At 42.3% G+C, this 72,089-nt stretch overlaps 1 protein-coding gene and 1 non-coding gene across 2 annotated transcripts; one reads left to right on the top strand and one right to left on the bottom strand.

Moving 5' to 3' along the window:
• Nucleotides 1-10,055: 10,055 nt before the first annotated feature.
• Trnaa-cgc lies at nucleotides 10,056-10,128 on the bottom strand. The gene has a single exon. It is a non-coding gene; the product is annotated as a tRNA-Ala (tRNA).
• A 12,909-nt stretch (nucleotides 10,129-23,037) lies between these two features.
• LOC124596519 lies at nucleotides 23,038-35,358 on the top strand. The gene is made up of 3 exons (XM_047135685.1): nucleotides 23,038-23,161; nucleotides 31,550-31,710; nucleotides 34,297-35,358. Exons 1-3 carry the CDS (start codon nucleotides 23,083-23,085, stop codon nucleotides 35,317-35,319), a joined length of 1,263 nt encoding a protein of 420 aa, XP_046991641.1. The 5' UTR covers nucleotides 23,038-23,082; the 3' UTR covers nucleotides 35,320-35,358.
• Nucleotides 35,359-72,089: the final 36,731 nt, after the last annotated feature.

Raw genomic sequence — 72,089 nt, 5'->3', positions numbered from 1 at the left:
TGATGAATCCCGATACCTTCTTTAGCAAGTCGAATCCGTCGTCTTCCGGAGGGACAGCTCCTCGACACCTGTACTGCAGGACGGAGACAATCTGACGGCGGCTCCATTACGCTCTGGGAAACATTCATGTGGGCATCCATGGGTCCAGTAGAGCTCGTGCAAGGCATCATGACGGGCAAGGGGTTTCGCACACTGGTTTCAGACCACGTACACCCCTTCATGACCATCATGTTTCCTAACGACAATGGGCATTATTCAACAAGATAATGCGCCATTTCGCAAGGACCCCAGGAGTGTGACGGAGTGGTTCGAGGAACACAGTGGCGAGTTCCAATTGATGTGCTGGCCCCCAACTCGCCAGATCTGAACTCCATCAAATACATCCGGGATGTTATTGAACGTGGCATCAGAGCCCATTGCCCCCTTCCCAGAAATTTACGGGAATTAGGTGACTTGTGTGTACAGATGAGCTGCCAAGTTCGTCCAGCGACCTAGCAAGGCCTCATTGCTTCCATGCCACGACACTTCGCCGCTGTTATCCGTGCCAAGGGAGGACAAGCCGGCTGTAAGGCAGGTGGTCGTAGTGTTGTGGCTGATTTTCTCCGCTCGTGGACTTGGTGTTGGTGTCGACCTCATCAGTTCATCATCAATATTTGTGACTATATTGGAATGTGAAATGGACTGTGTAAGAACTAGGAGTTTCTACTGATGCTGATGACCGCGCAGTTGAGCGCCGCCGGCCGGGGTGGCCGAGCGGTTCTAGGCGCTTCAGTCTGGAACCGCGCGACCGCTACGGCACAGGTTCGAATCCTGCTTCGGACATTGATGTGTGTGATGTCCTTAGGTTAGTTGGGTTTAAGTAGTTCTAAGTTCTAGGGGACTGATGACCTTAAAGTTAAGTCCCATAGTGCTCAGAGCCATTTGAACCAAGTTGAGCGCTCCACACATCAATCATCATCTAGAGTAAAAGTGGACGTTAAAAAGGATTCCACTTATCGAAAAGATTATGAAACTCTGATGTACAGGATTTGATGTGTCGACAGAAGTGCCGACACAGTGTTATTTTGAGGGGGCCGATAGGCACGCTATCTAACGCAGACGGGCGTGAAGTCTGGAACAGGATAACTATTGAATGGTAGCAAGAAAAGTACGTAGCTGGAATATACTTAACTTTATTCACTCCTTGTGATGCATCTCTCTTGACTATACAAATGAGACTCGTAAGATACACGCACTGTTACAATTGGCGCCTTGCTAGGTCGTAGCCATGGACTTAGCAGAAGGCTATTCTAACTGACTCTCGGCAAATGAGAGGAAGGCTACGTCCGTATTGTCGCTAGCAATGTCGTCGTACAACTGGGGCGAGTGCTCTATCGTATATCGAGACCTGCCTTGTGGTGGCGCTAGGTCTGCGATCACACAGTGGCGACACGCGGGTCCGACATGTACTAAATGGACCGCGGCCGATTTAAGCCACCACCTAGCAAGTGTGGTGTCTGGCGGTGACACCACAGGATTTATCCGTGAAAATCAGATGTATCTGTCTGAACTAGCGTGTATTTAGTGGCTGCTAGCTGAGCAGTGCAGCGCGGCAAGCGGCGCTCTTCGGTGCCGTCTGACTCCACGCGGAAAAGAACAGTGGTTCAAATGGCTCTGGGCACTATGGGACTTTACATCTGAGGTCATCAGCCCCCTAGACTTAGAACTACGTAAAGCTAACTAACCTAAGGACATCACATACATCCATGCCCGAGGCAGGATTCGAACCTGCGACCGTAGCTGGCGCGCTGTCACGGACTGAAGCGCTACAACCGGTCGGTCACAACGGGCGGCTGAATGCACGCGAAAGATATCGTGTTGAGTCACGTTTCGGAAACGCTGGTAAAGTGCCTTGGCAGGACAGCTAAGTCTGATGTGTTAAAGAAGGAGACTGTGACTCATCACGTGCATTTTTCTTAATATGCAGCAATTTATTTCTCTTTGCTGTTTCAGTCGTTGTCGTCAATAGTTGTTCCTGATAATTCATGCTAAATACAATAAATGAAATTAATCGGCTGTCGTTGACGCATTTTCGTCTTGCAATTCAACCGGTGCAAAAACTACCCTTTCTAATTAGGTTTTGGTTAAGGAGTAATGTGGGTGATGGGAAAAAGCTAAAACATCTGCTGTCATTGCGAGGTCATTATTACAGGTCATTCATTACATTCTTTGCGCATTTTTACGATAAATTATCAAAATGATGATGATGTGGTCCCATACTCTGAGGAGCATAGGGGACGATGCGGGAGACCCACACCGCTGTACTAGGCAAGGTCCTAGTGGAGTTGGTTTGCCATTGCCTTCCTCGGACCGGAATGGGGACGAAGGATGATGATGAAGACGACACAACACCCAGTCATCTCGAGGCAGGAAAAATCCCTGACCCTGCCGGGAATCGAACCCGGGACCCCGTGCGCAGGAGGGGAGAAGGCTACTGCAAGGCCACGAGTGCGGACAATTATCGAAAAGGTATATTAATTTTGCTGCAAACACCGTTGAATTCACATAAAAGTACATTTATTTAGCTGCGGTTTTTTTTAAGGTGACCAGATTTCTGGGAGTCGAAGCTGGGACCAATTTTGTAACTGCACCCTGCCCGTAATTCGACAATGCTGTCTAATTTTTACACAACGTTAAAGCTTACAACGAAATGAACAGGAGGCACCAAATGATAAGCTTACAAACATAATATTATAGCATAGGTACATTCATAGTTGCTGACCTTAATCTTAAAAGCTAGTAAACAAGACACAACACTTGTTTAGGTAACCACACCAGTCATTTAGCTCTCACTTGTTCATGCCCCCGTATTTCTGTGATGAATGAATTTCATCCAGATGACGTTTGTTTCCCTTTAATTCATGGAAGTCCGAACAACCGTATTTCAAATGAACTTTCACCATCCCTACTGCTTTCAAAGTATCTACTTTCATTTGAGTTTTCTAAGACGTCCATATGCTATTCATCTGCATTTTTAACGGGAAGACTATACACGAATTCAACGATCTTAGAAATATTTTCATAAGATATATGTTTCGATGTAAAGCGCTGGAACATTTGTACCCAACGCACATCAGTGACAGTTTTTTTCTAGGCTCCATTTCTCTATTTGGTCGTTTTAGAATACTAGAAATATACAATGTTATCCACTGAAACCTCACATGCCCGAGAATTTGATCTGACTTCCAAATACCAGAACATTTAGGAGTCTCGGCAGAACCCGATGGGAACAAGGAGACTCTACTCCAAAAATCGGAATTGCCCCGGCCAAAGCGGGAAGTCTGGTCACATCAATTTTTAATAAAATTCTGATTTACTTATGGTTGCTATATCTAGCTGGGACCTCGTCAGGGTACTCTGAGATTGGGGGGGGGGGGTGTAGAAATGAAGTAAAACATTTATTTAATATAATTACTTTTTATTTAGAGCACAATTACACGGAACTTGTTGCGGCAGAAGTAGCTGGTACACCATATTTTTCAGAAGATTTTATCTTTTTCAGCACGTCTTTTTTCGCTTTTATGTTTAGAAACTCTATGCAAGTCGGCTTGTAGTTAAACTGGCACTGTAAGATTGATTCGACAGTCCCTGGCAGCAGTCGATTTCTTTCATCGGTCCACTGGGCCAACAACAGCGAAAGTACTTTTCCACAGTGGCGTTGTGTGCGGTAATAGAAAACAAACACGGGCATAATTTCGCCAGGTGACATTCGCCTTCAGGATTTTCGGTTTCCTTAAGAAAGTAAATCCAGTAAACACTACCATTCCTCCGAGTCACGCTTGGTTTTTAAAAAATGTTCCTAGAAACAACTGTTGCCTGAAATCATCACACCATTTTTAGTCCGGTATATAAGAGAGTAAATCCAGTAAATGAAGCAGGCAAAAAGGAATACAAACGTCTCAAAAATGAGATCGACAGGAAGTGCAAAATGGCTAAGCAGGCATGGCTAGACGACAAATGTAAGGATGTAGAGGCTTATCTCACTAGGGGTAAGATAGATACAACCTACAGGAAAATTAAAGAGACCTTTGGAGAAAAGAGAGCCACTTGTATGAATATCAAGAGCTCAGATGGAAGCCCAGTTCTAAGCAAAGAGGGGAAAGCAGAAAGGTGGAAGGAGTATATAGAGGGTCTATACAAGGGCGATGTATTGAGGACAATATTATGGAAATGGAAGAGGATGTAGATTAAGATGAAATGGGAGATACAATACTGCGTGAAGAGTTTGACAGAGCACTGAAAGACCTGAGTCGAAACAAGGCCCCGGGAGTAGACAACATTCCGTTAGAACTACTGATGGCCGTGGGAGTGCCAGTCCTGACAAAACTCTACCATCTGGTGAGCAAGATGTACGAGACAGGCGAAATACCCTCAGACTTCAAGAAGAATATAATAATTCCAATCTCAAAGAAAGCAAGTGTTGACAGATGTGAAAATTACCGAACTATCAGTTTAATAAGTCACAGCGGCAAAGTACTGACGCCAATTATTTACAGACGAATGGAAAAACTGGTAGAAGCCGACCTCGGGGAAGATCAGTTTGGATTCCGTAGAAATGTTGGAACACGTGAGGCAATACTGACCTTACGACTTATCTTAGAAGAAAGATTAAGGAAAGGCAAACCTACGTTTCTAGCATTTGCAGACTTAGAGAAAGCTTTTGACAATGTTGACTGGAATACTCTCTTTCAAATTCTAAAGGTGGCAGGGGTAAAATACAGGGAGCGCAAGGCTATTTACAATTTGTACGGAAACCAGATGGCAGTTGTAAGAATTGAGGGGCATGAAAGGGAAGCAGTGGTTGGGAAGGGAGTGAGACGGGGTTGTAGCCTCTCCCCGATGTTATTCAATCTGTATATTGAGCAAGCAGTAAAGGAAACAAAAGAAAAGTTTGGAGTAGGTATTAAAATCCAGGGAGAAGAAATAAAAACTTTGAGGTTCGCCGATGACATTATAATTCTGTCAGCAATTCAGTCAGTAATTCAGCAAAGGACTTGGAAGAGCAGTTGAACGGAATGGACAGTGTCTTGAAAGGAGGATATAAGATGAACATCAACAAAAGCAAAACGAGGATAATGGAATATAGTCGAATGCTGAGGGAATTAGATTAGGAAATGAACACTTAAAGTAGTAAAGGAGTTTTGCTATTTGGGGAGCAAAATAACTGATGATGGTCGAATTAGAGAGGATATAAAATGTAGACTGGCAATGGCAAGGAAAGTGTTTCTGAAGAAGAGAAATTTGTTAACATCGAGTGTTGTGGCACAACTTGACTAGAAGAAGGGATCGGTTAGTAGGACATGTCCTGAGGCATCAAGGGATCACAAATTTAGCATTGGAGGGCAGCGTGGAGGGTAAAAATCGTAGAGGGAGACCAAGAGATGAATACACTAAACAGATTCAGAAGGATTTAGGTTGCAGTAGGTTGTGGGAGACCAAGGAGCTTGCACAGGATAGATTAGCATGGAGAGCTGCATCAAACCAGTCTCAGGACTGAAGACCACAACAACAACAATATGAGAGTTTAGGATCATCACCCAATCCCGGGTTTCAATTAGTGTAATCCAGTCAAATACTTCATATTTATTAAAAGAAGTAGCCCAATCTCTAAGTAATAAAATGCTATGATATAGAAAGCCATTGTCTCTTCGCCGAATTTCGAAATAAAATTAATTATTTATTGGTTAGGTTTCTCATTTTTAACTGTTCAAATTCATCTCGGTTTTGCAGGCCAATAAAACTGGCTGTCTTCCTATCATTCAGACATCTTTAAGTGTCAATTAATATATTTCTTATTTCAGTTATAGAGACTACTCTTCTGCCCACTTTTTATTTTTTTCTGCAAGCAGAGCCAAGTATGACTTTCGCTGATCGGACTGCTGAAAAATATCTGAAAATATTTTAGGTGGCCTGTCTTCGACGTAAAAAATTGTTTTAATGGAATCCAAAGCTTAAGAATTCTGTCAACTGCGGGAATTGATGACAGCCATCTTGTTTTTAGCGAGATAGAAGAGTCTGATGATTCACTTCAACATATAAGCAGAACTCTTTCGGCTGTATCCTTGCCGTGTACATTCAAAAATAATTAAATATTTTCATGACGATCATTTCAGTGTCAACAATTAAGACTACAAAAACGCCTGATACAGTATTGTAGAGAACATGGGCAAGGTATCCAATTCCTTTTGCATTTTTTTCCAAGTTCTGCTTTAATGTGGTGAAACACATTTCGTTGGTCGCGTCGATGAAGCTGCCCGAGGTTGGTATTAGTATTGTTTCCACAAGCGATTAATGTATCTAATGGAATTTGCAGTTGTCTTAAAGTCTCTAGATAAAACTTTGCAGTTGTCTCCGATGTTTCGTTATTCAGCGAATCCAACTTCAACAGCTTCTGTTGGATTCCGTCACATTCAGAACAGTATTGAAACATCTTTCAGTCTTGTGGTTCGATGCGTCGGTGCCTATCTGCGCTGTACAATGAAACTTCTTGCAATTGTTCGGACATGGAGTGTGGTGCGAGGATATTTTTAACAATCGCTGTAGCTTTGGTTCTGGCCGTAGACTCCTTTGCGGCGACTTTGAAGTCAGGAAACATTGCGACATTCAGTTTCACGGCAGAGTCAAGAAAACTGAAGGGCTGATGGTACCTGACAATTTTATAAGCTGTTGTTAGTTCTGCAATGAGCAATTCTTCCTGGGTATCTTCTTTAACCATGAATTTAGAAATAGGCTTTGATGTCGATGCTACTGCGAATATATATGTATACTTCTTCGTTGAAATTTAATACCTCACATTTGTCTCTGTTCCGTGAGTTACTGAGATGGAACAGCTACACATCTCACAACGCTTCCTGATCCGTACGTCCTTTTTTGATAAAACACCACTCTTTTGTGTATTCATGCGAAAATTGACGCTTCCTGCTTCCATCCTTTGGCATTTTCGTAAGCTGTGAGAAGTTTGTTAGACGGTAAACAGTCGCAATAACACTTTAGTCATCGAAATAAGAAGGTGCTTGCATCTTGATACAGGATACCTTAAAATGTAACGCCATCTGTGAGACGACCTTGTCAACGTAAACTTGTTGACACAAGTAAAACTAACTTAGGCTGCTTTCGAATGTTGCGATAGCAGATGACGTTACTTCTGTACTTGAGCCAAGCCTGTAACAGTATTTTGAAAAATCGGGACAAAATTGAGCCGTGTCGTGATGTCGGGACAAGGACGTCCTTAACGGTGACTGTCCAGATATATAGGGACGGATGGCAACACTAGCGTTTATGGAATATTCAGCAATTATGACAACATTATTGAATCAAGTGAAATTCCCAAAGATCCTGCTTTGTTGCAGGTGATGATAAATCGCAAAAAACGTGTTGCGGCTCCGAATATATTCTTTTGTAAAGAAACATTTACCAAGAAATTTTCTTTCTATAGGTGAATGGTCATCGAAATCTGCAAACAATACACAGCAAATTTCGTGTAAAACCATATCTTTCTTGTTTGCTTTCCCTTCCAAAATACACACCGTTTTCTCTATTTCCATTATTAAAATTTCCCTTTCTGTTTTTTCTGTACTTAGTAGACACATTGTATTTGAACGTATGACACAGCTAACCAAAAACGAAGTAGCATTGGCCCCTATCACCTGGCACCTTGCCGCTCCACTGCCACACGGGGGGCACGTAATAACCTGTATTTGAGAATTCACCGTTTTCACAATAACCGGTTATCAATTTTGTTGTTGTGGTCTTCAGTCCAGAGGCTGATGTGATGCAGCTCTCCATGCTTCTCTATCTTGAGCAAGCTCCTTATCTCCGAGTAACTACTGCAACCTCCATCGTTCTGAATCTGCTTGCTGTATTCATCTCTTGGTCTCCCTCTACGATTTTTACTCTCCACGCTGTCCTCCAATACTAAATTGGTGATCCCTTGATGCCTCAGAACATGTCCTACCAACCGATCTCTTCTTCTAGTCAAGTTGTGCCACAAATTCCTCTTCTCCCCTATTCTATTTAGGACCTCCTCATTACGTGACCTACCCATCTAATCTTCAGCATTCTTCTGTAGCACCACATTTCGAAAGCTTCTATTCTCTTCTTGTCTAAACTATTTATCATCCATATTTCACTTCCATACATGGCTACACTCCATACAAATACTTACAAGAAAGACATCCTGACACTTATAAACTTATATTTTAACTTAAGTTCAGTCTTGATCACAACACTTCTTTCTCAATAACATAGGTGACCGGTTTCGGTTATACTTATATAACCATCTTCAGACCTGTGAATTAATTTTAGAAAATACTAGAAATCAATCTTAAAATAAAATGAAAAGTGTCTAATGACGACAAAATTTTAACAAGATAAAACAAAACTTATTATACCCATGGCTTCCTTGGAGGATGGTAGGCGAAGCTCTCCTCAGCTGCTACGATGTCAAGTGATGGTTATGAGTGCTCAGCAAAACGTTGTGATAGGAGTACCTCACTTTTCTGTCTTATTTTTCAATACAACCAGAGTTCATTTCAGTTACTGGCTATTACTGCCCTGTGAGCCCTTAGTTTCTTCCGGTGTAGACATGTTCAAATAACTTACGTGAATAGAGCAAGGTGACGTCGTCGACAACCGCCGATGCTTCGACAGGAGAACACCCTGCCAGTTTTAAGTGAAAACAGCGACATCATGCGGCTGCATTCCCTAAGTTATTTGAATGTCGCTGGTCTGTAGCTTTCCATCTGTCCTCTATTCTTTAATTATGTCATCGACTTAAGCAAATGTAACGCAGTAGGTGAAGATGATCCATGTCTCCACTGTCTGGGGACAGAAGGTTAGCAGGTGAAAGCAACGTCCTGGCCCGTAGGGGGCAGTGATAGGCAATGGTTCAAATGGCTCTGAGCACTATGGGACTCAACATCTTAGGTCGTAAATCCACTAGAACTTAGAACTACTTAAACCGAACTAACCTAAGGACATCACACACACCCATGCCCGAGGCAGGATTCGCACCTGCGACCGTAGCAGTCCCGCGGTTCCGAACTGCAGCGCCAGAACCGCACGGCCACCGCGGCCGGTCGATAGGCAATAAATGTCCAGTTTCCATTTGCTGTCGCCTCAGACGCGACGACAGAAAATGTACCGTATCATCTCCAGTCGCTGCATGTTGACAGTTAATTTGCAGTTCTACGGAAATACCGTGGTAGAAGTATTTTACCGCTATTCATGCGGCTATTAGCTTGTGGAGAAATTGAGAGCCAAGGTTCTGTTGAAATATTTCGGGTTGTAGATTTTGAGACCGCGAAATGCTGTTTATGCAGGTAACAGTTGTTAACTTTTTTTCCTTTCTGCAATATCTCAGTTTGTTTTATGAATACTGGCGGCTTACTAACTATTTTTGTGGCAGAACACGGGGCCCCATTTTATAATGGCTTCCCCAATTATCTTGTGTGGCAACCACAAATATTGTTAAAAGTTATTTTTGCTGGGATGTGACTTGCATATGTATTCCGAAGTACATCCTTGTGTTGTGAAATATGTGCGCTAATTTTGTTACTCGCTTTCGTTATACCTCGTAGACACGAAACGACAGTCGGATAGGAATACTTTGATCTATCTAGTTAGCTTTCAAACTGTATGGGCTGTTTGTTTCTTGTCCTCTCACTACACAGGAAATACTTTTAAGAAATAGTAGTAGTATCTTATGGCCCTCTAAATGATAATGTGTGTTATATGTCGTATTGTTGTGGGTCTTACGGCTTACCGCGTGATAAACACTTAATTTTGAATGGATCCCACAATATGTCACTTCTCGTTTATGATTCCGTCACCACAGGCGTGCTGGTGGTGGTGGTGGTTAGTGTTTAACGTCCCGTCGACAACGAGGTCATTAGAGACGGAGCACAAGCTCGGGTGTGGGAAGGATGGGGAAGGAAATCGGCCGTGCCCTTTCAGAGGAACCATCCCGGCATTTGCCTGAAGCGATTTAGGGAAATCACGGAAAACCTAAATCAGGATGGCCGGCGACGGGATTGAACCGTCGTCCTCCCGAATGCGAGTCCAGTGCGCTAACCACTGCGCCACCTCGCTCGGTACACCGGTGTGCTCTTCTACTGTCTTCGCGAGTGGCCGTATATTGATGGTCAGTACTTTGGGAGCTTGGAAACATGTAATGTGCACTTAAGTATTGATACAATATCAAGTATAATACGCAGCCGTCAGCTGATAAAATTGGGTGTTAGGCAATCCATGTGACACCCATTAGGTGGGGTTTTCTTGCCTTCAGGCTCTAGAGCAGCCGCTAGACAGAACGTCTCGAAGTTTGCGTAAGGCACATTTGTGATGTGCTTAACAAAGGTATGTGGGTGACACCTTGGGTGTTGCCGAACTGTAGTGTTTTAGAAGGACCCTTTGCTGTTTTATTCACGCACATGTTAATGTTGCACCCCTCCGTGATCATGCACACGAGGTCATGAAGAAGGAAGGATCAAAAAGCATGAAAACACTTCGCTTCGGATCACATTTAAATTTCGTCGAATGATTCACCCTGTATACCGGAGCAAAAATTGCTGTCGCGCTACGCTCCAAATGTGACATCATGTTCAGTGGGGTTGCGGCCCCATGATATCCTTCGAGTACGGTTGAAACAACCAATGGTTGGCAGAAGTGTCGAACGTTGTCAAGAACGTCGTCCTATTGGTCAACGCACTGTGAATTGTCGTTTGCTAACGCTAAATGTGTGGCAATGAACACCGCAAGGGAAGGAGTGGAATACTTGATGCCCTTTATGCCAGCCTTGAGGTCACATCGATTCTGAGAGGCAATCCGTCTGGAATGTTTTCCTCGACCCCTTCGCACAGGGGTAAAAGGAGTGGAATGTGTCTCGTGACACGTCCATGGTGGTGCTGAGCAGAATTGTGGTGAAATTTGGTGCCGATGTGACATTATTAGCCCACCTGACAGCTCACAGAAACTTTTGTGCTGTGACCTTTTTTATGCTTGTGTGGACACCCTGCACGTGTCGCCGAGCCCGAAGGTGACGTCACAGGTCGCCACGCTTTTTCACCATTACAGAGAAATGTTGTAAACATCTTTGAGGCAAACTGCAAACTTACACGCCCGAATGTTAGATAAGTACTGAGTTTCGGAACAAATGATCGTTTAATTTTGTTAAGCAGTGTATATTGATATAAAAGATTGCACACACAAAAGTGTATGTATCATTGTAATAAACAAATTGTAAGTTCTGTGCATTTTCTAAAGAAACTGAAGGTAAAAGAAAATCTGTAGCTTATTGTTTATGGTAATTGCTGTCTACTACTTTTAGTACGATGTGTAGCAAAGAACAGATTTTACTGGTTTCTCATAAACTATCAGTTGCCACAGTAGATACACCGGTTCCCGTGAGATCACCGAAGTTAAGTGCTGTCGGGCGTGGTCGGCACTTGGATGGGTGACCATCCAGGCCGCCATGCGCTGTTGCCATTTTTCGGGGTGCACTCAGTCTCGTGATGCCAATTGAGGAGCTACTCGACCGAATAGTAGCGGCTTCGGTCAAGAATACCAAAAGACCGGCAGAGCAGTGTGCTGCCCCACGCCCCTCCTATCTGCATCCTCCACGAGGATGACACGGCGGTCGGATGGTACCGGTAGGCCACTCGTGGCCTGAAGACGGAGTGCCTCATAAAGTATCAGTAGCCCTCAGTTGGAAAAAGCTGGAAGTCTTCTGTCAAATAACATGTTCTATTCAAGACTCGCTCACAGACCGCTGGTATGCTACAATACCACAGTGAAATATCAGGAATAACTCCGCTGTTGAAGATGAGCAAGCTGTCTGTGCGGTAGTAGTCGTTTCTTTATAATCAGTAACACACCCGCCCCCCTCCCCTCCCCCGATTTTTTTAAATAATACAACTCTCGTACATAAATCATAATTTCGCCAAGCTCCATTCAATGATATAATTTAGCATACTGATATGTATGTTGCGAATATAATTTGTAGTATAGAAATGAAAAAATATAATGTCATGCGTGATACCGAAGTTTTACTGCCTGAGCAGCGAAAATACAGAAAAAGTTTCGAAAAGCTTTCACATTCTGTGTAATGTTTGTTGGAAGTCGATAAGCGCTCTTTTTCTCAAATTATGGATGAATATAGTCTGGATCATTTGCGTGCGATGGGTTAAGTTACTTCAGAGCATGTAATTATACAGTTCCTAACTTTAACAGTGGACTTAATGTGTAAAACCATCAAAGCAAGATTATATCTCTTATTAAGTAGATTGTAAACATAGTTTTATTTTTAAATTCGTTCGATAATTATATGAACTACTGAAAATAAAATTTTTGTTGTTCCCGGAAGCCATAGGACAGGCAATTTGCAAATGGTACCGTGTATCGTTTTAGCCGTTTATGTAGTAACACAGATGCTTCGTGGACCAAAAGACTCAGCAGAAAGCCGGCCTTGTGGCCGAGCGGTTCTAGGGGCTTCAGTTCAGAACCACGCGGCTTCTGCGGTCGCAGGTTCGAATCCTGCCTCGGGCATGGATGTGTGTGATGTCCTTAGGTTAGTTAGGTTTAAGTAGTTCTAGGTCTAGGGAACTGATGACCACAGATGTTAAGTCCCATAGTACTTAGAGCCATTTGAACCATTTGAACTCAGCAGAAATGAAACTGTGACTACAGTGTGCAATTACAGTCGCTGGCCAATGAAAAGTATCTTTTTGTTGGCAGCAGATAAAGGAAGAACACGAGGGGTAGGAGATCTCAAATGCCTCTCGTGGTTAACTATTTTGCCGGGCTCATCTTGGCGGGCGCCATATCAGTGCGTTCATCAGCTTGGTAGCTGCATATCTTTGTCTGTTCAGCCACCAGTTCCGTCATGTGGTCGAGTTCCCACACTTTAAGATGCAAGTGGTGATCCTAAACTGCTTGCACGCGCATATTTGCACTCGATCGTTCGTTAGAGTTGCCTCGCAAAGTGAGTGAAATATTCGACCTCAAAAACATCTGCAGAAGAAGTAATTGTCAGAACAGCCATACCACTTTCTTAATACAGAACACTGCATTTTAGTAGAAGCATTAATGCACTAGTGTTAATTTTAACATTCAATGACTGCACTTTGGCTGATAGCCACTCCGCCCCAGAAATCTAGTGTAAAGACTTTTTATTCATTTCAGAGTTTCAAATACATCTAAAAATTACTGTCTGTGATTCTACGAGTACTAAGCTTGCGGTTTAGGCAGTTACAGAATTACGTGACCGATCGCAATGGGAAATAAGCTCACCGGAGGAATTATTAGTCATCCACTTAAAAAAACAAACTGTTTGAGCGCCGTAGTTGAGGTATGCCACCGTCCACCGCTTACGTAAGTCATGGCAATGAAGTAGCGTATATGTGCTGTTCGATTGTTTGGGATCCCCGCAGGAAAAGGTCGACTTCCCAATTACCAGACCGAGAAATTACCCAGTTTGTTGAAGTATCAACGCGCATTGCCCAATGTGTCCACAAGGTACTGTGTATCACTTGCACCAATGTTACACAGCGCAACGACAATGGCCGTAAAAAAGATCCCAACCGACAGGCACCTGAGACAAAGTTCAGTCATGAGCTTACAGTTTGTCTCCGTCATAAAGGCATTCTTCTGACAAACTTCCACTGTTTCCAAAGACCGTGTTGCAATCCATTTTCGAAGTCGGACGATCACATTCCGAAAGTAATTGGCTATTTTTAGTAAAACTCTGGTAAATAAGCTACAGAAACTCAACAGGCATGTTAAAGTTGCGTGAACGTTTGTTACGTGGAACTCTGTAACAAATTGTCTCTTGTTATAGGTTCAGATCCATTGGATGTAGAAGTGCGGGAATGTTTGTACAGCAATGTGAGTTTTCTAGAAGCCTCCCTCCTTTAGAAGTCAGAGAGCCAGTAAATATTATTTAAAAGGCTCTCTCAAACGTAAAGTTAATTAGGTACACACCTTAAAAAACTGACATTTGATCCTAGCTTTAGTGAGTTACAAAAGCCAGCACTTACACATGAACTCACAAAGTGCTCTGAATATACTCAGTTATCATCAAATTTTTTAAAAAAAGAGACACTTCTCGTCATCCTTCACCCTCTTTTGCGACACAGGTATCTGCTCAGACTTTTGTAATTGACAAATTCTTCCGTGTCAACGTGAAATATAAATTTTCTTAGCAAAGTAGAAGAGGGAAAAACAAGAATGGGAAACCAAAAACTAAGTACTCCTATTAGTAACGGTTTAAGACAGTGACTCAGCCTTTCGTCACTACTATTCAATTTATATCTTGAAGAAGCAATGACGGAAATAAAACAAATGTTCAAGAGTGGAACTCAAATTGAAGGTGAAAAAACAGTTTTCCTGCACTTCCTATACAGTGCAACTCGTCATGGTCAAGTCTACTAGGCAGTTGACAGCTTATTGGGCTTTGTACATGATTAACTGAAGGGTGACATAGCCGTCTACTGACCTTCGAGAATTTTAAGAGCGGAAGCTTCAAGAGAATTGCGATGTTAAAGCATTCAAACAATTTAGTCCTCACATCTTAACCAGATAAAGCGGAAACTGTGCCAAAATCCAGTTTACGTAGGCTAGGCAAACCCTCCAGTGGGTACGCAGTGACGGTTTGTAAACAAAAGTATTTTATTTTTCACTCTCGGGTCACACAATTGGCGTACGCATGTAGATTACCTCGTAAGTCAGAAACAAAGTTGACTGAAACGTTTTTTTTTTTTATAGATACGCCATTGTTGTTTAACTCGTACTGCTGTTGTGTTTAACTGTTTAGTTCAGTTGAAGAGGGCAACTGAATGCGGTGTGTTGTGTTGAGATATTCGATTTGTTATTGAGCCATGGACCTTGCCGTTGGTGGGGAGGCTTGCGTGCCTCAGCGATACAGATGGTCTTACCGTAGGTGCAACCACAACGGAGGGGTATCTGTTGAGAGACCAGACAAACTTGTGGTTCCTGAAGAGGGGCAGCAGCCATTTCAGTAGTTGCAGCGGCAACAGTCTGGATGATTGACAGGTCTGGTCTTGTAACACTAACAAAAACGGCCTTGCTGTGCTGGTACTGCGAACTGCTGAAAGCAAGGGGAAATTACGGCCGTAATTTTTTCCCGAGGGCATACAGTTTTACTGTATGGTTAAATGATGATGGCGTCCTCTTGCGTAAAATATTCCGGAGGTAAAATAGTCCCCCATTCGGATCTCCGGGCGAGAACTACTCAAGAGGACGTCATTATCAGGAAAAAGAAAAATGGCGTTCTACGGATCGGAGCGTGGAATGTCAGATCCCGTAATCGGGCAGGTAGGTTAGAAAATTTAAAAAAGGAAATGGATAGATTAAAGTTAGATATAGTGGGAATTAGTGAAGTTCGGTGGCAAGAGGAACAAGACTTTTGGTCAGGTGAATACAGTTTTATAAATACAAAATCAAATAGGGGTAATGCAGGAGTAGGTTTAATAATGAATAAAAAATAGGAATGTGGGTAAGCTACTACAAACAGCAAAGTGAACGCATTATTGTGGCCAAGATAGACACGAAGGCCACGCCTACTACAGTAGTACAAGTTTATATGCCAACTAGCTCTGCAGATGATGAAGAAATTGATGAAATATATGATGAGATAAAAGAAATTATTCAGGTAGTGAAGGGAGACGAAAATTTAATAGTCATGGGTGACTTGAATTCGAGAGTAGGAAAAGGGAGAGAAGGAAACGTAGTAGGTGAATATGGATTGGGGCTAAGAAATGAAAGAGGAATCCGCCTGGCAGAGTTTTGCACAGAGCGTAACACAATCATAACTAACACTTGGTTCAAGAATCATGAAAGAAGGTTTTATACATGGAAGAATCCTGGAGATACTAGAAGGTATCACATTGATTATATAATGGTAAGACAGAGATTTAGCAACCAGGTTTTAAATTGTAAGACATTTCCAGGGGCAGATGTGGACTCTGAGCACAATCTATTGGTTATGAACTGTAGATTAAAACTGAAGAAACTGCAAAAAGTTGGGAATTTAAGGATATGGGACCTGGATAAACTAACTAAACCAGAGGTTGTACAGAGTTTCAGCGAGAGCATAAGGGAACAATTGACAGGAATGGGGGAAAGAAGTACAGTAGAAGAAGAATGGGTAGCTCTGAGGGATGAAGTAGTGAAGGCAGCAGAGGATCAAGTAGGTAAAAAGACGAGGGCTTGTAGAAATCCTTGGGTAACAGAAGAAATATTGAATTTATCTGATGAAAGGAGAAAATATAAAAATGCAGTAAATGAAGCAGGCAAAAAGGAATACAAACGTCTCAAAAATGAGATCGACAGGAAGTGCAAAATTGCTAAGCAGGGATGGCTAGAGGACAAATGTAAGTATGTAGAGGCTTATCTCACTAGGGGTAAGATAGATACTGCCTACAGGAAAATTAAAGAGACCTTTGGAGAAAAGAGAGCCACTTGTATGAATATCAAGAGCTCAGATGCAAACCTAGTTCTAAGCAAAAAAGGGAAAGCAGAAAGGTGGAAGGAGTATATAGCGGGTCTATACAAGGGCGATATACTTAAGGACAATATTATGGAAATGGAAGAGGATGTAGATGAAGATGAAATGGGAGATACGATACTGCGTGAAGAGTTTGACAGAGCACTGAAAGACCTGAGTCGAAACAAGGCCCCAGGAGTAGACAACATTCCATTAGAACTACCGACGGCCGTGGGAGTGCCAGTCCTGACAAAACTCTACCATCTGATGAGCAAGATGTATGAGACAGGCGAAATACTCTCAGACTTCAAGAAGAATATAATAAATCCAATCCCAAAGAAGGCAGGTATTGACAAATGTGAAAATTACCGAACTATCAGTTTAATAAGTCACAGCTGCAAAATACTAACACGAATTCTTTACAGACGAATGGAAGAACTGGTAGAAGCCGACCTCGGGGAAGATCAGTTTGGATTCCGTTGAAATATTGGAACACGTGAGGCAATACTGACCTTACGACTTATCTATCTTAGAAGAAAGACTAAGGAAAGGAAAACCTACGTTTCTAGCATTTGTAGACTTAGAGGAAGCTTTTGACAATGTTGCCTGGAATACTCTCTTTCAAATTCTAAAGGTGGCAGGGGTAAAATACAGGGAGCGAAAGGCTATTTACAATTTGTACAGAAACCAGATGGTAGTTATAAGAGTCGGGAGGCATGAAATGGAAGCAGTGGTTGGGAAGGGAGTGAGACAGGGTTGTAGCCTCTCCCCGGTGTTATTCGATCTGTATAATCAGCTAGCGGTAAAGGAAACAAAAGAAAAGTTTGGAGTAGGTATTAAAATCCAGGGAGAAGAAATAAAAACTTTAAGATTCGCCGATGACATTGTAATTCTATCAGAGACAGCAAAGGACTTGGAAGGGCAGTTGAACGGAATGGACAGTGTCTTGAAAGAAGGATATAAGATAAACATCAAAAATAGCAAAACGTGGATGATGGAATGTAGTCGAATTATGTCGGGTGATGGTGAGGGAATTAGATCAGGAAATGAGACACTTAAAGTAGTAAAGGAGTTCTGCTATTTGGGGAGCAAAATAACTGATGATAGTGGAAGTAGAGAGGATATAAAATGCAGACTGGCAATGGCAAGGAAAGCGTTTCTGAAGAAGAGAAATTTGTTAACATCGAGTATAGATTTAGGTGTCAGGAAGTCGTTTCTGAAAGTATTTGTATGGAGTGTAGCCATGTATGGAACTGAAACATGGACGATAAATAGTTTGGACAAGAAGAGAACAGAAGCTTTCGAAATATGGTGCTACAGAAGAATGCTGAAGTTTAGACGGGTAGATCACATAACTAATGATGAAGTATTGAATAGAATTGGGGAGAAGAGAAGTTTGTGGCACAACTTGACAAAAAGAAGGGACCGGTTAGTAGGACATGTTCTGAGGCATCAAGGGATCACAAATTTAGCACTGGAGGGCAGCGTCGAGGGTAAATATCGTAGAGGGAGACCAAGAGATGAATACACTAAGCAGATTCAGTAGGATGTAGGTTGCAGTAAGTACTGGGAGATGAAGAAGCTCGCACAGGATAGGGCAGCATGGAGAGCTGCATCAAACCAGTCTCAGGACTGAAGACCACAACATCAACAACAACATTGAGTTGTGGTGATTCCAACAGAGGAACGTACTTATTGAACATGTGTTTGCAAGAGTCGTTTGCTAAAAATTCCCGGAAACAGCTGTTCACAATCATAATGCAACTGTCGACTTATTTAGAAATTTAGAGAGATAGGCTCAGTGTTAGACGCCGAAACAAATGGAGACCACCTAAACTAAACGAGCATTTCCGACTATGCAGCAGAGCCCAATAAAATCATTGGGGAAGGCACAAGCAAAAGATATCGAGCTTACAACCGCACATCAAGCAGTTTGGCAAACATTGTGCTTGAAGGAGAGATTTACTACTGACATTTCGGGAGAGCACTTCGCGGGAAGAGTCGGACAACATATTACTTCCTCACGTAATGACCACGTCGAAAAATTCGATATATTAGAATGAATACAGAGGCTTACCGGCACTCCTTCTTCCCACGTCCCCTTCACGAGCGAAACAGGATGTGTGTGTGTGTGTGGGGAGGGGGGGGGGGGAAATTCAGTTATCCAACTCACGCCATTAGTTGGCTTGCGGAGTGCGACATAGATGAAATTGTTTTCGTATAAAGTGACAGCAATGAAAGAATTGAAAGATGCGTGTCATGAAAAGCGTATCTGTTACTGCAAATGGTTTGCATCTTTTATTGAGAGGAATACCACTAATATTCGTGATGTCACCTTCCATACACATGGGGCCTGCTTCCGCCTCTCTGGTCACTTTAACACTCATAACACACGATTGTGGTCACCGCAGAATCATTCTGCTGAGCTTGAAACGCCGCTGCATGGTCAGAGAATTGGAGTATGGTAGCTTCTCAGCATTATTTGACTCTTATTTTTTGAGCAAACCATGAACAGTGAGTATTATTGCTTAATGATCCACCATTTCACTGGCTAGCTAAAGGAAGATGAAATCAACTTCTCCTGGTTTCAACAGATGGCGCTTCTGTGCACACTGTTAATAACACTATGCGTCTTCTGGAAGAGTTTTTGGGGAAATTTTTTTCTCAAAAATCCTATGGGCTCCTCACTTGAGGGACTTTACTTCATCAGAGATTTTTATTTGGCGAGCAGCAAAATCCGTAGTGTATGAGCAACCCATGCATGTTTTGTGGCTTAAAAACTGAAATAACTGTGTACTTGAGAAGTATATCACAATCATATCTGCAGAAATGAAATGATCGCACGGCATTGTTGGCCGGGAGACCCCATGCGAGGTGTTCGGCCGCCGAAATTGAAGTCCTTTTTAGCTGACGCCACTTCGGCGACTTGCGAGTCAATGATGATGGTTCATCTTCGGTATCAAATTAAAGTCACAAGAACTTAAGTCCGGGAGTATGGTGGATGGTACAGTAATTCGCAGTCCCATCGACCGAACAGAGCAGCCACAGCTTGCGCTGTATGCGCCCGCGCATTGTCGTGCAAAATGATGGGTGGGTTGCGCAGAAAGTGTCGCCGCTTCTTTCGCAAAGCTGGTCGCAGGTGATGCTCCAATAATACGAATTAAGTCCTTGTGATTTTGATTTGATTCCGATGATGAAGGAACCACTTCGTGCCATTCGCTTCAGAACTGTTCCAGAGATTCGACAGACAGTAGAACGCTCCATTCGCACCATCAACAGAACAGGCTCTGCTAACGGTATACTACGCCATCCACATCGCTGGCAACGGGTTCTACACAACGCTGGTGACTACTTTGAAGGGCAGTATCAGGTGAAAACGTGTAACTCTTTTGTATCGGTTGTGAATAAATAGTTGCCACTATTTAAGTTCCAACCCTCGTAGTTGCGTAGTTACTGAATAAACCTCATGTCTGATTTTTCATTAAAAGCATACTGATTGTGTACATGCATTGATTAATGGTTTTCCTCATATGGTGTGGTCTTAGGACATGATGCTCCAAAACAATGAGTTGTATGGGAAATTCTTTTTGCTGATTACGGACCGCAGGGAAAAAAATCAGTCGTGGAAATCTGACATTTTGTAGAGAAACGAAAGTTCTTCAAATTGTTCTTAATTCAAATATGGGACCGGGCGCCCCTTTTCAGACACGAGTGTTTAAATATCACTTGCTTAAGCATCAAATTGTTTTTCGACCAAATTGTGCTCCACGTATCTCAAACACCATAAATCCAAAAGTGATAAAACTTGCGCCAGCCGGAATGGCCGAGCGGTTCTAGGCGCTTCAGTCTGGAACCGCGCGACCGCTGCGGTCGCAGGTTCGAATCCTGCCTCGGGAATGGATGTGTGTGATGTCCTTAGGTTAGTTAGGTTTAAGTAGTTCTAAGTTCTAGGGGACTGATCACCTCAGAACTTAAGTCCCATAGTGCTCAGAGCTATTTGAAACTTTTGATAAAACTTGCATGTTTTACAAGCAAGCTACACACAAGGTCACTACGTGAAGAGAAAGAGAGATAGAAACGTGGGAGAAATTTTCTAGCGATAAGTTTATTCGCAACTTGAGTGCTGCTTCGAGCAAAAATATTGCATCAAGGACGTGCACTATAGAAACTGACTGACCTCTTTATGAAGTTTTACAACTGTACTACAGTTATTCAGTGGCGTCAAACGTGGCCAAATTTTTTGAACTGTCGTCGCGATATTTTGTCAAGAAGAGCTCATTTTTGTGGGCTACAAATCTGAATATCTTCCTGTGGTTGTTTAGTGAACCTGTTGACAAAATATGAGATATCTCAGTGAGAAAGTCTTCAAAACTAGACAACTTTACTTGGAGCTAGCCACAAGAGAATTAACAGGTGATGATATATACCGTTTATGATATCTACTAAACAAAAATCAATACTGATTGCGACTGCTATGTGTGTGGAACCAAGCAGAAAGCACAGAATTTCGCACAGTCGTTTTAAACGTAGTCACTGCCCCGCTGACAAACAGAAATAATGTGAAATGAAAGCAGCTGTCAAAAGGTCAACGAGAGATTCTTTTAACGAATTTGAAAGCAATATTTTATCTGCACATTCTAAAACTAACCCTAAAAAATTTTGGTCGTACGTAAAATCTACAAACACTACAAATAATTGAATACCTCCTCTTGCTGACAGTACAGGTAATGTAACGGATGATGATAAACAGAAGGCCGAAATTCTAAACCTAGCTTTCAAAAACTCGTTTACGGTAGAGGACTGCAGCGCCATTCCCCTTTTCAACTATCGAACAAACGCAAGGATGGCTGACAAAGTGGTTAGTGTATGTGGGATTGTAAAATAGTTAAGATCCTTAGACGCCAGGAAGGCATCTGGCCCAGACGGTATCCCTGTAAAATGATATGTTAACTGTGCTACAAATATAGCACCATTCTTATCTATCAGAGGTCATTGGAACAGCGGAAAGATCCACGGGACTGAAAGAAGGCCCAGGTCATAGCAATCTATAATGAGCGTAGAAAATCGGATGCACATAATTACCGGCCAATTTCACTGACGTCGATTTGTTGTAGAATCATGGAACATATTTTGTGTTCAGACATAATGACCTTTCTAGACTCTGAGAAGCTCATCTGCAGAAACCAGCACGGTTTTAGGAAACAGCGGTCATGCTGTAGATACCAGCTCCCAGGTTGATGCCACATTACTCGACTTTCGAAAGGCGTTCGACTCAGTTCCGCACTGTCGCTTGCTCCAAAAAGTCCGCGCTTACGGTCTGTCCGATGACATATGCAGTTGGATAGAAAGTTTTCTAACAGAGCCTAACTTCAGGTGTGCCCCAGGACAGCGTAATAGGTCCGCTGCTTTTTACGATTTACGTAAACGATCTGGTTGATGTTATTGACATCGGCATTAGACTGTTTGCCCATGATGCTGTAGTCTACAGGAAAGTTGTATCACACGAAAGTTGTGAACAAATCAATGAGGATTTGCAGAAAATAAAAGCGTGGTGTAATGACTGGCAGTTATCTCTCAATATTAGTAAGTGTAACCCGATGCTTATAACAAGGCGAAAATTCCCATTAATGAACGAGTACAAAATAAATGCCCAGCCTTTGCAAGCGGTAACATTCGTCAAGTATCTGGGTGTGACTGTTCGAAATGATCTCAAATGGAATGATCAGATTACACAAGTAACGGGCAAGGCGAACTCTAGATTGCGGTTTATTGGTAGAAACCTGGAGCGATGCAGTCCTTCAACAAAGGAAATTGCTTACAATACGTTAGTTCGTCCAGTGTCGTTCGTCTGTATGGGACCCTTACCTGTTGGGTCTGATTCAAGAGATTGAGAAGGTCCAAAGAAGACCGGCAAGATTCGTGACTGGTATATTTAGCCATCGCGAGAGCCTTACAAATCTCATTGAAAGTTTGTAGTGGGACACACTAGCAGATAGACGACGCGCTAAACGGAAGGAGCTACTCACTAAATTCCGAAATCCTATCTTCACCGAGGACGTAGAGCATATATTGTTACCACCAACTTTCAAATCGCGCAATGATCACCATGCAAAGATAAGGGAAATTAGAGCTCGTTACTGAGGCGTTCAGACAGTCGTTTTTCCCTCGCGCGATCCGCGAGTGGAACAGAGGAGGGGAAAATACGACTTTGCCCTCCGCCACACACCGCTTGGTGGCTAGCGGAGTATGTATGTAGATGTAGATGTAGAACTGTATGTTGTGAACTGGGGAGGGAAAGTTGTTTTCTTATCGGAATGCCATGGAGTCATGGCCGAACCGTGTTCACCGTCCAACGCAGTTTGGATCCTGGTCACAAAAGAGCTGAGGAGCAGGAGCAGCTGCGGAGCACTTTGTTATGATAACAAAGACGGCGCCGGTGCAGCTCCAGGACACGTCTGGCACGCGCGCCTGTCACGCCTGCAGCAGCGACGCAGCTGCTCCGGTGATACGGCCCCTGCTCACCACGGCGGAAGGACACTTTTATGAGCTGCGCAGCGCCGCACGGTGTTCAGTGTGCACTAACTTACAATACGCGCAGCTTCTGGGTTCTGGCTATGTCAGGTGAGACACTGATGCGTGTACTTCTCTCATCGGTAGTTCACTACCAAACTGTTATACACAGACGAAGTTTCGTAGGTCAGTGGTCGGAACACTCATTAATCAAAAGAGCCTCATTCCAACAGCACGAAGATCGAAACTTTTTTGAGAGCAAAACTTTTTAAACTTCAACTGTGCAGATAGGTGCGACATTATTTCCTTAATTATGGTATCCCTAAGCTGGCGCCGGCCGGGGTGGCCGAGCGGCTCTAGGCGCTACAGTCTGGAACCGCGCGACCGCTACGGTCGCAGATTCGAACCCTGCCTCGGTCATGGATGTGTGTGATGTCCTTAGTTAGGTTTAAGTAGTTCTAAGTTCTAGCGGACTGATAACCTGAGAAGCTAAGTCCCATAGTGCTCAGAGCCATTTGAACCAAAGCTGGCCTATGCCAACGTCCTTGCCGCGGTGGTAACATCTGTCCCCGTCAGATCACGAAAGTTAAGCGCTGTTGGCTAACACTTGGATGGTTGACCATCTGGTTCTCCTGAGCGTTGTAGGCGAGCGGGGTTCACTCAGCCCCTGTGAGGCCAATTGGGGAGCTACTTGATTGAGAAGTAGCGTCTCCAGTCACAAAAACTGACAACCGCTAGAAAAATGGTGTGCTGACCACTTGCTCCTTCATATCCGCCTGCATCCAGTAACGGTCGGTACCGTTGGGCCTTTCAAGGCCTATTCGAACCGAGTGAGTTAATTATAAGCTGGCCTTCGCTAAAAAGGTCCTCAATCTATATGAATTGTTTCGTCTACCTCCTTTCGTTCATCATGTCTGTACGTCCAAACCACCTCAATGTACCTTTCTCGATACTCGTACGACTATGTCTTCTTTCGCTCCACAATGCTTTCTAAAATTAATGTAATAGACTTTATTTAAGTTTTAAGTCTTAGTTAAACTTCAGGTACGTCGAATAAAACGTGATGTAATTCTTAACTACACTGTTTATTGATAAAATTTATTTGTAATTTCTGTCAACTTTCATGTCTTACTTGAAACTTAGGTGCACTGAATGAAACATTATGTAACACATTACGATATACTTTATTGATAACATTATATTTCCAGTTATCCATAAAAACAAATCATGACAATTACTACCAAAAGGTAATATGAAGAATGCCCTTGCATGTCCTTGGAAAGTTAGGATAAGTCGAGTTTATACGTTGCTTTTAATTTTACGCGCAGTTCCAGGTTCTCAGCAATAAGACGACTTCCCCATTTACTCTTTATAAGGTTTATGGTTCAAAATCACTGGTCGCATGGATATGTACACCCGAAAAAAGAAAGAAAATATGTAGACCCCGAATAAGGACAGAACAGCAAACGCTATCTTCCCTTCAAAGCACTCGCCTAAGCATAACGACACAGCAATTAAGAATGTAAAAATAGAAACAAGAAAACCAGCTATACTTAGAACTGATTTTATTTTTTATTACACGAGCTTATATTTGTTTTTCTCTATCATCTTCTGTTTAACTTATTTCCGACTCAGACTTATTATTAAATCGATTTTCCAAATGCTGTCTTGTTAGTTCATCTTCTTCTTTCGCCAGATTGCACACTTTACGAGAAACTGTTCCATAACCTACAACGGAGTAGATACCCCTTCAGTTGCTTTTATTTTCTGTCTTCGGAGCATTGTTCCCCCCTCCCCAAGCCGCCCTTACTTTCGGAGATGTTATCATAAGCAGCAGAAGCGGTGCGGGTGGCTGCGATTGCACGTGGCGTGAGTGACCTACACCCCCGCGTAACGCCACTTCTTCAAAAGAAACTCCCGCTGGTCGAAAACCAAGTTGTGTCCATGGGCCACGCGAAGTTTCTTTCATTCGCACTGTCCGCAAGGACCCGCACGTATATTTTGTCTCAAGGGGCCAAGAGCGGTTTCCCGACCAATGTCCTAGATGTAGGTCATACTCCCAAAAGTTTGTCAAATTCCTTTGTGTATCAGTGTTCATTTCTTTCATAACCATTTGTGCTGTGTAGGACATAAATACATGCCCGACTCATCGAAGTTACTGAGAAGTTTGCTCTACAAGGAATATAACACAAGGAAGCTCTAATTATCCGTCTTTACAACCGTTCTACCTGTTCCCGAATGCTTGAAACTTGTAAATAAGCTAGCTGCACGACATCTGAACGAGTACTAATGAATACAAAATTGTCTTTCGGCAACACTTGATGAGGTGTTGCCTGTTTGCTTTTGTCATAGGGTCTTTGGCCGACGTTTGTTTAACGATTTTTTGACTTTCTGGGTGGGTGGCTAGCATTGTCTGAGATTCCACCCTCCATTTCTGGGAGTCTGCAGACGAAACGTCAGAAGAACTGGTAAATAAACGTCGTCCGAAGGCCCCGAGACAAGAACCAACAGGCAGTCATCAACTATGTCATTGTTGAGCACCGAAAGTACTCTGTTCGGGTATGAAAGCAGCCAAAAGTTTTTGTAAGCATCTGCGCACAGTCGGTAAAATGCGCTGAGTTAGATCCACATCGAATGCAAACCATTGGCTTCTTATTTAGAGAATAAAATACCCTGGACGGAGCCGGCCATGGTCGCCGAGCGGTTCTAGGCGCTACAATCTGATACCGCGCGACCGCTACGGTCGGAGGTTCGAATCCTGCCTCGGTCATGGATGTGTGTGATGTCCTTAGGTTAGTTAGATTTAAGTAGTTCTAAGTTCTAGGGGACTAATGACCTCAGATGTTAAGTCCCATAGTGCTCAGAGCCATTTGAACCAACCCTGGACGGGTAGATGGGCTGCTACTTTCAACACACTTTTCGAATATGATAGCTTTGCAGCTGTGAATGCAATAAATGTGTATGAAGTTTCATTTCAAATTATGAAATCTCGTTAATGTAATGTTAAATTCTTATAATAAAATAGTAAAATTAGCAGACATCCCCCATTCGGATCTCCGGGCGGGGACTACTCAAGAGGATGTCGTTATCAGGAGAAAGAAAACTGGCGTTCTACGGATTGGAGCGTGGAATGTCAGATCCCTTAATCGGGCAGGTAGGTTAGAAAATTTAAAAAGGGAAATGGATAGGTTGAAGTTAGATATAGTGGGAATTAGTGAAGTTCGGTGGCAGGAGGAACAAGACTTCTGGTCAGGTGACTACACAAAATCAAATAGGGGTAATGCAGGAGTAGGTTTAATAATGAATAGGAAAATAGGAATGCGGGTAAGCTACTACAAACAGCATAGTGAACGCATTATTGTGGCCAAGATAGATACGAAGCCCACACCTACTACAGTAGTACAAGTTTATATGCCAACTGGCTCTGCAGATGACGAAGAAATTGGAGAAATGTATGATGAAATAAAAGAAATTATTCAGATTGTGAAGGGAGACGAAAATTTAATAGTCATGGGTGACTGGAATTCGAGTATAGGAAAAGGGAGAGAAGGAAACATAGTAGGTGAATATGGATCGGGGCTAAGAAATGAAAGAGGAAGCCGCCTGGTAGAATTTTGCACAGAGCACAACATAATCATAACTAACACTTGGTTTAAGAATCATGAAAGAAGGTTGTATACATGGAAGAACCCTGGAGATACTAAAAGGTATCAGATAGATTATATAATGGTAAGACAGAGATTTAGGAACCAGGTTTTAAATTGTAAGACATTTCCAGGGGCAGATGTGGACTCTGACCACAATCTATTGGTTATGACCTGTAGCTTAAAACTGAAGAAACTGCAAAAAGGTGGGAATTTAAGGAGAAGGGACCTGGATAAACTGAAAGAACCAGAGGTTGTACAGAGTTTCAGGGAGAGCATAAGGGAACAATTGACAGGAATGGGGGAAAGAAATACAGCAGAAGAAGAATGGGTAGCTTTGAGGGATGAAGTAGCGAAGGCAGCAGAGGGTGTAGTAGGTAAAAAGATGAGGGATAGTAGAAATCCTTGGGTAACAGAAAAAATATTGAACTTAATTGATGAAAGGAGAAAATATAAAAATGCAGTAAATGTAGCAGGCAAAAAGGAATACAAACGCCTCAAAAATGAGCTCGACAGGAAGTGCAAAATGGCTAAGCAGGGATGGCTAGAGGACAAATGTAAGGATGTAGAGGCCTATCTCACTAGGGGTAAGATAGATACTGCCTACAGGAAAATTAAAGAGACCTTTGGAGATAAGAGAACGACTTGTATGAATATCAAGAGCTCAGATGGAAACCCAGTTCTAAGCAAAGAAGGGAAAGCAGAAAGGTGGAAGGAGTATATAGAGGGTCTATATAAGAGCGATGTACTTGAGGACAATATTATGGAAATGGAAGAGGATGTAGATGAAGATGAAATGGGAGATATGATACTGCGTGAAGAGTTTGACAGAGCACTGAAAGACCTGAGTCGAAACAATGCCCCCGGAGAAGACAACATTCCACTGGAACTACTGACGGCCTTGGGAGAGCCAGTCCTGACAAAACTCTACCATCTGGTGAGCAAGATGTATGAAACAGGCGAAATACCCTCAGACTACAAGAAGAATATAATAATTCCAATCCCAAAGAAAGCAGGTGTTGACAAATGTGAAAATTACCGAACTATCAGTTTAATAAGTCACAGCTGCAAAATACTAACACGAATTCATTACAGACGAATGGAAAAACTGGTAGAAGCCGACCTCGGGGAAGATCAGTTTGGATTCCGTAGAAATATTGGAACACGTGAGGCAATACTGACCTTACGACTTATCTTAGAAGAAAGACTAAAGAAAGGAAAGCCTACGTTTCTAGCATTTGTAGACTTAGAGAAAGCTTTTGACAATGTTGACTGGAATACTCTCTTTCAAATTCTAAAGGTGGCAGGGGTAAAATACAGGGAGCGAAGGCTATTTACAATTTGTACAGAAACCAGATGGCAGTTATAAGAGTCGAGGGACATGAAAGGGAAGCAGTGGTTGGGAAGGGAGTAAGACAGGGTTGTAGCCTCTCCCCGATGTTGTTCAATCTGTGTATTGAGCAAGCAGTAAAGGAAACAAAAGAAAAATTCGCAGTAGGTATTAAAATTCATGGAGAAGAAATAAAAACTTTGAGGTTCGCCGATGACATAGTAATTCTGTCAGAGACAGCAAAGGACTTGGAAGAGCAGTTGAATGGAATGGACAGTGTCTTGAAAGGAGGATATAAGATGAACATCAACAAAAGCAAAACAAGGATAATGGAATGTAGTCTAATTAAGTCGGGTGATGCTGAGGGAATTAGATTAGGAAATGAGGCACTTAAAGTAGTAAAGGAGTTTTGCTACTTGGGGAGCAAAATAACTGATGATGGTCGAAGTAGAGAGGATATAAAATGCAGACTGGCAATGGCAAGGAAAGCGTTTCTGAAGAAGAGAAATTTGTTAACATCCAGTATTGATTTAAGTGTCAGGGAGTCATTTCTGAAAGTATTCGTATGGAGTGTAGCCATGTATGGAAGTGAAACATGGACGATAAATAGTTTGGACAAGAAGAGAATAGAAGCTTTCGAAATGTGGTGCTACAGAAGAATGCTGAAGATTAGATGGGTAGATCACATAACTAATGAGGAAGTATTGAATAGGATTGGGGAGAAGAGAAGTTTGTGGCACAACTTGACCAGAAGAAGGGGTTGGTTGGTAGGACATGTTCTGAGGCATCAAGGGATCACCAATTTAGTATTGGAGGGCAGCATGGAGGGTAAAAATCGTAGAGGGAGACCAAGAGATGAATACACTAAGCAGATTCAGAAGGATGTAGGTTGCAGTAGGTACTGGGAGATGAAAAAGCTTGCACAGGATAGAGTAGCATGGAGAGCTGCATCAAAGCAGTCTCAGGACTTAAGACCACAACAACAACATAAAATGTTTCTCTAAACCATGTTTTTATTCCGATCTAAACCTTGTGTACGCATGTGTTACTGATAATTGGACAATGTGAGTTATGTTTTGTAACATTCAGGCATATAAAGAGCTACATCACAATTTGGGGCAACATCAGAACGTTTCTCTGCGGCACGTTTTACCCTTCTGGTTCTTATTCACATCGGAACACGCTTTGCAGAAAATTGTTGTGTGCGGTTTTCATGATACTTTTTACTACCAGAAGCGTTTCATGAGTATTCATTTAGGCGATACAATATTTCAAACGTCCACTACATTACTGTATTATTTATTACTTATTTGAGCATTCAGCTACGCAGAAATCTGGATCAGAATTGTCAACCCCTCTTCTGTAAGCGGGAAACGCCATTTTCCTCGTCGATGGCGTTAGAAACATCAACATAATCGAAATTCCCCATGTCAATCCTATGTAGAGTGCGAGCAGTGTGCCAACAAAGATACAGACCGTATACGAAAGCAGCATGGGACACAATACAGAACGCAAACATAGAAAGCGCTTTTGTGGAGTATAGATTGTTCACAATTCGAAAACTACGTCGCAGGACGATGTGGAGACCCTTCCTTGTGCAGTGTAAATGGCTACCGACGAAAGGCAGGCGGCGCAATGTTAGGTACGAAATTTTACGCGCAGCAGACCAAGTCTCGCGCGCCGTACGCCAGACTAACTACTGCTGTTCGAATCCCGCTCGGGCTTCGTCCGCATGTATGTATAATCCCTCCCAGTGTGACTGATTAATGTTGTGCTTTCGGTACTTCAGCCGAGTTGTTGCTTCCACTTTATGCACAATATTTTGAAGACCGACACAGCAATCCTCTTCGCTTGTTGAGAGCTGTATTGTTACGCGTATTGTTGCTTGGACTTCTTCCAGACTGGTGTCAGGGCGCTGTTTGTTGCAGATTTCGAGTCCTGGCACCCGATACGTCTTTGATGGACTTCTGTATTTCGACAGTTATTCTCACGTTCTCTCAACGTATTCATGGTCTAGTGGACGAGATGGCCGGCGAGATTCTAATAAAGTGACATTCAGTGCGGAACCCCAAGACATGGTTGCGTGGGGTAGTCGGGTGGTCTTGGAAGCTTTGCCACGGTTCTCGCGGCTCCCCCGTCGGAGGTTCGAGTCCTCCGTGGGGCATGGGTGTGTGCGTTGCCCTTAGAGTAAGTTAAAGTTAGATTAAGTAGTGTGTAAGGCTAGGGACCGATGGCAGCAGTTTGGTCCCGTGAGAACTTACCACAACTTTCCAGATTTTTCCCAAGGCATGTTTAAATTGAAACCTGTAGTCCGGTGTATTGGATTTTCCGACATATTTCTTTCGATAGACTTCTTAATTATTCAGTCACAGAAACTTGGTGTTTGCACCATCGTCGTATTTTATTTCACATTAGACTGAGGCAGTGCTTCGCCAAAGTTGATTTTTAATTTTATTCGGATGTATCGTTCATGTTCCTTCCTCTTGTTCTTGGCTGTTCTAATAGTCTGCCTCCATATACATCATTCCTCACTCGCGTGGAATGCCACACATACCCTTTTTTTGAAGACCTGACTCTTCTAATATTACGAAAAAGGCTTCATGTCTTCATTGATGAGAGAGATGAACACTATTTGCCATGTTTCCGTAAGAGCCCATCGATCTTCCGGCCATCACAAAGCAAATAAACGATTCTTAGTTTCTCGTTTTCTCAATGCGTCTAAAACTCTTCCACAGGCGTTGTTGATTTTGAATGCAACTAAAGCCGACTTCTCAGTAAGCTGAACTTCCTAGCAAGATGACGAGATGAACAAGCTGTAGCCAAAATCAAACATCACATAAATACACAGGCGGTCTATAGCATTATGCGCCGTACAAGCCTGGCATTAATGCGACAGAGAAATCGTGGCACCTGACGAATGCTAGACGTCACTCCAAAAGAACTTCATGCCGGTCTTGACATGTCGGCTGCTCTCCGGAGATTCTTGAGAGTGGGTTGACAATATGACATGTTCACTAGAGGAATCCATACTGTTGAAAATGTCTGCACGCTGGAAAGTAGAATTTTTCAGCATGACAATGCCATGCCATGTAACGCAAGGCAAGTTACACAATTGAGCTTTTGGTCCAATTACCATATCATTGGCCGTATCCGCCTCATTTATCTCCTGACCACTTCGTTTTACACTATTATATCAAACAGAAAACGCAAGTAAAAGTCCCCATGTTTGTTTCGAACGCATGCAAAAGTGTATAAATTATAAAGGTGAATATTTTTTTGAGAAACAGTAATACTATTTATAGGAAAAAATACTGACACCTGTTTTAAAAACTTTCGTGTTGCTACAACGTATTTAATCAATATTGAAGGATCCAGACGTTTATCGCCAGTAGTACAATAATATACTCTTATTTTCTTTTCAATTTTGTAGAAATTATGCCATCATTGTGAAATATGAGTTTCGTGGCGTAGGAATCGCTGCGCGTGATGCGGAGTAAGGCGTGCTGTATTTGTTTTTATTTTCAGTAGTCCGGCCACGACGGTGCGCCTGCTTGTCCGCCACGTGGACCTGTGTGGTGGTCCTCGCTTTATGCTCAGCTGCTCTTGGCAGAATTGACGGCAATGAGAACGGAGGTCGGCTCTGCACAGGCCCTGGATGTGTTGACGGGGTCGACCCCTCATACCAGGTCTACAATTATTTATTTATGTATTTATTTAATTTTTTATTTTAGTTTATTTTTTGCTATCTTCGCGTTCCTGGTCCTTATTACTACAGAAGATAAACACCAGCGCTACTCACACATCTGGGGGAGAGCCAGGGAACCGAAGCCGATGGAAAATAAGGACTGGGAGAATGGTATGAGGTGGGAGAGACGGGTAGAGCTCTGTGATAGGTTTCAAGTATCTGTAGCAAGTACTATCTTCAAAAGCCACAAAGGAGAAGGTATACTTTCCATACACCGAAAGACGCGGTCTACTGGGCCTGCTTCAAGATCAGATGAAGAACTGAAAATGATAAATCACACTGCATATACCACACCGATTTGCATACGTTTACCGCAATCCAGTCGATAACCTAATAATGATAACAGTATTCTGGAATTCACAAGAATGGAAAGAAAGGAGTCCATTACAATCCAGTCTAGCCACTGTCACGAATGATCATGATGATGATGATGATGAAATGATGAGGACAACACAAACACCCAGTCTCCGGGCAAAGAAAATCCCCAACCCGGCCAGAAATGGAACCCAGGACCCCGAGATTCAGAGGCAGCATCGCTAGCCACTAGACCACGAGCTGCGGACCTGTCGCTCAGAATTGACACGAAGAGGCCTCAGCGGATGGCATAATGTGTCTTAATGACACCATTTCCCATGAGACAAAAATGACAGTTCACTGTGCGATGAACAACAGGACCAAATTCTTGACAACATTTGACACTGCTGCCATCGCCAGGGCGTTTCAATTCTAAGGACATCCTGAGGCTGCAACCCCATTGATCTCTTTGGAGTGTAGTGCGACTGCAATTTTTGCTCTAATATACACGGTGGAACGACTTAGGAACGTTCAAAACCAATCGATCACATCCGAACGGGATCCGAAGTAGTAAACGGTGTTTATGCTTGTTCAGCCCGATGCGACATGAACATGCGCATGGATAAAAGGGCAAACGGTCCCTCTAAGACCCTCCAGTTCGCCAACGCTCTCGATGCCACCCATCCACGTTTGTTGGGCACGTTAAAAATGTACCAGCCAGAGGCTTCCAACACAAACTCAGTCTCACAGCTACTCTAGCACCTGAGGAGCCACGAGGCTGGATGTGTGTCGAAGTTACTGACAGATACATATTTCTTCGCGTGTGTCGACACGTTGCCCTTTGAACTGTCACCATGCCCGAGGGTAACGTCGCAGGGCGCCACGCATTAGCATCATTACAGAGGAAGGTTGCAGGTATCTTTGAACCAAATTTCAAACATATGCGTGGCAATAGGAGACAATTATTGGGTTTCGAAAAAAATATCTTCGAAATAGCAATTCTTTAATTTTGTTGTGAATGTGTGAAAACGACTATCCTTAAAATAATCGAGCAAACTTTCTCGACAAAATCACATGTAGACAGTATTAATAAACTGAATATTACACAGCCCCTTAAAATAACAGTTTTCTGTTAATGCAATAACCGCAAACAATAGTGCGATCCACGAACGATGGCGGTTTGAACATTTCGAGGCAGGGATGGGGATTGCATTGTCGACGATTCCAGCCGACGGTTGCGGTACGCACACGCGCGTGCTTTCCTCTTGAAGGAAGGTTATATACTGCAAAATTAAGTCTCTCCCTTACTCATGCAGAATTTGTCACTTACCACCACAATCAGCGATGACAACTCGCAACGAATGGAATCGGAATTCACTAAACAACTCGATACGATCGCGTTTAATGCTCGCATTTATCTACGCCAACTACACTCACCCCACAAGTGCACCTCTGTCCCAGTCCATTTCATCAAGAGCAACCAACAGTTTGCATTTAATCACCCACAATGTTCTCCCATATGCCAGCTCCCTACAACCAAAGGAAAACACACCAGATCATTATTTGTTTTTAACAATTATAATTTTTAATATTAGAAATTTAATGTGAAGAAAGATAGATTGTATTTGTCTGTGGTTTTAAATAGTTTATATGTGAGTCTTGTGAGTTTTTTTAATGTCTAGAAATTTACAATATAATAGAAATCATCATCTATTATATAAAACAGAAATATTCTATGTTGCCAAAGAGAAGACACAAGTTAACTGTGATTTCTTAAAACTTTATTACAGATAAGATGTTCTGATAAATTTCACAGTAGATGCGTTTTAAATAAAATTTTAGTAATCATCGTTTCCCATGAATCATAATTCTTGAGGCACTCACTCAGTTACCCAGTTAATAAGAGATTTACGCTCGTGATTCCTCGGATTAGATGTGTTTATTGAGCCAGTGGCCGTTCCCGAAGTACGTATTACTGTGGCTTCACAGTGTTGCAGTTTTATGTTTGCAGGAACAGCTGGTACTGGCGGAAGCCGTCTTGTTGGTGTTGTTTTGTGAGGAGCAAGTGGCTACTGGGAATAGCGACCACCTCATAGCAAAAAGAATAATGTGTAGTCAGTGGAATAAATAGTATTGTCTTGACACAACTCAAGCACTGACGAAAATTTGGTTTGTTCAGCCCCTTAAACCATCGGTCTTAGAAGTCATGTAACAGAAATTTTTTTGTTCACAGGATGAAGTGACCAGGATACGCCGTACTATCGATGACAACGAAATATCTCAGGACACCGACGCGTTCCACTGGAAACTTGGTGACATCGGCATCGTATCTGACAAACTGAGCGTTTATAAGGATAGCGAAGGCGACTACAAGGCAGTTGAAGATGTGAAATTTGAATCTGATAACGCGGATGGCGCTCTTGAGAGTACATACACTATTGATTTGCAGCCTCAGGACTCTAAGAGTGTTGGTAACAAACAGAAAATCGTTTACAGTTACCCGTATGTCGTCTTTCGGAGAATCGGTGATGGGAGGAAGGTGGTGGGTAACGAAGATGCGATTTACAAGGACGGCACCTCGTACGTTGTATTTGGAAATTCTGACGAACGCACTGAGCATCATGACGGATGGGAGTCCGAAAATGTTCACTCACATTCAGCCAGTGACAAAACTGGGAGCGGAGAAATGTTCCACGATATTCTGAATGACTTCTTGAAAACCATAACATCCATAAATCTCACTCCACATGAAGAGTCAACAGCAACCATAACATCCATAAATCTTACTCCACATGAAGAGTCAACACCAGACAAACGAAACGAAATGTCGAATGCCGTGAAGGTAGCGCTTGAAATAATAAAGGAGCTGTTTACCAACCCCAATGAGATGCAGAAAAACGTCGGCAGTGTTCCCAGGGAGTCTATAAATTCAGGAACCTTTCTTAACGGAATGTATCGTGGCTACACAAGCCCATTTGGCGGGTACTGGGGCCCATGGGGATGGCAGAGTGCGTCTGAGCCATCAGGTGACGTCTCGATCATTGACAGGCTGCTGGCAAGTATGATATCCGGTATGCTGGAAGATGCGATGCCCCGGAAACCCTCAAGGACCAGCAGCGTGTCTCCGTGGTGTCCTTTTACGGAAATACGGCGCCTACCAGAAGCTCAACCCTCTGAAGGACTCGTACCCCCAGAGCTTATGTGGCTGATCGCTATGACGGAATCACTGCCATTGGAAACACAAACACAGCGATGATGAAGCATAATTGTAAACAAGTAACATAATTGCCTCTCAACACAATAAGTGTATGACACTGCATGTAAAAGAAAGTGCCCGAAACAGATCATGTGGGACGATTCCAGTTCGTGACTTTTTTTATTGTACACCTTTACTACAAATTACTGGAAATGACATTTGCCTTTTTTCATTCATACCTGTGTATACAATAAATGATTTGTCGAAATATAAAAGTTTTATTGTTCATTACTCCTGTTTTACAATATAACCCTAATGAGAACTTTAGTGTGATTTGCTTAATTATGTAAGCCTGATAAAGACAGTGCCATAATATATACGTAGAATTTCGGACATTGCTCCTAAGGTGAAATACGACACTGGATAGTACTTAACGCACTCATTCACTCGTTAAGAGACTAGATACAGATTGACTACAAATCACTGGACTATTTCGCAATACTATTTTTTATCAAAATTAGATACTAATACGTCGTGAGAGAATCGTTCCGTCATACAACTGCAAGAAAATGCATGTTTCTTTTTACCAGACGCGTTTTCCTTTATTGAGGTATAGCATTAGCAGTGGTCTGTGCTTAAAGATATTTACAACTTGATTTGTTTTTAACATCAAAAACAGTTCGTTAAGAGTATGTCAGTTTTTACTCACGGTGATTTCTGCTTGGTTTCTCGCCTACATCCAGAAATGCCGTGTGCTAGCACATCTTTGCTGTTTTTCCTCATTGTATACTGATAACTGTAGTCTAATTTTTCGTTGTTCTGCAGAATTATGCATTTGCTGCGTTTTACATGACATACTTTTTCTCACAGCACAGTTTACTGTTTTTTATTTTGCTTTATCTCAACAAAACGTAAAGCGTCTAGTGAAAAAAAACATACATTTTCTTTTAGTTGTAACGTCGGAACGAAAATACGTTCAGGAATTGTAAAGCAACTACGGGCAATGCGGCCACAGAAATGAAGAATTAATACGTCGTCTTACAAGGAAACACTAAAGCTTTTATACCGACCTGTAAACACAGTGCGTAATAATACGAATCTTGATAAGATTCCAATGTACTGCGAGGATTGGAAACTTGCTTCGGTTATTCACAAATGTAAAAATGCGTACTTCATAAACGATGAAACATCGTGTCCTATGACTGCAAAGCAATAAGTTACAACTGTAATCGGACGACCAGGTTAGTCTAAATAATTATTTTACAGCCTTGTAAGCGAGTGGGAAAACACTAGTTCATTTTGTTCAAGCATTTTATAAAAAAATTAGATACAGAAAATAGCTTCGTATATACAGGTTTTTCTATATCTGATAGTATTCACAAATTTTATTGTCTTCTGTCATGATTTGTCTTTATGACATTTCATTAATTAAAGTTGCCTACATTGTAATAATCAACACTGCACTGTTGAAAACAGTTCTTTTTTTTCATCTACTCCTCATTGAACTTGTATAGCCGAGCTGAATTTGTACATGGACAAGGATGATCCAGCAAGAACAGTACTTGGTAAATGGGAATTGCACAATTATATGTTGATGATGGCCATTTGAAAGAATATGCTGGACCATGAGGTGTCATAAAGAAGACGGATACATCTTGCAGCTCATGAGAGGTATTAATAATTTGTCCCACCCACCACTGATTGTCACACACACAAGAAATAAAGCTGTTACCAACAAAGCCTTCTGAAGTATACTGAGGTCTCTGCGTTTGAAACAGAGTAACAGACTGTATTTCGTGGAGAATTGCTCTTGCAATGTATGTGTCGCTTTGGGATGCGACCCAGCAGTGACTTGACTGAATTCCTATCACTGGTTTCATACCAAGTCACTCTTGTCTCTTTTTAAATGGAATTCCCGTAATTTACTTTCATTTAGCAGTAAAAGTTTTTGTTTTGTAATAATTTTGATATGGTTTGTACGAATCCAATAGCATCATTGTAGCATTAACAGCTTCACACCGGAGATTAAATCTTGCTGCAAGATGTTTACAGAGGCCTCCTACCCCATCACATGCACTTTTTCAATGGCATGTTGCGGAAAATATCCAATTTATTGTCTCAATTTCTGTACAGTATTTTCAAAATTCATAAAGCTGAAAGCAGTTTTTAAATGAGTTGCTGCACCATCACACATACGCACATTTAGGAAATGTATGGCCTCCAGATGCTGCGTCATCAATTATCACGCTGACAGTGCAGCGTGCATATGCAATGTCATGAATGAGATCATCACTGACGATAGCAAAACCGTGTAATGGTCCAAGGAATTGAGCAACACATGTAAATATTGTCACATGTGATGTGTACCAGTGGTAACTTTGATGCAAGAGACCAGTTCTCAGCAAAGTCGAAATGAAGAACTAATGCATCAGTATTCTGGGACGTCTCTGATTTTACCACTGCTACGGCCTGTCTCAGAATCCTGCACGTATGATGATGAGCTACTCCTTTCATAACCCAGTGCCAAACCTCTGTAACAAGCTTCCCTAGTTTCACCGTCTTCTTCACCAACCCTCCTCCCTCCCACAATGTATAAGTTACCTCATTGCCTGTATCCTGAAGGTGTAATGCTTCCACGGTAATCCCTTCAGCACCAGAACACATTCGTGCAACCAAGATTTATCTTACGGCTTTTGACATATACATAAAAGAATCAGGTCCTCTCTGTGTATTTCTTCCCTGTGACACTACTGATGATGAAAGAAACAAGTTTCAAATTACTGCAGTAAATACATATGCATACTTCTTACACTGGCTGACATTTTACCCATTTTGATCTTAAGGAGTAGAACTTTGTGAGACGAATTTTTAAATTCAGGTTCTCCGTTTTCATTAGGAGATATGCTTCTCTTACTGATCTTGCCCCGTATCATTTTACCTTCTTAATTTTTCACCGTTTTTCACTAACAGAAGTAATATCAGCCTGATTAGGACTTCGCCTGCTGCAGTCTTTGTCATGACTTATGTAATATTCTGGAGCAACATTAAGCGTATCATGTTGCAATACAGTAGGAATCTGACTATGCCCAAACACCCTTCTCATTCTTTATTTTACGAGCTTCAGAAATTAAATAATGTGAGGAAGTGGGTATCTATTTCTGTATCTGCTCCTTGACTAGCTATTTGGTATCAGTGTCAGTAATTGTACCTTCTCAGAATCGGTGGCTACCAAAATAGAATTGTTTAGATTTTGAAAACACACATAACATTGTGTGTTCGTATCACTGCCTTCAGGTTCAGCACCAAGCGCATAGACATTATACACTTCACAAGTTCTTGAAGATGTTGCTTGTGTAAAACGTGTTGCAAGTTCTTCCAGTTTTCTTTGTACGTTCAGTTTTCTACTTGTGCTTCTTATCATGCCTGGGGATTTAGGGGTGATATATTAGGGGCTACAACAGAAATGCTAACAGCCAACGCATCAAACGATTTCACACCCAGGAATGTGAACACCTACACTGCCTTCTTCAGTTTCACATTCCAGTGACGGTGATCGTTGAGATGGGTTATAACTAAATTTCTTATTCAAGCGGGTATACCAATTCCTGCATAATGGATCTAATGGTGGCATAGTTACTTGAGGACCAACATACTTCTGCAGTACCTATGACAGATATCCAGCAAGTGTTTCCACTTTTCTTAAACAGCACTTTCTTGTGTCTTTTTCCACAGTCCACATACCTCACCTTTTCACTACTGTATTTCCTCACTGACACTGTATCTAACAAAAAGTTCAAGCCAAACACAGATGTCTATGCAAAATGATTCATTTGTAAGTTCTTATTCGTTTGTTACAAACAGAAGAGAGCTTGGAAGAGTGTTGCCAACATGCATATTAGAGACTAGAAACTGAATGATGCGAAATATGCAGAATGTTGAAAAATTCCTAACACTTTACACAGAAAAATGTTGCCCTTCGTTGCAGTAACTACTAACACATTAACCAAAGAATATATTGTGCAGTTGTCATAAGTTCTGTGATTGGGATTTTTTGAGTAAATAATTCGTGAAAATTCACAAAAATGTGATTTTCAAATTTTTGACAATAAATATTTACATAATATGTATACCTGGAGCAGAGAAGATATTGTTCATAAACAGATAGGTTGTATCTGGTAATATAATAAGAAAGGTTATCATTCTGTGACTTTACAAATTAGAAAAATATTTTTAAGTAGAAAAAAATTAAAATTTTTCTATTTGCTTCTTAAATTTGCAAGTTAAAAGAAAGTCCATAAGTGTGTGTGTGTGTGTGTGTGTGTGTGTGTGTGTGTGTGTGTGAGCTAAATTTTAACATATAAAGAGGGAGCTTTACATCAAAACGTCTGCCAGGCCTTCAGTACATTTCGTTTATTAGTTATATTTTTTTGCTTCTCTACTGTTTTAAGAGTTATTTAAGAAAGATACATTTTTCAAAGGATTTACAAAAACCAAAAAAATATGAAAATATTTTATTTCTAGACACGTATGATGTAGAGGTCTAACATTTTTTTTCCAGGGAAGTTCGTGATCATGGAATGACATGTCCCGTATGATCTGAGATGAAATTATCCTTGTGCGACCCATCCTAGAATGCTGCTTGATTGTGTGGACCTGTACCACATAGGACTAATAGGGAATATTCCGTGCATACAATGGAGAACAGCAGAAATCTTACAGGTTTGTTTGACCCATGAGAGAGTGTTGCGGAGATACTGAAGAAACTGAACTGGCAGGTGCTTGGAGATAGATACAACCTATCCCGAGAAACCTACTTACGAAATTTCAAAAACCATCTTGCCTGATTACTCTACGAATATACTACAATCCTCTACGATCGCTCCTGAAAGGAATGGCGCGGACAAAATTATACTAATTATAGCGTGCATAGAGGCATTAATATACAGCGTGTTCAAAATTGCTTTAGGATTGACAGCTACGATGGAAGTAGTAGGGAGAAAGCCCATAGGGAGACACGGTCAGCATTTCGCCAATCCCACTATACGCGTAGCCGCAGCAACCAAACGTTCACCACACCGTAACAGCACTTCCCGCTCACACTGTGGTCGAGTTTCAGGCAGCTTGCTGTGCTGTGCAATTGTTGCACCCTGTGATTTTGTTTGTTGTCATTTATATTGTTGCAGGTGTTATTATTTTTCTTGTGTGGTACTGAACAATGTCGGAAAGAAGTTATTCGTAAGTTATGAGTGGAAAAGTTCCATGTCATTCTCTTGGTCGGGATGTACGAGGTCAGTCGAGATAAATGGTTTGTGTGTTACGCGCGTACAATATTTCGAAAAACGCGCTGGAAGCCGGCTGCTCCCTGTTAACAGTGTAATCTTAGAAATTTTGCAGCTCTGAATATAAACGCAAACACTATTGTGAAGATTGGCAAAGAAATGTTCGTCAAATAAAAGGAAGCTGGAAAAACAACGGAGGTTAAAGCTTTCGGGGGAAAAAACGTTCTATGGATAAGCGGATAACCAGTATAGATTCGTTTGCTGAGGATGCGTCTGTCGTCATGTTTACTATTATTATCACAGGAAAGAAAAGCCGACACTCGGCAAGTTGCTGTTCACCTTCAAGAAGTGCTACCCGAAAAACACTGAAAAAGCAATCACACATTTTTTTCATTACATTAAGTAACAATCAATGCCCGCTCCCAACCAATGTCTGCAGTTCAGTTGTGTCTTAATTCACAATGGCTGCTGGATCAAAATGGGTCTGTTTTTTCGCGTATGTCCGAAAGAACAGACACAACATACATATTGAAAAATAGCGTCGTGTATATGTGTCACTTTGAATTGTAATGCAGCATTCAATAAAAATTACTTGGCATCCCATAATGACGTGTAACTGACTTTTTGAAATCCCTCTAGTATCTTTTCCATTTAAAATTTTCTTTGAGCTATTTAATGTGATTTGTTATTTCTTTGGTAGAAGGTCAAATTTACATATACACTATAGGACAAGAACAACGACGCGCTGGTCATCGGGGCTCAGTTCGAAGGGGGGCTCATCACTGAAGACAATTCCACTGCATTGAATTATATTTCAGACCGAAGACGTCTCTAGAGATGCACCGGAGGGCTGTGGGATACCAAGCTGACTGTCGCGGGCCGTACGGCCCGCCAGCTAGGAGTATTAGTCTAGGGTGTCATTTCGTTTCATAGCAGGACCACTTTGGTTGTCATCCCTTACAGCACAGCGGCACGTCGAAGATATTTTGTTCCCCGTTTTGCTGCCGTTCGTGTAAAGCCATCCTGGGCTTACGGTTCAGCAAGATAATGCCCGCCCTGTTTCGGCGAGAGCTTTCACTGCTTGTCTTCGTGGTTGCCAAACCCTACCTTGGCCAGCAAAGTCGCCGGATCTCCCTCCAGCTGAGAACGTTCGGAGCATTGTGCACAGGACTCTCCAACCAGTTCGGGATTTTGACGAGAAAAGGCGCCAAACTGGACAGACGTTGGCACGATATCCCTCGGGAGGACATCCAACAACTTTGTCAAACAATGCGAATCCGAATAACTGCGTGCATAAAGGCCAGAGGTGGACCAACGCATTATTGGTTTACTCAATTTGTGAAGCTCGTTCCCTTGAATAGACCAACTAGTTTTTTTGAAATCGTAATCATTTCTTTATCTGTACATGTACATCACATCTACCAATTTCCGTCCCATTCGGATTGCTTCGTGGTGCGTCTTTTTTTTCGTCTTAGACTGTATATTGATTCCGATGAATATTATTATCTGTATCTTAGTTGATTAGTCCTATCTGTGACCAGTAAAAATGGAAATGTCGTGTGGCTAGGGCCTCCCGTCGGGTAGACCGTTCGCCTGGTGCACGTCTTTCGATTTGACGCCACTTCGGCGACCTGTGTGTCGATGGGGATGAAATGATGATTAGGACAACACAACACCCAGTCCCTGGGCGAAGAAAATTTCCGACCCAGCCGGGAATCGAACCCGGGCCCTTAGGATTGACAGTCTGTCACGCTGACCACTCAGCTACCGGGGCGGACATCAGTGACCAGTCAAACAATCATTTGAAATAGTAGGACTTCTCTGACGACAAAGAGTGTCACTGCTCTGTAGAAATAATTTATTACCGCATGCAATTTGCGGTGTCGCCTCCTCATCCGATTACTTTAATGCTGTTTCGCGTAACAACTTCGTGATCGTTTCTTCAGCTATGTGAACTCTGCGTATTTCATTGTTGGAAGTGAAGTTTTCGAATCACAAATTTGGTAACACATAAACGGGTCACCTCCTTATAGGCTGACTTCAGTACAGTTTCGTGTAACAAATGTATGATCATTTTTTTCAGCTATATGAACTCTGCGTATGTCATAGATGGGAAGTGAAGTTTTCGAATCACAAATTTGGTGATACATAAATGGGAGTTTTTCCGTCGTAGGACTAATCACCATCAAACATTGTCCTCAGTTCATGAGACATGGAAATAAACCCAAACGTGACATCTGAGATGGAAGATCTTAGGCACACTCTGCACGATTTTCCAGACCCTTGTGTTGCATCCTCCTGCAGTGGAAATTATTACATCCCTCCACGTCCACGACGATGCCAGCACACTACCATAGCCATTGGGAACATCGTACCAGACGTGAGAGAGTTCTTGACGTGTGATTGTCTACCACTTGAACATCTAGCTCTGCTATCTGCATCAGCGTCCATACACTGCAAACCTCTTTGAAGTGCATGGCAGGGAGTACTTCCCAATGCACCAGTTATTTGGGGTTCTTACCGTTTCATTCGTGTAAGGAGAGCGATTAGATTGCTATAGTCTGTTCAAAATTACTTTAGAATGGACAGTTCAGCAGGAACACGTGAAGGCATGGAGCAGATTTTGCAGGTCCGCGCGGAACACACACTTAATCTTACATTGCATTCAACTTGGTTCAAATGGCTCGAAGCGCTATGGGACTTAACATCTGAGGTCATCAGTCTCCTAGAGTTAGAACGACTTAAACCTAACTAACCTAAGACGTCACACTCATCCATGCCCGAGGCAGGATTCGAACCTGCGACCGTAGCAGCAGCGTGGTTCCGGACTGGAGCGCCTAGAACCGCTAGGCTACAGCGGCCGGCCATTCAACTCGCTCAAACTCGAAAACTACTTGTTCGTTGTACGCAGATTGAACTTCCATCAGTGTATTCTGGAAGACAGCACTACGTTTTCGTTTCACTTTTATTTTCGGCAGCAAATTATTAAGACAATATACGAACTGTTTACGGAAAATCATTTTCTGAGGACTTACACCGCATTTTCGACATGCAGGGAATTTTTTTGCTACTAAGTGATCTGAATACATTTAGCGAATGAAATTTTAAGAATACAGCAAATTTTCATCTATTCCAAACCGGAACTCTCTTAGAGATTTTTAACACGAGAAAATTTCATGTAACTATGACACAGTACGACCTGCTCGCGCTTTAAGTATTAAGGGATCACGCGTATGGTTTCGTTACGAGATACGAATCGCAAAGTTTATAATTAACCTGTTATTAATTTTATGTCCGCGGCTCGTGATCTTGCGGTAGCATTCTCGCTTCCCACGCTCGGGGTCCCGGGTTAGATTCCCGGCGGGGTCAGGGATTTTCTCTGCCTCGAGATAACTGGGCGTTCTGTGTCTTTCATCACCATTTCATCCTCATTCACTCGAAAGTCGCCGTAGTGGCGTTAAAGAACTTGTGGAGCGGCGGCCGAACCGCCCCGCGAGGGGTCTCCCGGCCACCAATGCCATACACTCATAATTCATTATTATTAATTTTATGAGTCATCTACTTATTTCGAACTAAACAAAATATTAGATTTATGCATGTTTATCGCGGTGAGAAAACGAATGTTAAATAAGCTGATCAGTACACTGAGAGAGAGAACAAAGGCAGTACAAAAAACATTACTTCAGTATTGCAGCAGTTGTATTATGTGATAAAGACTGAATTCCTGAAGCTTATTTAATTTGGAGTTGACGGTTGGAAAGGCTGTAATTTTGGTATGTAGCTGCTTGCCATTGTAAATTGTGCACTTTAAACATGCAGTTGAATCCGCATGTACTTTGTTTCTGTGGTGACAATGGAAAAATCCCACTGAAAACACTCTCGTCGCCATGAAAGATGGTTGAAGTATCACTGCAAATGTAACGGTTTTGAGGTAAAGGTCCCCAGAACGGAAACGAACGACTCGAAAGTTATAATCAAAGACTGTTCTGATACGAAACTTCTTGGCAGATGAAAACTGTGTGCCGGACCGAGACTCTAACTCGGGACCTTTGCCTTTCGCGGGCAAGTGCTCTACTAACTGAGCTACCCAAGCACGACTCACGGCCCTTCCCCACAGCTTCAATTATGCCAGTAGCTCGTCTTCTACCTTCCAAACATCTGTTCTGATACCACTGACAGTGGGATGCATGTACTGGTACTGTTGTTGCAAAGATTGTAGGTTGGGCAGCTTACAGACGGTAGTATGGACCAAAACGAGAAAAATGTCTAGTAAACATTTTGTTAAATCACATTCTACTGTGAAAAACTCAGAACTTTATATCTAATGGTAACGGCACCATTTCATTACTTCTAGCAGTTTAGTTTATGTTTTATGCTGAAAATTGCGTCATTTTTGCGACACAATTTCAAACAATTCAATATTTTACTCTGAAGTCCACTTATCTTTCGCCCACTGAACGGTTACATCCGTACACCATCTACAATTGAGTGACTGAACCTTTTTCATTCCCGTCCGCAAGCAATGAAAACGTCCCGCCTTTAAGGAGCTAGTCTTCTTGATGCAACATAAGCACCTTCTAAGTGTTGCATAATCCTTTCTCTTGTGATGTGTTATACGAACTACGATGGCTGCCACTCTTCTGAAAGTCATTCAGAGTTGCCATTTGTTTCCTCATTGGCTGCTTTTGCTTGTTTGTACCAGTTTCGCCACAATCGGTGTCATGTCTCTTGCAACAACCATAAACAGGAAATAGGCGTCATTTTCCTCCTTTTCATTCTCAACCTAATCCCTCACTGGATACACGAATTCTTGGGCTTGAGTAGGGAACAAGGTTTTCTTCATCTTTTTTATTTTCTCCGGTTAGCTATCACCTTTCGCCATAGTGGACAGACTTCGAGCGAAACAGAACAGAAGGAAAAAAAAAAAAAAAAGCATTATCTATGCACTAGATTTCCAGTCAAGCAAAGCGAATGCAACACCAGTGGAATCATGGCTATCGAAAGGTGAATACTATTCTAGCTGACAAGAGGAAGAAAGGTTTGAGCTTTCATCTCCGCAGAGACACTTACGAGCGGAGAAAAACTTAAATGTACGTTCGAAGGTATTTAGCTCCTGCTAACTCTCAGTGCGGTGTTAACCACATACAAGCCTTCACTAAGCAACGATATGAAGCGGCTGAGCTGTCTTTATCGCAGACATCTCCGAGACAATCCCTGTCGGAAAAGTACGAGTTAGGAAGAAGGACGTTGATCCTATTACATCGTACACTTTCCAAAAAGTGAAAAGATTTGTGGCCCAACAGAAAGGTCTCCTCCATTGTACTTTAAACATCCTGAACTTCAGACAAAAAAGTCAACGGTGTCTATTCGTTCTCTCCGACAAGTGCAGCAGTGCTTCTGGAGACCATTGGTGCCCATTTTCTGATGATTCAGTCTCTTTTCATTGTCTCTGCGTGGTTGACGTTGTCTCATATACGCGTATCATAGTGCCCTGTCAGTGACAGGAGAAGTAGAGAAAGTTTCCAGCATATTTCAGAGGCTCCAAAAGCGTAGCATATGGTAATGCATTAAATATTATTACTATTGAAGAAGCTAAATGTTTTCCGCGGAACGACAGTCGAAAGGTCGGCTAGGCTTTCTGCATGGAGACGATTATCAGCTACTTGAGAGAGAGAGAGAGAGAGAGAGAGAGAGAGAGCAGAACAGCTGACTGAGCAGTGGCAGTTGTCCAAACAGATCTTACCCTCCTGACCAGACGCCTCATACATGGTACAGGATGTTTTAAGAAGATTTTATCAGATTACGCGAAAATATCGTCCGCCTGAATGAAGACAGAAATTTGGGGGTAAACTTTAACTTTCGCTTAGGACTGTAATGTAACTAAATGTGAAAGGAAATTGTTATTTTCCTTCTCTACGCCTAGTACTTTCTTCCATCACAGTAACCTAATGAATAACAATAATTTTAATATGACGAATAGATAAAATGGTTTGAGTGTCTATTGAGATACTGTTAATAAATATTATTGACAAAGAGCTAATTAAGTTAATTTTTTGCTGGTAGTAATTCTACTACAGCTGCTGCTGCAACTAGTAACGATAATAATGAAAATAATAATAATGATGATTATACTGGCAGATATAAAAAGAAATTATAGACGTAAAAAAGAGATATTTCCTGATACAGGAGGTTCTGGGGCAGGGCAATTTTAAGATATTCAGCAGCTAAGGAAACTAGTTCATGAGGAAGATATGGTTGAATAGAAGAATGTAAAAAGGTAATGAGTGTCCCTTCAGTAAATATGTCATTAAATATATTTTGAAACTGAAGATGTTGCGCAGCTTTCTAATGTAACGAGGGATATTATTCCAGAGTCGGCTTCCTGTTACTGATATGGACTTCGAGAAAGTGTTTGAGCGATGGAATGGGACAGAAAGGATTTTGCTTTGAGAGGAACAGGTGTTCCTATCATATTGTTCAGACAATAGCTTTAATGTTGAGAATTGATATGAGCAACAGTCTACGTTCATGAGACAACGCAGGAGACAGAATGTATGGAAATATCTTCCCTTGTCTGCGCGCGTATGATGGTGAAATACAGTCGAAGAATCGAACATGACAAGTATGTCGAACATAGGCGTTCATAACCAGTTCCAGACGCCCTTAGTTTTCCTAAGAAAGACCTTGCAAGATAATATCGCTGTAATCAGTGGTTGGGAGTGTAAGTGTTTGTAGAACCTTTATCCGGTCAAGAGGGAAGAGGTTCTTAAACATTTTTGTAGTTCATGGAGAGATGCTGATGCCTTCTTGCGCACTGTACTCACGTGCTCAGTATAATTTAGATTTTTATCTATTATTACTCCAAGAGTTCTTGTTGAGGAAGAGAAATTCATATTTGTTCCATTTTTTTGCCCCATTTAAGACTGAAGGTGGTAGGGATTGCCTTGAATGACCAACCAGTACCTCTTGGGTATTGGGTGGGTTGAACCCATTTTGTAGTGCACACGAGTCAGTACTGAAATTCTTCAGGTTTACTGGTTTTGGCACAGATAGGCCTACAACTGGAGGTCATCACCATACATTTATTTTCAGTACGACAAATCTCATGACACATTGTTGGCGTACAATGAAAAAGTATAGGATTTAATACTGAAGCCAGGGGAACGGCCGATACTACCTGCCTCCATGGTTCCGGACACGACGCCCTGCTGGCGAGACGTCAGGTATGAGTGAAACCACTGCACCGCACTTTGCGAGAAATTTAGGCTGCTAAATTTGGCAAGTAAAATGTCGAGTTCGACACTTTCAGAGGCTTTGCTGAAGTCTAAGTAGCACGTGACATTCGCCTCTTGTCCACACGCGGCAAGTTCTGGTTATCTGTTACCTTTATTACGGCAGATGTTGTGCTACGATGTTGACGAAAACCTGATTGGTATTCGTCTAACTATTTGCACTTAAGTAGCTTATTAGCTGGTCGTGGATTATATATTATAAGGTCTTGGACAGTGCAGAAAAATGCGAACAGGTAGGTGATCCAAGAATGCTCTGGCAACGTCCTTTTTACGTAGTGGCTTAACTAGCCCCTGTTTCCAGGCCTGAGGAAAAACACTCTTGGCTAGTGGTCGAGGGTATCTGTTATAGTGGGCAGTAGTGGGTCAGTAATAAGCTTCATCATTTTGACCGTGATGCCATCGTGTCTATTATATGCTGACCTCATACTCTTCATGGTTTGTTTGACGGTACTGCAAGTAACATGCTGAAGATAAAATTTTTCGTGGTAGCAGTCGTTTATCCCCACGAAATAGTCAATGAGTCTCTGTTTCGTTTGCCGTTAGTGTTGTGGTTGTAGGTACTATGAAGTACCGGTTCAGTTCTTCTTCTGGGACAGTAGAGTCAGCTGCAGCTTTCCCATTTCCTATGCCAAGACCACAGTCGTTTTTTCATAGGACAGCTGGTCTATGTCTGTTGTCGGTCAATGTATGAAAATTCATGAGTTTAGCATTTGTCACAGATTGACTGACTCTATTCCGTTGCTGTTTGTGAGCAATATGATTTTCAAGTGTAAAGTCTGTGTGGTTTGAAACGCCATTGTCACGGCGAAACGCCCCAGACGGGCACATGAGGAATGGGTATCCCTGCCCTCTCTTGATTTGCCGACCCGGGACAAAGACTAGGAAAACCTCGGACATTTGGGTCAAATTGGATTACTTTCCCGGACACATCGACAATAAGTTGGCTGACAACACCTCCGTGCGCTCGCCTCATAGCAATCGGTAGCTGTGATATAAATTACACACGCAAGTGAATATGGACAATATGTGTACGGGACAGTCTCTAAGCGGACTTCTCGCTGTTTTTTTAAATTCATTTATTTAATAAAAATCGAACGAAACTACCTACGCGCTAGTCCTTACTTAGTGAACTTTAACTAAGATTTATTGAAATATATTGACCCAAATCAATCGGATACTTCCAAAGAAAAAAAAGAAAACGAATTTACCCCAGACGGTTGTATAAGGATCCCACTTCCCGGGCGCTTTCAAAACTATGACAAAAGGCGGAGCAACAGCGCTAGGAACAGCTAGCTGTCGCCTGGCACGAGGACTGGATGTCAAACGACAACAGTACTACGTGTAAATCTCTGTTTACTGCGCCATGTGTCCTGAAAGAACACCCGGAGGATGCATGTACATTTCAGTTTACGTCAAGATCTGCTGGAGCCCTTGTCTAATTCTTTGATGTGTAGGAGATGCCGTCCCGTATTCCTGACCAAACTCACGTGGTGATTGTAAACGTTGAGACCGACTCACTGTTGACAGCGACTCAAAATCAGAAGAAGAAATCGGTGAATACTAAACAAAAATCTCACCAGAAAGAGCCTCACTCTTGTACTTCTTATCGTTAATATCGTCTAATATGGGGTCCCCTGCACTCAGCATTTACCAAATTTATTTTGTTTTGGTAGTGAATTAATCAGGATTGATCACAAAAAAGAGAAGATGTTTTATTAATGATGACCGATTTTAATCAGTTCAGATCATCTTCAGCCCGTAAGGAATCTCCTTCAGTGATCCGCTTGAACAGTTGAAGAGTGTGCCTTCTAACATACAGTTCGTAGACCACTAAAGGAGGTGCCTTACGGTCTGAAGAGGATCTTTATAGACTGAAACCGGTCACTATTAATAAAACGTCTCTACTATTTTGCGATCTTGGCTTATTATTTAATTACAATTGAATTCAGATCGCTGGGAACCAACCAACTCAAGTGGCAGACGTTGCAAGAGATGCGTTGTGAATCACGGTGTGATTTATTGTTAAAATTCCGAGAGCGCGCGTTCCTAGAAGAGTCAAACAAAGACGATGAAGATAGAGAGATCGAGTCTACATGAAGCCTTACCGACAATCGTTCTTCCCGCGAATCATTCGCGACTGAGACAGGTAAGGGGGAAGTAACATTGGTACACAACATACCATTCGCCAAATACCGCAAGGTGTCTAGCAGAGTGTAGGTGTGTAGATGTAGATTTTATTCTGTTATCAGAAACTATTGCTTTACTTAACTTTGCAGCTTAGCATCTTTCCTGTCCTCTCGCGGGACGTTATACGCACGTGGACGAAGAGCTGGTGACATCACAGCGTGAAATTCCTCATTCCACTGAAACGCGGAGCGTGAAATGAAGGATCTCGTGTATTAGATTTTTACCTCTTGGGGAGGAACTTGGCCAATAGGATGCGACTTCGTTTTACTTTACAACCATAGCAAAGGAGTCGGCATATTGTGTGGCGTTAAACATAGTAATTGATGGGTTTTATTTCTCATAGAACATGTGATATGAATATAAGCTGCTTCAGAGCCCCAGCAAACGGGGAATATCTCGAAAAGGCGTCGTTTTAACTATGGTTTGTTATGACAAAATGTCAGGAAACTACATATCGGTAGGTGAAAGCGTCCTATAGATGATATTTTCAGTGTTACAGTTTGTGGGCTACGAAAGTGCACTGTTTAAGTGCTACGACACGATGATTATTTACCAAAAGCGCATCTTTTTGGTACAATTTGCGTATTAAATGTCAAATAATGACATTTGTAGATACAGTTTTTTAGACAGTTAAACGGTGTATTAATTGTCATGTCGAAGTTGTAGCACAGCTGACAGTGTCGTGAGCTTCGAGTTGTGGGGAGGAAGGTGACATCTTCCCGTCCACCACGTTTCAGAATGTTTTCACCTTTTGTTTTCTTAAAGATTCTGGGTCTTTGTTATTCATTTAATAGAAATATTATGACAAAAGTTGATATCATTTGTTATAAATAATACATTTGCTGCAATTATTGTTGCAAAGGCCGGAAATATTAACGTGACTGTCAGTCTATGTCTCAAAATAAACACAAACTACACAGTTGACGTTTTTGATCGAGCAAGGTTGTGCAGTGGTTAATACACTTGACTTGCATTCGGAAGGTCGGCGGTTCAAACCCGCGTCCGGCCATCCTGATTTAATATTCCCGTCTTTTTCCTAAATCGCTTCAGGTAAAAGCCCGGATGGTTTCTGTGAAAAGGCACTGTCGACTTCGTTCCCCATCCTTCCCTAATCCGATGGGACCGATGACGTCGCTGATGAGCTGGCTCATGTTTGTATCTTGCCAGTAAACGTCTTTTTCAGTGAAGGCGAGCAGCTATGAAACAATCTCCTCTTCCATACGAATGAAATTACGAAACGTATCGCCGTCTTGAAATTTACTTGAAGGTAAGTTTGAGAGTGTTGGTGGTCAACGTAACATCGAGAATGTGGATATTACGCATGCACAGACTGACGTTACACACTATACATTAACCATATCCAATTTAAATCCGGAATGGGATGAAAATTAAATTGAGTTAAGGAATAACTTGTACGGTATCTATCATAGATCGTTGTACTGCTCTATAAAGTGTTCCTCCACCAGAAATTCGCTGTTCAAACCATCGACGAGTCAGAATCTTCTTCGTGATTTTCTCCGCTCTTCTTCGATAAGTACTAACAGAATTAACGGAGCTATTTTACGTGCGGCCATTTTCTTAAGGAAACTGTGTGGTTCACGAGCCAAATAAAACCCACAACGGCTGCTGGAGAACGCGTGAGGTCGGATGTTACGTCCGCGTCCACGTCCACGTCAACGTTAGCTGCCTCGTCCCATGTGAGGACGGCTTAAAGGAGGGAAGCCGTGCGCGCCACCTGGCTGTGAATCGTGTAAAGTGTGTGATCTCATTTTAACTGTCGGTGTACTCGAGGCGGAAATTGCGGAACATCCCAGAATTTCCCTAAACGAGCTTGAGATACCGCCTAAAAGCCACAGTCAGGCTGTCGGGTGCAACAGTCCCGGCTGTGAATCCGCCGTGTGAATTCGATCCAGGTCTGTCTCACCATCCTGTCTCGCAAGCAAGCGCGCTGTATATTACGCTATCCTAGCAGATCACCATAAAGTACCACTCTGGAAGCTATAATGTTATGTTCATGAAGTATATCTATAAAAAGGATGATGGGTCTGCCCGTAGCTTGGATGAATCGATTTGGAACATCTCTTGAAAACTCCACATTCAAATTATATATTTCAGAGATGAATCACTGCCCTCCTCGTCGAATCCTAACGTGTTGCAAATGGAAGCAGTCGACAAGCAAGAAACTGTTTATCTCCAAGACGCAAATCAGTTACCTTCGAATTTTATGCGTGCTTTTCTATCGCACCAAACAGTTTATTCTCTAGGCAAATTATCTGACTTGAAAGGGGCAATGTCCGAAACGACTCTTTTTACAACGGCTGTAACAATTCTTTATCTCAGAAGCGAGTGCAAAGACATTCGTTACGATAAGGCAGGCTCAGTTTAAGGCATCCTAAACACGTACGGCAAAATTCCACGTGACATGAGTTCGACGAACGATAGGGCGGTTTCTGTGTGAGATTAACATTCCACATAAGTCACTGCACTAACGGAGGCAGAGTGCGGCAGAACGGACCTGCACAGTCTTTTGTGACACATCGTCAACACCATTTTCGTTAATGCTCTAATCTGCAATGTAAGTACTCGACCTTTCGAAATGTGCGGCTATTTGTTAATTGTCTTACGGTTTCTTTATGCTGAATATATGTATTTACAATTGCGGAAGACTGATCTCATAATTCTGTGGAAAGTTGGTAATGCAATGCCCATATTGGGCGTCTTTCTCTCTGTTTTTTTTTCTTTCCTCACACTCTAGCTAATGCTCGTGTTTATATGTGAAACCACTTGAATCATTTCTGTGTCGATCTGTATATTATGCTTCATATGCAACTGCAGCGAAGATGATTGGCAACTGAATGTAAAGCATAGATCGAATACGACGCGTGATCAATTTCCATATTTTTAACAGCGTTAGTTCCACTTTCGTCCCGACTTGCATTATATTACATTGATGTCATACCTGATGATTAAAAATCAAACAATGGAAAATCCAGGTTGGAATGTAACAATATTGTGAGAAGGAAAGTTGCTACTCACCATATAGCAGAGATACTGTGTCGCAGATAGGCACAGCGAAAAGACTCTCACAATTATAGCTTTAGGCCGTTAAGGCCTTCGTCAACAAAAGTCAGACATGCACAAACACACACACACACACACACACACACACATACACACACACACGCAACTCTCACACTCGACTGCACACTCAGGCAACTGTGGCAGTCTGGTTTCAGTTCCTGAGACTGCAGTCGTGTGTGTGAGTTGCGTTGCTTGTGTGTGTGTGTGTGTGTGTGTGTGTGTGTGTGTGCGTGTGTGTGCGTGTGTGTGTGTATGTGTGTGTGCTTGTCTTTTCCTGACGAAGGCCTTAACGGCCGAAAACTATAATTGTGAGAGTCTTTTCGCTGTGCCTATCTGCGACACAGCATCTCTGCTATATGGTGAGTAGCAACATTCCTTCTCACAATATTGATGATTAAAAAGTAAGTTAGCACTTGCAGAAAACATAATATCTGATTCTAGATCATAACAATGAATCACGGTACTTGGCAACAAATACTTTTTAAATTATTGAGATGAACAAACGGTAAATGATAGTACAAACATAATATTTCGTTTTGAACTGACAATGCTACGTAATCGTCGCGCTATATAGCGGTCTCTACGACTATAAGAGGACCTTAATAGAACGATCAGCTGATAGTAGATGGGATGATACAGAAGTTCTCCGTGTCTGTGCACTCTGTCGTGTGCCCTAGTTATACTTGCTTAAAAGGTCCGTGATGCTTCTGTAAGTTGACATATTTTCTGAGAGGGACGACATAGGGGATTCAGTATTAGAATCAGAATTTACAAGGAATTCGGAAGACTTAAGATCAAATAAAGCAGAAGCGATAGATAATGTTGTTGTTGTTGTTGTTGTGGTCTTCAGTCCTGAGACTGGTCTGATGCAGCTCTCCATGCTACTCTATCCTGTGCAAGCTTCTTCATCTCCCAGTACCTACTGCAACCTACATCCTTCTGAATCTGTTTAGTGTATTCATCTCTTGGTCTCCCTCTACGATTTTTACCCTCCACGCTGCCCTCCAATACTAAATTGGTGATCCCTTGATGCCTCAGAACATGTCCTACCAACCGATCCCTTCTTCTAGTCAAGTTGTGCCACAAACTTCTCTTCTCCCCAATCCTATTCAATACCTCCTCATTAGTTATATGAGCTACCCATCTAATCTTCAGCATTCTTCTATAGCACCACATTTCGTAAGCTTCTACTCTCTTCTTGTCCAAACTAGTTATCGTCCATGTTTCACTTCCATACATGGCTACACTCCAAAAACAACTTCCTGACGCTTAAATCTATACTCGATGTTAACAAATTTCTCTTCTTCAGAAACGATTTCCTTCCCATTGCCAGTCTACATTTGATATCCTCTCTACTTCGACCATCATCAGTTATGTTGCTCCCCAGATAGCAAAACTCCTTTATTACTTTAAGTGACTCATTTCCTGATCTAATTCCCTCAGCATTACCCGACTTAATTCGACTACATTCCATTATCCTCGTTTAGCTTTTGTTGATGTTCATCTTATACCCTCCTTTCATTACACTGTCCATTCCGTTCAACTGCCCTTCCAAGTCCTTTGCTGTCTCTGACAGAATTACAATGTCATCGGCGAACCTCAAAGTTTTTATTTCTTCTCCATGGATTTTAATACCTACTCCGATTTTTCTTTTGTTTCCTTCACTGCTTGCTCAATATACAGATTGAATAACACCGGGAGAGGCTACAACCCTGTCTCACTCCCTTCCCAACCACTGCTTCCCTTTCATGCCCCTCGTCTCTTATAACTGCCATCTGGTTTCTGTACAAATTGTAAATAGCCTTTCGCTCCCTGTATTTTATCCCTGCCAACTTCAGAATTTGAAAGAATGTTTTCCAGTCAACATCGTCAAAAGCTTTCTCTAAGTCTACAAATGCTAGAAACGTAGGTTTGCCTTTCCTTAATCTAGCTTCTAAGATAAATCGTAAGGTCAGTATTGCCTCACGTGTTCCAATGTTTCTACGGAATCCAAACCGATCTTCCCCGAGGTCGGCTTCTACCAGTTTTTCCATTCGTCTATTAAGAATTCGCGTTAGTATTTTGCATCCATGACTTATTAAACTGATAGTTCGGTAATTTTCACATCTGTCAGCACGTGCTTTCTTTGGGATTGGAATTATTATATTCTTCTTGAAGCCTGAGGGTATTTCGCCTGTCTCATACATCTTGCTCACCAGATGGTAGAGTTTTGTCAGGACTGGCTCTCCCAAGGCCGTCAGTAGTTCTAATGGAATGTTGTCTACTCCCGGGGCCTTGTTTCGACTCAGGTCTTTCATTGCTCTGTCAAACTCTTCACGCAGTATCATATGTCCCATTTCATCTTCATCTACATCCTCTTCCATTTCCATAATATTGTCCTCAAGAACACTGCCCTTGTATAGATCCTCTATATACTCCTTCCACCTTTCTGCTTTCCCTTCTTGGCTTAGAACTGGGTTTCCATCTGAGCTCTTGATATTCATACAGGTGGTTCTCTTTTCTCCAAAGGTCTCTTTAATTTTCCTGTAGGTAGTATCTATCTTGCCCCTAGTGAGATAAACCTCTACATCCTTACATTTGTCCTCTAGCCATCCTTGCTTAGCCATTTTGCACTTCCTGTCGATCTCATTTTTGAGACGTTTGTATTCCTTTTTGCCTGCTTCATTTACTGCATTTTTATATTTTCTCCTTTCATCAATTAAATTCAATATTTCTTTTGTTACCCAAGGATTTCTACTTGCCCTCGTCTTTTTACCTACTATACCCTCTGCTGCCTTCACTACTTCATCTCTCCAAGCTACCCATTCTTCTTCTACTGTATTTCTTTCCCCCATTCCTGTCAATTGTTCGCTCATTCTCTCCCTGAAACTCTGTACAACCTCTGGTTTAGTCAGTTTATCCAGGTCTCATCTCCTTAAATTCCCACGTTTTTGGAGTTTCTTCAGTTTTAATCTACAATTCATAACCAATAGATTGTGGTCAGAGTCCACATCTGCCCCTGGAAATGTCTTACAATTTAAGACCCGGTTACTAAATCTCTGTCTTACCATTATATAATCTATCTGAAACCTGTCGGTATCTCCAGGCTTCTTCCATGCATACAACCTTCTTTTATGATTCTTGAACCAAGTGTTAGCTCGATAGATAATATTCCATCGGAATTTCTAAAATCACTGAAGGAAGTGGTAACAGAAAGACTATCCACGTGGATGTGTGGAATGTTGAGACTGGCGATATACTATCAGACTTCCGGAAAAACATCATCCACACAATTCCAAAGACAACAAAAGCCGACAATTGTGTGAATTGCCGTACCATCAGCTTGACAGCTCATTCGTCAGTGTTGCTGATACAAATAAAATACAGAAGAACGTAAAATAAAATTTAGGGTCTGTTAGATGACGATCAGTTTGGTTTTTGGAAAGGTAAAGGCACCACAGAGGCATTTCCAAAGCTGCGGATGATAATAGATGCAAGACTAAAGAAAAATCAAGATACATTTATTAGATTTGTCAACCTGGAGAAAGCGTTCGACAATGTAAAATGGTGCAAGATGTTCGAAATTTTGAGGAAAGTAGGGGTAATCAATAGGGAAAGACGAATAATTTACAAGAATCAAGAGGGAACAAAAGATCGGAAGACAAGAACGATTTTCTCTGGTTAAAAAGGTTATAAGACAGTGATGTAATCTTTCGCCCCTACTGTTCAATCTCTTCATCGAAGAAGCAATAGGGAAAGACGAATAATTTACAAGAATCAAGAGGGAACAAAAGATCGGAAGACAAGAACGATTTTCTCTGGTTAAAAAGGTTATAAGACAGTGATGTAATCTTTCGCCCCTACTGTTCAATCTCTTCATCGAATAAGAAATGACGAAAATAAAATAAGGTTCAAGAGTGGGATTGATAAAATTCGGCGATGAAGTTGCTATTCTCAGTGAGAGTCAAGAAGAATTGCAGGATCTGTTGAATGAAGTGAACAGTCTAATGAGTACAGACTATTTAACGGGTCAGATATCACTAAGATCTCGTTCCAACCTAGTGGCCTGAGGACATGGAGATTGTTGCATGACGGACACCGCCTGTTTTGTAAACACAGGCAGAAATGAGTAAGTCAACGACAAATCGCACGCATGTATGAAGCCTGTTTCTGCCATATACCGCTTACAGGAGCATGAAATTTAGTGCCTTAAAAAGTAGCATATATTCAGAGAAACTAACAGATTGATGGTAGCAATGTATCACGTATCTGTACAATTTTATAACTGTACGAAAACTGCAAAATCATTTACTCTGGCATTGCCGAATAGTACCGAAATGAATAAATTGTTTTCTTCGCCAGTATACGTGCTGATTAGCCTCAAGAAGAGAGATAAAACTGTTTCAACTATTCTTGTGTCGTAGATATAACAAGAAATAACTGTTTCAGTCCGTTAATACGAATGAAACTCGTTATGAGGTTTCGAAGTTGTTAGACCTATTTCTTTTTTCGGACAGCTTTGACGGGTTATCAGGCTACAAAACTTCTAATCCTACTTCTCCTGTACCCACTTCCTCTATTCTACTGTCGCCCATTACTGATTTACTGATATGGAAATCGCAAAACATATAATCGCGAATGATCGCTGTTGCGAAACGGTGCCGGAATTCGTTCCTTCTGACTAAGCAAATCCAGACTGTTAAGAACAGAATTTTTTTTTATCGAGTATGCGACTAGGTTGTTGCCTGAAACTTCCTAGCAAATTGAAACTGTGTGCCGGACCGAGACTCTTAACACGGGACCTTTGCCTTCCGCGGGCAAGTGCTCTACCATCTGAGCTACCCAAGCACGACTCACGACCCGTCCTCACAGCTTCAATTCTGCCAGTAACTCGTCTCCTACCTTCCAAAGTTTCATATCAGCGCACACTCTGCTGCAGAGTGGAGATCTCATTCCAGCTTGTTGCCTGTCTAACTGCCATCTGTACATCCGTAACAGACCAACGGAGTTTCGAAGAAAGCTGTTGCGGAGGAAAAAAAAAGTCGAGGAAGAATTTCCATTTTCTGCTCTCCCGTTGTTACCCGAACTGTCTCCATCGATATTAGAACAAACTTACTTCAGTTTTTTTCTAAAATGGTTAGCGCTGCAACTGTGTTTCTGTGGACAACATTCTTTTTGTAGTGACATTTATGTTTCCTAATTAGCCAGCCGTCTACAGTACACCGACTGGTGTTTGCTGCTGTGTTTCTCCTTGTAGACCCGGTGCGCTGTTATCTGCCAGTCGTCACACCATGAAGACGTCCGTGGCTCTGTACGTGCTGAGCGCTGTTGCCATCACTACTGCCAACCAGGTGAGAATGTTAACCTTGTTTCACTCACTGTCTGTAACCGTGAGAAAACTGTCTGTCTAGAAATGTAAGAACACTCTCAGAGGTGTACCTGTTTCTCTCATCTTGTCTTAAGCTAGCGCTAAAGTTTCCCTAAAAGTGTGCACTATTATACACAATGCACTCATAACAGATTCTGCTTGCTTGTTTCTTTGCCTCGCTAACTCCAGTAGGTGAAAAATCCAATTTTCATAAGTGTTCAAATTTGCCTTTGTGTTAACACTATCGCTAGCTAAGAAATCCAGCGAGGAACATGTTAAATTCTTAGAGGATTCTTGTGTATTTTCTTGTTTGAGGTTAGTTAATGACATGTACTCTATACACAAATTTAATGAAACGAGTGTTTACAGATAAAAAAAAAAGAATGGCTTTGAAACAAGTAAAGCCACACTGGAGAAAATAGTAAACGTTCGTTTATAAGAACGGCGGTTGCCCGAAAACAAAAAGTCTGGTTTTCGTGTACCTGAAGTGTTCGAGTCATCGCTATTCATGTCCTCCAGTTGTGGTTGGAGAAGACACGGAGCCTAGGATATAAAATTTCAGAATCAAATATGACAGTTTTCTGCTCTGCAGGACTACATACACTATGAGATCAAAAGTTTCCGGACACTCTCAAAAACGTATATTTGTCATATTAGGTACATTGTACTGCCACCTACTGCCATGTACTCCATATCAGTGACCTCAGTAGTCATTAGACGTCGTGAGAGAGCAGAATGGGGCGCTCCGCGGAATTCACGAACTTCGAATGTAGTCAGGTAATTGGGTGTCACTTGTTTCATATTCCTGTACGCGAGAATTCCACACTCCTAATCATCCCTAGGTCCACTGTTTCCGATGTGATAATGAAGTCGAAACGTTGAGGGACACGTACAGCACAAAAGCATACAGGCCGATCTCGTCTATTGACTTACACAGACCGCCGACAGTTAAAAAATGGTTCAAATGGCTCTGAGCACTATGGGACTTAAATTCTGAGGTCATCAGTTCCCTAGAACTTAGAACTACTTAAACCTAACTAACCTAAGGACATCACACACATCCATGCCCGAGGCAGGATTCTAACCTGCGACCGTAGCGGACGCGCGGTTCCAGGCTGCAGCGCCTAGAACCGCTCGGCCACCCCGGATGGCGCCGACAGTTGAAGAGGGTCGTAATGTGTAATACGCAGACATCTGTCCAGACCATCACACAGGAATTACAAACTGCATCAGGATCCACTGCAAGTACTATGACAAATAGGCGGGAGAAGAAAACGTGGATTTCATAAGCCACACATCACGCCGGTAAATGCCAAACAACGCCTCGCATGGTGTAAGGAGCGTAAACATTGGACGACTGAACAGTGGAAAAACGGTGTGTGGAGTGACGACTAACGGTACACAATGTAGCGATCCGATGGCAGGGTGTGGATATGGCGAATGCTTGGTCAACGTCTTGTGCAAGCATGTGTAGTGCTAACAGTAAAATTAGGAGGCGGTGGTGTTATGGTGTGGTCGTGTTTTTCATGGAGGGGGCTTACACCCTTGTTGTTTTGCACAGCACAGGCCTACATTGGTGTTTCAAGCATCTTCTTGCTTCTCACTGTTGAAGAGCAATTCGGGTATAGCGATTGTATCTTTCAACACGATCGAACACCTGTTCATAATACACGGCCTGTGGCGAAGTGGTTACACGACAATAACATCCCTGTAATGGACCGGCCTGCACAGTGTCCTGACCTGAATCCTACAGAACACCTCTGGGATGTTTTGGAACGCCGACTTTGTGCCAGGCCTCACCGACGGACATCAATACCTCTCCTCAGTGCAGCACTCCGTGAAGAATAGAGTGACATTCCCCAAGAAACCTTCCATATCCTGATTGAACGTATGATTGCGAGAGTGGAAGCTGTCATTAAGGCTAAGGGTGGGTCAAAACCACATTGAATTCCAGCTTTACCGATGGAGGGCGCCACGATCTTGTAAGTCATTTTCAGCCATCTGTCTGGATAGTTTTGACCACATAGTGTATTTGTCTCCAAAAGATCCGAGACAGTTCAATAACACTTTAAAATCTCGCGTGATAATCAAACATTCTTCTGCATACTTTAGGAACAGCAAAACAAAAAGAAATGGCTGATTAAAGTGAACTCTTTACAAAAATAACACAACAGTGCATTCTGAATAATTTTAATCCAAAATTTAGATTACTGTTTAAATAAACTTAGAGAATATTCTTACTTAATGAGGCTGTGAATTAGACAGTATTAGGGCTAGTATTATATTTTCTGTGAATTGTCGAATGGGACAGTAAGAATCACACACTTATTCTTGTACTGTAGTCAGTCAGGATACGCTACGAAATGGTTTAGTCGTATTCTTTTAATAGAAAACTATGTCAACAGAGAAAACTCATGTGTTTAAAAAGAAATCTTCTGATATGGAAGTAATGTCAGCGCCGTTTCGTTGCGTTTTCTAGTGCGTATTAATGTCCGTTCCATAGTAACATTCCTAGGCACTACAGTAATTTACTTTACTTGCAGTGATACAAATATCGTTATTGATAGGAGACGAAGGACAGATTTAGAAAGACCTAAGTCCGCAGCTCGTGGTCGTGCGGTAGCGTTCTCGCTTCCCACGCCCGGGTTCCCGGGTTCGATTCCCGGCGGGGTCGGGGACTTTCTCTGCCTCGTGATGACTGGGTGTTGTGTGATGTCCATAGATTAGTTAGGTTTAATTAGTTCTAAGTTCTAGGGGACTGATGACCATAGATGTTAAGTCCCATAGTGCTCAGAGCCATTTTTTTTAGAAAGACCTAAAAATGAAGTTTTCATGAACGTTGAGATGTGGTATGTGATCAATTCAGCGTTATCAAAAGTTTTTAAGGACTTACTATATGCGGTTGAGAATGTGGTAAATGTTTCTACCAGCCTTTGAAAAAAATACGGAGACATGTATTTACGAGAAACAAATTGCTTCAAAATTATTCAGTGTACAACTTCATAGGTCCATAAAAAGGAAATACTGAAATATTTAAGCAAACCACTACTTACAACTACGAATACAGTCAGACATATTCGATCGAATCTGGCATACTTAGCTTACTTTCGTACCATTATATCATAGATTCTCAGTTTCATGGGGTTGCTCATAATATCACTGCCTTTTACAAGTACAGGGAAATGTCAGTTAGTATTGGAAACGTATTTTTTTCGAAATTATAATATTTTCTGAAGGATGTATTGGAATATTCTTCAATGCTATGATGCGTGAGAAAGGGTATTTGACAGCATTATAAAAGTCGGTGCCAGAAAAATACACGTTCTCCGGCTTTTTAAATACCTTTCCATACATACTTCTTTTGTTTTGTTTAGGCATAAAGACCTAAAATCACTTACCTTGGTCCAAAAACGGCTCCAGTATTCAGGAACATATATTTTCAATACGTTGCCAGCAACCAGCAACTTGGTTTCAGATAAAGCAGAGTTTTAAACAGAGTTTGAAAGATATTTTGGTTCGCAATTCTTTCTACTATATTGAACATGCTAACAGGGACTATTAGACCAGCTTAAGTAAAAAATGTCTACTAGATTTCAGTTTTGACAGCACTTGGTCACAATAGTCAAGATTAGTTATTTTGTGTGTGATAAATTTTTAAAAATGCGTGACTATGTTTCATTCTGACTGCGTGTTAATTCTGTAAATATTAGCAGTTCCAGTTTACTGTTACGTATTCACATACATGTATTGACAATCGCCTGACAGATGATCAGGGAAGTGAGTATTTGTTCAGACGTTCTATGTTTTTTATGTTATACTTTCTGACATGTTCCACAAACCTACGAGAATCGTCTCATATAGTCTATGGAACGAAAACTGAAAATAATCTGATGTAATCAGTAGACCCCGAGATATGACCGCCTGAAAAATTGCACACCGCGCGGTGTTTTGGAACATTAGTATTGTGCACTGTTGTACAAAGAGCAATTCCCTTTGTTATTACTTGAGGCAGAAAGTGTCACAGCCTAAAATATAAGTATTAGTTGTATATAAAGACAGAATAAAAATTTAGTATTACTTATTTGAAAGGAAAATACAGCACCGAAAAGCACACTAGGACAGATAACTTGTTGTCACTTTTGAAACACTCTTCTGTTTTGACCTGAAATTGTATGAGTGCCGTTCCTTCAGTGTTCAATCCGCAGTGGTGCTCAAGTTCTTCCTCTGGCGCTTGAGTTTAGAAACAGCTCTTGTCCGATACAATACACTGTCTGATACTGCCTGACATTTCTCTATGTACAGTCCAAGAGAGAAAGTATCTGACTTCAGGAATAAATACAGAATTATGAGAAATTATGAACAACAGGGATACTGCTGACAGACGTTTTAAGTCAAAACTAACTCCTGCACGCCACGAAGACTACAAGGGTAGGGCGATGTCTTCTTAACACCAAAACCAGAGGCGTTCATTCAGATGTGAGTAGTGGTATGCGCCCTGTGAGTTTCCGGAAAAAGTTAGGTACTATGGCTGTAGAAAAGAAGAAAATCAGAAACCGTTCTCCACGTATCTGCTAACAAACTTAATGAATTTATTCTGGTCCTAGTCGATCACCATGTTGCAATAAACTATCATCCGCCCGCCTATAAGTCTAACGTAGACATTCTACAACGAAAACATGTAACTGACACAAAGGAAAGCGAGGCAGTCTTACAAGCGAATGTTCAAGAATGTTGCAGAAAGCATAACATAAGACTTGCCGGAGAAGTCAGATTTTTTCTTTGTGAGCTGGATACATTCCACTGAACAGAAATGGAGAACAGTCCTATGCATCAGCAAGAAAAAAAAACCCACAAATGCAAGTCCTCACTGTATTTGAAGTCTTGGAATATGTTTTCCAGGAACAACTGACGGTTGTTTCCACTCTTTCAAACTATGCAATAAATATCAAACCAATTTTATTGGACATCATAGCACGAACTCTGCTGTAATTAAAGTCACTGGTGATCGTACATAAGCCATAAACAATCATATACCGTGATATTGACGTCAAGACATTTGGTACTCGTACAGTATGGATATGAAAGCATGTTCTTTTAGAAGCATGGTAAGATGAAGACATCTACACGGCTATCGTTCATGTCAATAACAATTTATGTTCATTGTTCAGATAGACACAGAGCCCAGATTAAAATTGAACACATAGAGATTTGGCAACACCTGTTAAAACTTGTTCAAGAAAACAGGGAAGAATCTTGGTGGGAACCACAAGTGTGCAGAAAAGCACTGTGCTCACACGAGGGAAGATTTCCCTTGTTTCTGCCCTCATAAGGTTTTGTAACATAATTCTACAGGATGTGAAACAGAAACTTGTGCTGTCACTCGTTCTGTCGAACCTCTTCTGTTAAGATCCAAAACAGCACGACTAGCGAAATCTATACAGGCTTGGCACCATATTTATCACGCCTGCTACAGTCCTCTGTTCGATCATTTCTGAACCACACACGCCACGTTCGGGTGACTATGATCAAAAACTACTACTCACTGACCACACAAAATCACATACAAATAAACATACTGGTGTTACATCTGAAGACGTGAAATACGAATATCCATTGCACCTATCAGCTGTATATTTAACAGCATTGATGTTAAGAGAAAGAACAATCGACATACGAATTTTAAAGGCTATTCTGTAGTCCCAGCATATAGTTATTATTCAGGAACAAAGATTTGCATTGACTTCCCAGCAACAATAATAACTTTAGTTACTAACAAGATCCAGTTTAAGAGAAGAGGGAACAATTTATTGTTAGAAAACTCATTCTACACCATTTAAGAATTTCTTGGTATACATAACACAAATGATGATGTGAGTATATGTAATTAGCAACTTTTGCACTTTTTAAGTACAGTAACACGATTAGTGTCAATGAACAACGTACAGGTTTTTTTACGGGGTAACTAGCATTTATTTTGCACAATTTAATATGTATACAGCCAGATGTTTAAGATGATTATTGTATCAATTTTTAAACGAAAATGCTTTCATACTCCATGATTTAAAGCTCATCCTCACTCTTTCAGTGTAGGATATGCGGAACGGACAGTAAATGTAAGCGGATCAGTTCTTGCATAGTAGTTTGTTATGTAGTAGTTTGTTATGGTCCTTTTAAACATCAGTCTCGTCTCTGTGGGTTCGTAGAATGAGCAACGTATATAATTCCTGTATCGGGCCGCGCGGAAGTTGAATGCCCGCCGGGACAAATGGATCGCCGCAGCGCTGCACGCGCCACCGCCTCGCCGCGTGAATACATTGACCAATAGTGTCCCTCTCAGCTGGCATAAATATCGCAGCATATTAGCCGCTCCACCACCACCACCTCCTTCCCATTACCCATTGTGGCTTCCGGCCATCCTCAGCCGACGACCAGCTCCTTAACCTCACCAATCTTCTTTCCCCCCAACTTAACTCCCGTTGCTCCGCTCTCTTAGTTTCCCTTGACCTCCAGAACGCCTATGACCGTGTCTGGCATCCCGGGCTCCTCTTCAAACTCCAGACCTATGCTCTCCCTATCAACTTCGTCCGCCTCGTTCCTTCTTTCCTCTCCCATCGTCCCTCCAATGCATTATCCCCAATTCCAACATCCGTACCTTCTATCCCTTCGCCGGCGTGCCCCAAGGCTCCGTCATTTTCCCTCTCCTCTATCTCCTGTACACTGCTGATATGCCCAAACCTCCCCTGCCTGTTCATCTCCTCCAATTTGCTGATGTCACCGCCTTCCTAGCCCTTTATCCTACCCTTCAACGGTCCCAACGTACCCTCAAAACCCACCTTGACCAGTTCACCACTTGGTGCAACTAGTGGTTCCTTGGTATCAACACCTCCAAGATCCAGGCGATCATTATAGGCCGCACCACCCACTCCTTCCATCTTCAAGATTTCTACTTAACGATTTATGGCTGTCCTATGCACCCCACTCGTACCCTCAAATACCTTGGCCTCAACCTCGACCGCCACCTCACATGGACTACCCATCTCCTTACAATCCAACACAAAGCCCACAACGGACTCCACCTCCTGAAACTCCCGTCCAGCCAGCCATGGGGACTGCATCCTTCCACCATCCTTCACACCTACAAATCTTTCATCTGCCCCACCCTTTGTTATGCCAACATTGCTTGGATTTCCGCCCCTCCCAGGTTCTGTAGTGCCCTCCAAATCCTTGAGCGCCATATACTCCGCCTTGCCCTCCTTGTCCGCACTCCATCCCCCCACATGCATCTTCTACGACCTCATCCCCTTCCCCATCTTCTCCTTTTCCTTGAACACCTCCACACCCTGTATATTGCCCACCAACTCGATTCCCCCCCCCCACCCCATGGTGCCCCATTCCTCTCCACCCTCAGCCCGTTGCCGCGCCCTTACCATTGTATCCCACCCTCTCTCCATCTCCACACCCTCCACCTCCTTTCCCAACACAACTTCCAGCACCTACCCCTCCTGGATGATGAACTTCGCCCTAATATGTACCCCTCCTACCAACTCTTATCCAAACTTCCTCCTGCCTCCTCTTCAGGGCTCCCTCTCCTCCCCCTCCCTTCCCCTGAGTGTCTTTACCCTCTCTCTCCTGTGCTCCCCTTCAGTGACTCTGCACTCCCTCTCGCCTTGTCTTCCCTCTTCATCTCCAGCCCCACCTGTCTCCTGTCTCTTGGTACATCCCCTGACCCCCCACCCCCTATTTCATCCATCCCACCCTGTCCCCCACTGCACCTTGCTCTCCCCTCTTTTTCCATCTGCTCAGGGCTCTCCCTTGGCAGTTTCCTCCTGGCAGGTTTTATTCTTTGTCATGTGTGCTTCATCTCTGAAAGTGGTTTTAAGATGTCTTTGTTCTGGAGTGTTTTAATACTGTGGCCAACTTTTAACCTATGTGTGTGACTTCGGTGTCTTTTTTGTGCTCTACGAATCGCCAATTGTGTTTTTTAACTTTATGTAGACTTTCTTAATGTCCCCCCAATGAACGTCTCAGTGTCAGTGTATATTTTCCCTCCATTGTCTCCCCTTACTCTGGTTATATGTCCCCCTTTCTGTCACCTTTGTATGTATAATTTTCTCGTTTCTTTAGCTGTCATGTCACTTGGCTGAATAGTGGCGCATTGTGTCACTGCCAACCCATATGGGGCAGAGGAATGAAATCACAATAAAGGGGGAAAAAAGCCACTCCACCCCCCATTCCCTCCGGCCCTACCTTTACCCTCCCCTCGTTCCCCAGAGAGGCTTCTAATCATCCCCCCCCCCCCAACCCCTGAATCTCAGAACTCCCTCCTCAGCTGTTTCCCTGTCATGTGCCCCCCCCCCTCTCCGCGTCCCCACCCGGTCGCCCCTTCTCCCCCCTCTAGCACCTCCATTCCTCCCCGTTCTTCCTTTCTCCCTAGTATTTGTACACCTGCCAGATCCTCCCAGTTTGTTCTTCCTTATCAGTGTGCTATGTCAGTGTTGTGATTGGTGCCAATCTACAGTGGTCAGGTGCTGTGGTTTTAATCGTGTGCTTGACTTTGTGCTCTGGCTGTACTTCGCCCTGTGTTCTTTTAATCTTTCCAGAGTGTGGTTTTTGTTTGCATAATATGCTTTTTTAGATTTTTATCTCCATTTTTTACCGTCACTCCCTTCTGTAAGCTCTCTTCCATTATGTTCCTTCTTTTTATATCTATGTTCCGCCATATTTTCTCCTTTATGTTGTTTTAAATGTCTTTCTTTCATGTACTTACCGTCTCTGGCCTGATGAGCGGCGCCTGTGCTGCTGTCAGCCCGCCCCGGATGGAGAATTAAAAAAATAAAAATAAAAAGAAAGGCCGCTCAGTCAGTCACATACTGGTCTGACAGCGTTCGTCACTATCTCCACTGTACCAGTGACTACTTGCCGACGACTTCGCTTTGATACTGGTTTTCCTCTCTGGTCTCGATTTGGATTGTAGCTCATACTTAATCTGTTGACAACGTTGTGTCGAAAGTTTGACGCACTTCGTTGTAGCCTAGATCGCTATTGTCTTGCTCTTGTTGTGTATGGCCCACCATTTGTCTGCCCTGTTGCTTGACCCCGGCGTGGGTTTGAGTCTCGTCCGCAGACGGTCTTCTCGCTTTGCGTCATCACAGTTTCTCGCTTGTTCTCTGACATTTGCACCGGTATCCGCCGACACGCGGTCATAGCACTAATCGAACACAGTCTGTTCTAATATATCCCTCACACTCTGTAAAATGTCTAACTATTGTCAAATTTCTGTAGACGTCAGTTTCTTTTAAAGGATGGAATCTAAGATTGAACATCTATCAAGAATGCAAAGAAATTACGACATTATCTGTGCAATGTGTTGTATTAATTGGACATCCACTGTCTGAGTGAAATGGAAATTTACCCTCCTTGTCATAAAGCACTATCTTGTAAGTTTTTAGTGGAAGGGTTCTCTATAGATTAGGTTTAAGAATGGTTACTTTTGGCTAAGCTATGACTCTGTAGGTAAATGAATCCAAGGTGCCTTCTTACGTTGCGAATGTACTGTATGTTCGTTGTGTTTACTGCAAGTATTACAGAAAGCAAACTTGTACAACTTATTTCAGGAATTTTTAACGTTTTAAACTTATAGCTTCCTTTTCTTGTTTATGTACAGGCTCCAGTGTCTCACAAGCGCTTCACCGTTGACGCGGATGATTTCAGCAGCAATCCATGGAATACAGGGCATGAGAATGCGGGAACACAAGTTTGGGGTATCAACCCTGAAGACACTGACATCGCTAATGAATGGAATATTAAAAGAAAAGCGGTGGTACGCAGTTGGGATGACGGTCATGGCAAAGGAAGTGACACGGATTGGAGATACCAGGATGAGAATGTGTCCGCTGGACATAAGGACGGCATTTACAATGATTTTAGAGTAACGCATTCTGGAACTAGCGACAGGAAATGGGAGCCCAGAAATAATGGAAATACAGACAGTACAGTGTGGAAGCCTGTTAACGAAGAACTTGACGACTTACGCTCTCAGACTAAAAATTGGAAAACTAATGACAGAAATGTAAGGCACAACAATGAACTGAGCTCTGATGGTCGAAGACTCGTGTCTGATAATTGGAGGAGCCTCGCAGGGAACGTTGTCCGGAAAACTGATCATAAGGACGGTTTATGGGCTCGGAATAGTGATGACAGACACTCTAACATTAACCCTCAGAGAATCAGGGATGAGGCTCAGTGGCTTTACAGACGCGGCTTTACCCATCAAAACAGTGACTACTGGTACACCGATGACGCACAACCTGGCTTCGCTTTTGTACTGACTGGAGTTTCGATGGCTGGTCCACAGGTTGCTAAGTTGGATGGTGAGTGGTTGAAAAACACAGATACAGGTGAGATGGAAGACGGACCCCGGGAATGGCATGAGGAATTTCGAGACGGCTCTTATGAACAACTTGAGGACATCGCTCTGAAAACCAGGAAATCTAAGTAGGATATATATATATTGTGAAGGAATCGTATGAAACTTCGTGGTTGACTGAGACTGGAATCAAAGTTCTCTGAACACTGGCGTCTTCAAAATAAGAACTGAAACACAGGCGTGAATCGACCATGAACGAAAGCATTAGGCCAATGACGACTAGACAGTGGTGCAAGTAGAAAAAATATTTATTGGCATTCCAGTTGTGAGAAAGCTGATTGTTTGTATACAGAATAAGCCATCAATGTCATATACTTAAGCGGAACGCGTCAACAGGGTGTATTCATGTATCACCAAGATGTGATCGAGTTTCTAGATGAAATTAGACCAGTGACAGATATCAATAGACACTTGGAGACTGTAACATTTTGTGTTCTTTGTAAGATGTAAATAAAAATGTAAAACGTTAATAAAGTGCTTATACAAGTGAAGTATTATTAACTTTTTTCGTTGTGTGTTATCTTAATTGTAGATGAAAATTATTATTTCTTATGTACCCCCATTGTGACGAAGCAGCAGGGACAATGGAGTGGTAATACTGGGTTGATTATGCACACTATGTTTCGCAATATTTATGAAAAACCACAACATAGTTTAAAATCGGTCTGGCAGCCACTTAACTCCCGAATACACCTGAAAGGTAATAAACAGACAGAGCGGGTCAACAGAGTAGTAATTTTACAATATGAAAGTTGATGCATAATATTTATGTATATGATTAATACTTTATCAAAACTGATGTTAATAATTAGCTTTAATAGGAATTCTAGTCTTCAAGAGATGATTTCTCATAAAATATACTCTTCCCAACATCAGAGTTGACTTGAGAAAATAGTTTAAATGAAAAACAGTAACACACTTACGGGAAGAAATTGCAACACCAAGAAGGAGTTGTGCGACCTAAACGAAAGATGGTAGGCGTATTTATATATCTAAAAGATGGTATCTGTTCAAATTTCGCACCAGTAGCAGAAGAGTGGTGCTATATACAGGGTGTTACAAAAAGGTACGGCCAAGCTTTCAGGAAACATTCCTCACATACAAAGAAAGAAAATATGTCATGTGGACATGTGTCCGGAAACGCTTACTTTCCATGTTAGAACTCATTTTATTACTTCTCTTCAAATCACATTAATCATGGAATGGAAACACGCAGCAACAGAACGTACCAGCGTTACACTTTGTTACAGGAAATGTTCAAAATGTCCTCCGTTAGCGAGGATACATGCATCCACCCTCCGTCGCATGGAATCCCTGATGCGCTGATGCAGCCCTGGAGAATGGCGTATTGTATCACAGCCGTCCACAATACGAGCACGAAGAGTCTCTACATTTGATACCGGGGTTGCGTAGACAAGAGCTTTCAGATGTCCCCATAAATGAAAATCAAGAGGGTTGAGGTCAGGAGAGCGTGGAGGCCATGAACTTGGTCCGCCTCTACCAATCCATCGGTCACCGAATCTGTTGCTGAGAAGCGTACGAACACTTTGACTGAAATGTGCAGGAGCTCCATCGTGCATGAACCACATGTTGTGTCGTACTTGTAAAGGCACATGTTCTAGCAGCACAGGTAGAGTATCCCGTATGAAATCATGAAATAGTGCTCCATTGAGCGCAGGTGGAAGAACATGGGGCCCAATCAAGACATCACCAACAATGCCTGCCCAAACGTTCACAGAAGATCTGTGTTGATGACGTGATTGCACAATTGCGTGCGGATTCTCGTCGGCCCACACATGTTGAGTGTGAAAATTTACAATTTGATCACGTTGGAATGAAGCCTCATCCGTAAAGAGAACATTTGCTCTGAAATGAGGATTGACACATTGTTGGATGAACCATTCGCAGAAGTGTACCCGTGGAGGCCAATCAGCTGCTGATAGTGCCTGCACACACTGTACATGGTACGGAATCAACTGGTTCTCCCGTAGCACTCTCCGTACAGTGACGTGGTCAACGTTACCTTGTACAGCAGCAACTTCTCTGACGCTGACATTAGGGTTATCGTCAACTGCACGTAGAATTGCCTCGTCCATGCAGGTGTCCTCGTCGTTCTAGGTCTTCCCCAGTCGCGAGTCATAGGCTGGAATGTTTCGTGCTCCCTAAGACGCCGATCAATTGCTTCGAACGTCTTCCTGTCGGGACATCTTCGTTCTGGAAATCTGTCTCGATACAAACGTACCGCGCCACGGCTATTTCCCCGTGCTAATCCATACATCAAATGAGCATCTGCCAACTCCGCATTTGTAAACATTGCACTGACTGCAAAACCACGTTCGTGATGAACACTAACTTGTTGATGCAACGTACTGATGTGCTTGATGCTAGTACTGTAGAGCAATGAGTCGCATGCCAACACAAGCACCGAAGTCAACATTACCTTCCTTCAATTGGGCCAACTGGCGGTGAATCAAGGAAGTACTGTACATACTGACGAAACTAAAATGAGCTCTAACATGGAAATTAAGCGTTTCCGGACACATGTCCACATAACGTCTTTTCTTTATTTGTGTGTGAGGAATGTTTCCTGAAAGTTTGGCCATACCTTTTTGTAACACCCTGTAGTAGAGCCACTGTGAGGATAAAATTTGGGTTTGCTCTGAACACACACTGTAACAGGCATGAGTGTTAGTTACCTTTGACATTGAACATCGATGTCGTGAATTGATTTAGCCAAAAAATGCATTTAAGTCGCCAAAAACGCCTTTGTCAACACCTCACTGAGTTTGAACGAGGTCTTGCAATAGGGCCACGAGAAGTTTTATGTTCCGATATTGCAGGAAGACTTGGCAGGAACGTAGCCGTTCTACATGACTGTTGGCAGCGACGGTCACAAGAATGTACGGTCGCAAGATGACCGATCCCCTGACGGCGACGTGCCATTACGAAGAGGGATGACCATCGTGTTCGGCGTTTGGCTCTGGCGCATGGCACTGTATGTGCAGCAGCAGCCTGAGCAACAGTTGACACCACAGTGAAAAAACAAAATTTTACAAGTCTGTTACTTCATGCACAGTTCCGAGCCAGACGCCCTGTAGCGTCCATTTCACTGAACCCAAACCACCGCTATTTTTCGACTCCAGTGGTGTCAAGCGGGAGTTTACTGGAATGCAGGATGGAGGTCTGTTGTGTTTTCTGATGAAACCTGATACTGTCTC

The sequence above is a fragment of the Schistocerca americana genome, chromosome 2, assembly GCF_021461395.2.
Source record: "Schistocerca americana isolate TAMUIC-IGC-003095 chromosome 2, iqSchAmer2.1, whole genome shotgun sequence".
NCBI lineage: Eukaryota > Metazoa > Arthropoda > Insecta > Orthoptera > Acrididae > Schistocerca > Schistocerca americana.
The sequence above is the reverse complement of the archived record's forward strand: the minus strand, read 5'-3'. Positions and strand labels throughout refer to the sequence as shown.

What these genes read in the sequence shown, in the direction of transcription:
- LOC124596519 (XM_047135685.1), top strand. Translation starts at nt 23,083, where the DNA reads ATGAGCTGCGCAGCGCCGCACGGTGTTCAGTGTGCACTAACTTACAAT. An exon ending in CTGGGTTCTGGCTATGTCAG is followed by an intron (nt 23,162 to 31,549) that starts GTGAGACACTGA and finishes TTTTATTTTCAG; the next exon opens with TAGTCCGGCCACGACGGTGC. An exon ending in GGGTCGACCCCTCATACCAG is followed by an intron (nt 31,711 to 34,296) that starts GTCTACAATTAT and finishes TTTTGTTCACAG; the next exon opens with GATGAAGTGACCAGGATACG.